The following is a 72,089-nucleotide window of genomic DNA, read 5'->3' on the forward strand; positions in this document are numbered from 1 at the left end:
CCAGCAGGCTCATAACCTCTTTCTTGGTTCTTGGAGAAGGCAAATCCCGAATAGACTTTATCTTTGTTGGGTCTAGCTCGATGCCTCTCCGACTGACTATAAATCCCAAGAGTTTGCCAGATGGAACTCTGAATGCACATTTCGCTGGATTTAGCTTCAAATCATATTTACGTAGCCGCTCAAAGAATTTTCTTAGGTCCCGAACATGGTCATCGTGGGTTCTGGATTTGATGATCACATCGTCCACATACACCTCTATCTCTTGATGCATCATGTCATGAAATATGGCAGTCATGGCCCTCATGTAAGTTGCCCCGGCATTTTTCAAACCAAAAGGCATGACCCTGTAACAGTAGGTGCCCCAGGGTGTGGTGAAAGCTGTCTTTTCCGCATCTTCTTCATCTATCAACACCTGGTGATATCCTGAATAACAATCCATAAAAGACTGTATTTCATGTTTGGCGCAGTTATCAACAAGGATGTGGATGTTTGGCAGAGGGAAATTGTCCTTGGGGCTTGCTTTGTTCAGATCTCGGTAGTCAACGTACACCCGAATTTTCCCATCTTTCTTTGGCACGGGAACTATGTTAGCCAGCCATGTGGTGTATTGGACCACTCAAATCACTCCCGCCTTTAACTGTTTTGTGACCTCTTCTTTAATCTTGTCACTGATATCAATTTTGAACTTCCTCTGTTTTTGCTGGATAGGGGAATAATCGGGGTAGGTTGGCAACTTATGGACCACTAAATCGACATTTAATCATGGCATGTCATCGTATGACCAAGCAAACACATCTTTGAATTCAAACAAAAGTTGGATCAATGCGTCCCTGGTTCTTTCATCTGTGTGAATGCTTATCTTGGTTTCTTTGACTTCTTCAGAGCTACCCAGATTAACCGGCTCGGTTTCATTTAAGTTCGGCTTAGGTTTATTCTCAAATTGTTCAAATTCTCGATTTATTTCCTTAAAAACCTCTTCTTCATCATATTCCATTTCTTGATTCATTATTTTACAATTAGACAACTTGTTTGGATCTGGGCATGAAGTCCGCAAGCATGTCATGTTATTTAAAGCCGCATTATTAGAACTGAAAGAAGAAATAAGAAAAAGTAACAAAATCAGAAAGAATAAAGAGAGATGAACGATGAAATATTAATTTCATTTCATTGAATTTTGAAGATAACCGGGTTTACATTAGCATTTAAAGACAGGAAACTAAAAGAAAAATATCCGAGTTACACCCTAAAATAACTCGTGATGCAGAAAAGGTGGCAGGACTGGACTACCGGGATTCCCGCCTGATTGGGAACAGAGTAGCCTTCCAGTTTTGCAACTTGGCATTGGGCCCCATATACAGCACCTCAGCGGTGCTCGAGCCTTCTCCCGGCTGAACCATGTGGGTTTCATACAACATTTGCCTCATAGCCCCACAGATTTCTTCAATTTCCTCGGCCGTGAAGGCCTCATCTTTTTCTTCTTCATTGTACTTGGGCCTGACAAATGTTCTGTAGAGATGCGGAATTGGCTGAGATAAAACCCAACCATTGCTCTTTCGTTGATTTGCCCACGTCACATCAGCTTCTGTGGCGTGAAAACCCACATCGAAGAACTTCTTGGTGGCAAGTAAGGTGATAGGTTCGGTGATACCTTGCAATGATGCCCCGAGCCCCTTCCCGGGTTTATAACTATGCCTGATCATTTCCTTGGCAACCATAACTGACGCTTTTGAGAGAAAAGGTTGAGGGCAAGGGCTTCCTTCTTCATATTGGTCTGCGACCACAACCTCGAAAACTTGATAGACTATATGTTCACTACCTTCCCTAGCTTCGAGGCATGGGACCGACGGGTCCCAATAGATCGATTGCTCATCCTCTCCGTGGACTATGATCTCCTGATCTTCATATTCCAATTTCACCATCTGGTGGAGAGTGGAAGGTACGGATCCTGCCACGTGAATCTAAGGCCTTCCCAAGAGGAAATTATAAGAAGTATCCATGTCTAGAACTTGAAAGGTCACCTCAAAATCCACAGGTCCAATAGTCAAAATCAACTCGATCTCGCCTATGGTGTCTCTTTTGATGCCATCAAAGGCACGAACATAGACGTTGTTGGGCCTGATTCTCTCAGTCTCGATCTCTATTCTTTGCAGAGTTGAGAGAGGGCAGATATCTACTCCGGAACCGCCATCCAACATGACTCTCTTCACATAGTACCCCTCACATTTAACTGTTAGGTGGAGGGCTTTGTTGTGGGTGGCCCCCTCTAGGGGTAGGTCATTCTTGCTAAAAGAGATCTTATTGATTGTGAAGAATCTTTCTGCCATCCTCTCCAGTTGTTCCACAGTAGTTTCAATCGGAACGTAAGCTTCATTGAGGGTTTTGATCAACACTTTCTGATGTTCAGTTGAATTCATTAATAGAGACAACAAAGAGACCTGAGCAGGAGACTTTCGGAGTTGGTCAATTATCTCGTAGTCCGCAGTTTTCATTTTCCTGAAGAACTCTTCTGCTTCTTCGGCACTAACTGGCTTCTTGAGTGGGAAACGCTTCTTCGTGGCATTATTCACTTCCTCCAGATTGAGGTATTTCTCAGTCGGGTTAGTTTCATTTACTTCTCCCAGGACTTCTTTTCCTTTGTAGGTTACTACCACCTCGTTATAATTCCATGGTATGGCAGTAGGATCTGTCATGGGCCTTTACGGTGCGCGGCAAATAACCACGGGCTCATTCAGCCTTGGTGAAATTATTGGCCCCCGTACCACATAGGTCCCTTTTGGCACATACAATTTAGATCCTTTGTTCAACTCAAACCTTCTTGGAGGGCTCAATGTCACTTGTCCTTTCCTAGGACCCCGGGGCACATAAAGGATGGCATCTTTCGAGGGTACTACCTCAGTTTTGGTTTCCACTATTTTTTCTGTGTTTTGAGGGGTGGGTTTACTCTTCTTCTCCCCTTTTTCTTGCTTTGCATCAGCCTTTGGCTTTTTCTCGACGTCAGCGATTGCAATGATGGCTTTCAAGGCAGGATCAAACTCTTTATCTTCGTAGATCATTCCAATAACCGGTCCATTATTGTGAGCCGGTAACGGGTTGTTGGTCACATTAGGAATGTCTTCATCCTTTAACACTATCCACTTTTGTTCTATGAGATTTTCAACAACCCTTTTCAAAGTCCAACAGCTCTCAGTGTCATGCCCTTCCACCCCAGAATGATAGGCACATCGGGCGCCAGGTTGGTAAGAGGGTGACTCTGGGTTTTGCCTATTTGGGGGTACGAGTTGTAACAAACCCATTTGGACTTATTTTGGGAAAAGGCTAGAATATGACTCACCAATAGGTGTGAAGTTCGTCTTCCTGGGCAGCTCTCGAGCACGGGCATTGTAGGGGAAATTATTTTGTGGAGGTTGGGGATTATACTGAGCTTGGTGAGGAAGTTGATTTCTGGGAAATTGAGCTCGGTTTTGGTGAAATTGTTGTTGTGGCCTAGCGTAAGGTTGTGCATTCATAACTGCGTATGGCTGAATATCTATAGCATAGGCCGCATCTTGATGGGGGTAGTAGTGTTGTGGGGTTCTTTCAGAGAAATGAAGTCTGGCCGAACGGGGTTTTCTTACACTCGAAGTTGCCATTGCTACTTCTTACTTGTTCTTTCGGTTTGCTACTCCTCCAGACCCGCCTTGGATTGCTTGGGAGGTAGCCCTTATAGCAGACTGACTCAAGATTCGCCCTGTTTTCAACCCATTCTCAACCATTTCACCGATTTTGATGGCTTCGGCAAATGACTTTCCCATTGCAGACATCATGTCTTGATAATAATCAGCCTCTTGGGCTTGAAGGAAGACACTGACCATTTTTGTTTCGTCCATTGGAGGCTTGACTCTGGCAGCTTGTTCGCTCCATTTGACAGCATACTCTCGAAAGCTCTCCGGGGACTTCTTCTTTAGATTTGATAATGAAGTCATGTCAGGGGCAATGTCGATGTTATATTGAAACTGCCTGACAAAATCCCGAGCCAAGTTGTCCCAGATATGCCAACGAGATATATCCTGATCCATATACCATTCAGAAGCAATGCCGACCAAAGTCTCTCCAAAATAGGCCATAAGAAGCTCTTCTTTTCCGCCCGCTCCCCGCAACTGGTTGCAGTACCTTTTGAGGTGGGCAATGGGATCCCCATGCCCGTCATATTTTTCAAACTTTGGAGTTTTGAAACCCAAGGGTATATGTACGTGCGGGAACATGCACAGGTCAGCGTAAGATACGCTCATTTGCCCACTCAGACCCTGTATATTTTTGAGACTTTGCTCCATGCTTCTCATCTTTCTGGTAATTTCCTCTTGTTTAGGTGTTTTTTCAGTTTTTTCCTGCCCTGCGGTAAACTCGTACCGGGGCGGCTGAGGGTAAGCATTGGTAGTAAACTGGGTAGGTTCCAGTGGGAAAGATGGTGCTTGAAATGTGAAGGAAGATGAATCGAAGTTAGGCTTGGGTAAGGCAGGTAGTGCCATAGCTGAACAAGCTGGAGCGGTGAATATGTTTGAAGCTGCACCTGAAGCTAACACCTGGGGGCGAGACTCAGAAGGTGTTCCAGCAAAGTGGGCTGAAATGGTAGGATATCCTAGTGGGGTATTTGGATAACTCATGGGGATGTTGGAGGTCCCACTTGTCCTGGGAAAAAGCTCAGGGAATCCAGGGATCGCACTTGGTGGTTCTTTTCCATTGGCCCAGGCGTCCCACATTTCCATCATGCGGAGACGCAGAATTCTATTTTCCTCAGCAGTTGGGATGGTCGAGATCGGACTATCCTCTGGAATAGGAACTGTTGGCAGAGGAATTTCTGAAGACATTTCAATGCTTCCTTTTGACCTTGTGAAGTATGAATGTGAAGCCAGACTACCACAAAACCAACCACCTTACTATAGAACCTAACCTCAACAGTAAATAACAAACCGGTCAGTTTGAAGCAATTAACACATAGGTAATCGCACGTTGGGGTGTGATGCACCTATACAGTTAAATGTGTTTCTACATGTTTCGCAACAGTTGCATGTTTCATCCCGGCTCTGCTTATTTTGCCCAATTTTCTTTTTCTTTCCACTTTTGGATTTTGTACTTCTCCTCTTATTCCTATTTTCCACTCTTTTCTTTCCTCTCTTTCCTTGCTTTTTTTTTCCGTTTTTCTTTTGGTTTTTCTTTGGCTCTCTTTTTCACATCCCTCTCTTATTTGAGTTATTTACAAAAATGTGACCGTATCCGATGAGGATTGCCTACGTATCACGATGCCGCGTGAATCAGATCATTACGTATTTCAAGAAAAACAAATGAAAAAAATAAAGAAACGATTTTTGGGAATTCTCAAATTTTCATTAATAAAACTCCTAAACTTTCTATTACAAAAGACTTCCAACTCTCATTTTTTTGGAATTTTTAAAAACTACCAACAGACTCAAAAATAATTTTCAAAATACAGACTCAATAAATGAAAAATCATGAATACATCAATGCTTCGACTCCTGGGGCCCGTGGGACATCATCCGGTCTCACGGGCCTACGTGCGAGATACCCTTGAAGCCGCTCCAAATCACTCATTATCTAGCGGACAAATGTCATTACAACAACGAAGAAAGTGGTCTGAGTCATATCCTCACATGCGTGGCATTTCATGATGATATAGTAGGCAATGGCTCTAACCCTCTCTCGGACAATACCCTTTTCCTGAAGTAAACGCCTGATTTGCTGATTCCGAGCTTCCAACACTTGAGTGTCATGATGATTTTGATTCCGCAATTGTTGCATATCTTCGTCCATTTGGGCCACTAGAGCATAACAATGTTCCCTATCGGCTTTAAAATTCCTGGCCTGTTTGTTCGCCTCATTTTTAAGGGTGGTTAGCTTTCTCTTTAAATTGGCGATTGTCCCCTCATATTTTCTTTTCATTTGTCGCACAAACTCTACCCACCCTTCTGCATTCTCTGCCAATTATGCTCGGACTTTTGCTAGACTAGCCTCAGATTTTTCTAGGTCATCTTGACACTCAAGTACTTTATTTCTCATACCGCTTATAAGCATTTCATCTGCCCGGCTTCTTTCCAGGTTTCTAGCAATTATTCTCATTTTATGGATTTGAGCTTTGAGCGCTTCATTTTCCTGAGTTTGCCTTTTCTTTTCCCCTTCATCTACGGCAGCTTGGATACTGTGGCCAAATTTGAGGTCCCTGATTTGTCCCTCTAATTTACTTATCTTGGCCCTATAACTTTCTTCTTTTGCCAACCAGCCCCATTGTTCCTGCGAGTCGTTAGTGAATTGTTGGACATGGGGTCTCTTAGCAAGTCTCTCGGGCTCTCGAGGAATTTGAAACCTTTTGCCAAACCAAACCATATAATTGGGGTCCACCTCACCTCTAGCTAGATCCCGCACCATAGTCTTGGGTTCGAGAAATCTGCACTCATTCCAAACTTGACGAACTCTTCCTTCTAGAAATACAGCCTTTGGGCCCAATTCGACGACATGTACACTCAAATCTTCGTCATGGGGGACGGTTTGAAATCTTCCCAGTTGGTGCAAAACCCTGTGAGGAGTATATGGCTGGATGCTCCGGATGCCCATTAGGAGAAAGTAGCACACTTTAGCTCATGTATATGACTTCGGTGGCAGGGAGCCATCCGAACGTCCACTCAATTTTATCCGAAGTTAAAGAACTCAAGTGTGAAAACCAAGCTTCGGTACCCTCAAGAAATTCAACCCCCACCACTCGGCTTTCAAATTCTTCGATGCAATCCAAACCGGTCATGTCGTAGTTCATATACCCGACCCAGTGGCAGAGATGTTCCAGTATCCACAATTGTAGTAGTAAGTTGCAGCCTTGGAAGAATTTTCCCCCTTCTCGACAGATGGTCAAAGCTCGGTAAATCTCAGATAAGATCAGGGGAACCAAAGTGCCATTAGCTTTCTTGATTGTGACATCAACCATTCCCACGAGGCCCAATTCTATGTTGTCGTCTTTTCGCGGACATATTATAACACCCAAGAATGCTACTATAAAAACCAAACCCCGTCTTGCCTCCTATTTATATTTATTTCCGGCATGGGTCAGACCAATATTCGGTGCTTCGAAACCTTGGGGATTGCCATAGCGTTGGTACAGGAACTGGAACGTGCAAAACCCTTCAGATAAATTCCCATCCTGAATATCCCGGCTAATACTCAACATATCCAGAAACTTGTGAGGAGATACTGGTCTCGGTGACACCGGGTACCGACTTCTAAAGTTTCCGCTAAGGCCGGCGTAACCCGCAATTTCCTCTAGCGTGGGTGTGAGCTCAAAATCAGAAAAGCGAAACACATTGCGAGTCGGATCCCAAAAAGGTATCAAGGCTTCAATCACGTCCAATCTTGGCTTGATGTTCAAAAGTCCGACAAGACCACCCAAAACTTTTATCACAGTTCCTCGGCTACCTTTTCCTAGGTCATTCCACCACATGTGGAGCTGTAAGGGAATCTCTTCAAGAGCTGCGAAGGGTTCGTTTTCATCTGTGCTCATCCTGCACATTTATTAGGGTGATTTAATTTAAAAGGTTATGACTCATTTTGACTCAAGAAAAGGTTATCACTTTTTTTTTAAAATTTTCATAAAAAATCCGGCTTTGCAAATACGACCTTTCAGTACTTCGGGGAAGAAGATTTTAACGCTGTGTTTGCTAAACGGCCAAAACCTTAAAAAAAACTACTAAAGATGGTTGTTCTTGCAAAAACGGCCTTCCGACGCCCTTTTGGGGACATTCAACTATTTTAGACAAGAATGACGTCACCTTACTTATTTACAATCAAAATAAAATTTTTTTGTTCTTTTTGGGCTAATTTTACAAAAATAAAGTTGGACCCGATGGGGGTTGCCTACGTATCCCACATCCGGTGAGAATCAAACTGGCGTAGTTCGGGAAGACCAGAAATAAAGTAAAGAAAGATTTTTTTTTAATTTAGACTTTTATTATTAATTTTTTTTTGGAATTTCGATAGAAAAAACTTCTAAAGAAGAAAGAAAAATATTTTTGGAATTTTATTTTGAATTTATGAAAGAAATGCTTCTAAAAAAATGAAATATTTTTGAATTTTGAATTTTCTTTTCAATTTTGAAAGAAGAATGAAAATATTTTTGGATTTTTGGAAGAAATTAAAAGAAAATATTTTTGTATATATATATATATATATATATATGGAAGAAACTAAAAGAAATTATTTTTGTATATATATGTATTTTTTTAAAACAATTAGGGTCTAAAGAAGCAGTAAAAGAAAATATTTTTGTATATATTGTTTTTAAATAAACAATTAGTTTCTAAAGAAGCAAGTAATGAAAAATATTTTTATTTTTTTTGGATTTTTTGAAAATTGGAGTCTAAAAAAAAGACTTTTATAGAGAGGAAGTAAAGGAAAATATTTTTGAATTTTTTTTTTGAAAATTATGGACCGGAACCGATGAGGTTTGCCTACGTATCTCACATCCGGTGAGAATCAGATCCGCGTAGTTCGCCAGTTTTGACAGATCAGGGGAAACATGGCAGTTGAAAACTTTGGCTCATTTGGAGATGACTTCTTTTTTTTCGGAATTTCGGCAGAGTTTCAGAATTTTCTAAATACCTACCTCTCACTCCTATATTATTATTATTATATTTTTTTTTGATTTTTTTTTTTGATTTTTTTTGATTTTTTTTATTTTCTTCCTCTATTCAAGAAGCCGGTCAACATGCAAGCCGAACAAACAGACGCGCAAGTAGCACGTAAGATGCATGAGAATGGTCTTTTTCATTTGGGTACACCTGTCCTAAACAGACTCAACCCCTATGTTGAGTCTCCAAGGTCAAATGCATGTGATACAAACAAACGTTCCTACTAGGGATCCATCATGAGGCTTGTTATACTAGGTTTAAAAACCTGGGTTTATTGTTCTAGACCTGGCTTACCCGAGCGGACAGCTCGAGCCGAGGGGGAGCAGCGTACCGGGAATACAGAAGCTTCACCGGCTTTGCAACTTGTCCGAACCTCGTTCTAAAATTGGGATAAGACTCTAACAGAAAAGAAGTCACACGAAGTGCACACTTCCCAGATGATTTAGAAGACTCAGAGAGATGAGGGTTTCGTAGCAATTTATATACAGTCCAAACAATATCAAAGCGGTAAAAGCGGCATTTAGCACATTAGGCTCAACATGTAAAAATCAAATAAAACAAGCCAACTATAACAGTTATTCTAAGCTCGAATTCTTGAACCCTGAACCAGAGATTCTCGGTTCATTCCCTAGCAGAGTCGCCAGAGCTGTCACACCTCCTTTTTACACACCCGAAGGTAGTACAAGGGAGTTTTTCCAATTAAAGTGACATTATTCGAAATGGGATTAATTTATTCAATTTTGTTCAGAGTTGCCACTTGGGATAGTTTATTTGGTGTCCAAAGTCACCGATTTATTTTAAATCCCAAATCGAAGAAAATTTCGACTTTCCTTTTTGAATTATGCGAACCAGAAATTCTGAATAAGGAACTCTGTTAACCCGGGGGAAGGTGTTAGGCATCCCCGGATTCCGTGGTTCTAGTACGGCCGCTTAAACTATTATAACTGGCATATTATCTGATTTTAATACATGTTTTAAACTATTGTGCATTTTTACCTTATAACCGCTTTTATTTAATTATTGTTACATATTGCGAATCATGTCACGAGAACCGTACTCACGATCTACAACATGTTTAATTTTTTTAAAGATTAAATTGTGGTCGGGTCACATAACTGTACCCCCGGATTTTAGTAACTAGGTGTCACAAACTACGTTACGGGAACCGTACCCGTAGCTATGACAATTATTCAATTAACGCACCTAAAGCAAACTACGAAAGTTCAAGCCAATTTCTATTTTTTTAGCTTGCGTTTTCTATCTCTTTCATACATACATGAACATATACATACTTCAAAAGTTTTTGTAAAAACGAAGATATATATTTAAATTTGCTCGACTTATGTAACTTAATGTACAAGTCATGAAAATACATAGACTAGTAAAAAAGGATTGGATAAATCAGGAGGCAAAAAGTCCAAGAACAAGAAAACGTGAGGCAGAGAGGATAGGGGGGCAAATTTTGACGTTAAACTAATCAAATAAATAAAGTAGATTGTGGTTGTAAAAGCTGGAGTGCACAAACAACTCATTAACAAACTATTGAGGAATCATTATGCCTACGAGTTGAAACATGTGATACTATATATCTTTATATTTTTGCTACTAAAAAAAACTATATACCTCATGATGCCGCTTATCTTATTTCTGAAAGTGGAGTATAGAATATAATTTACGGCTTGTTTGCTATTAAAAGATAACCATTGATGGCCATCAGATCCTCGATTTAAGAGCAAATTTGCTTGGATTTTACTCTCTTCCTCGATGACAAGAAGTGGAAATTAAAGAAAATGAGTAAAGACTCCCAAAGCAAATAACAGATTCCAAAATCTTTACAGCATTTACTTTGTCAACATTTAATCTAAAGTTTAACATTTTCGATTCATTACACTACTTTATTCAAATGGAAACCAAACATTCATCCATGACACACTAGAATAGCAGAAATCATATTTTTGAGCAAATCCAAAAATCTAAAAGGAATTCAATAACTTTATATAGCCAATCAGTAAAACATAATAAAAAGGATTTGAGACTGACCTAATAGAGTTAAACGGACACCAAGAGATAAGCCAAATAAAAGCAGAATCCAAATCACATGAGGAGCTCAAGAAGCAATTTCAACAGTAGCAACAGAGCAACAAACCTTTACCCGAATCCAGCTGAAAATTTTGAATTTTGAAGCCTTTGCTTTCAGCTCTTTTGAGTGTGAAGAACTTTCAAAGTGAGTCTCTCAAATATTGGGTGTGAATTCAGGTGTGCATTTTCAGAGAAGCTTCCGTGGTAAAATGAGTGTGTGCGGCCGTTTTTCTTGGGAAGAAAGGGTGAGATCTGTTGTATTTTTCTGTTGCTTGGAGAAAAAATCCAAGAAGAAGAAGAGAGCTCCCTTGTAAAATGCGCCCTTTTCTATATATAATTTTTTTTAAGGTGAGGTCTTGATGTGTGTATTATAGGTAGAGAGAATGATGAAGAGTGGGTGGAGGAAATATTTTTTGGGGAGAGTGGGGAAAGTGGGGAGAGTGGGGAACATGAGTGGGGAAAATGGGGAAAGTGGGTAGTGAGTGGAGAAAGTGGGTAGTGAGTAGAGAAAAGTAGGAATAAGTGGGGAGAGTGGAGAAAGTGAGGAAAGTGGGGAGAGTGGGGAACATGAGTGGGGAAAATAGGGAAAGTGGGTAGTGAGTGAAAAAAGTGGGAAAAATGGGTAGTGAGTGGAGAAAGTAGGGAAAGTGGGAAGAGTGGGGAACATGAGTGGGGAAAATGGCGAAAGTGAGTAGTGAGTGGAGAAAGTGAGGAAAGTGGGTAGTGAGTCGAGAAAAGTAGGAATAAATTCAAACATGGTCAAAAATAAGTTGCTCACAACGACTTTTGACTTAATTAACCAATTTCACTTTTTTCTCCAACCATCCTCTAGGCTTTTTCTTTTTTTTAAAAAAAAAACATTTGTTGTTCAAAATTTACTAATCCGACTAACCCCAATATTTGAACTCAAAATCTCAAATTAAATAATTTTTTTATCAGTGAATCATACTCATTGATGGTACCTTTAGTATGTTTGTTGGTCAAATGTTATACATATTTTGTACAAGTTGCAACATATTCACTAAAATTTTGGAAGTGAAACGCTTTCGTTTAAGACGAGGGAAGAGATGGTAATTTCAAAAGGAGGAAAAGAAAATAATACAAAATTAACTTTTCACTTTTCATTGTTGATTTAAATAAATGGAAAATATTTTCTTCCAAATTTTTCTTTCCATTTTCATGCATGTCCTTACTTTTAACTACCATTTGGCAGTCAGAAATTTCATATAACCCTTACCTATTAAACACTTAGGAGTCATTTGGTTGGAAAGTAGTTATCCCAAGATTAATTATCTCGGGATCCCAAAATTAGTTATTCCACCTTTCTATGGGGATAAAAAAATACTACAATCTCGGAATAACTAATCTCGGGATTAATTATATTATAATTTTCTACCAATCAAATATGGAATAAACTCTTCTTAACTTTAGTCTCGGAATTAATTATTCTTTATCCCTCATACCAATGAGCCCTTATGTCCCATATAATAGTGATAAATTGAACGCAAATTTGACAACTCTAAACCAGCTTTAGTGTGAGTAATCAATCTCTTTTGAAGTGGCAAGCTAAACCAATTAAAATAATACATGTTAATAGAACAAAAAAATACATATAAGATTTAAAAAGAAAATAAACAAGATTTGACAAAAAAATAAGAAAGAGAAAGGAGGTGATGGCCGGGGGAGGGAAGGGCTGGGGGGCGAGAAAGGTCGAGAACCCGTTAGAATACCATCCCCTTCTTCTCTTTTGTGTTTTCCTGTAAAACTATGTCTACTAACCCATTTCTTTTTTTGGCTTTTTTTTTCCAGATCTTTATTGAAAATGGAGAAAATATTAAGATTAATAGTGATAGTGGTGGTTAGCTTTGTTAGTTATAACTAACTTAAATCAAACTAGAGTTAGAGTAACTAGAGTTAGCTTTAGTACTGTCTCTCTCCTCTTCTAGAATATTCCCTAAGATTCATTCTCTACGACCATTTTCTTCTTCAGCTAACAAAGTAATTCAACTCAATCACTATGGCAGAGCTCCATGGTTAGCTAAATTCAACATGGTATCAGAGCCATACGGCCATTAGTGTGATCCTATTATCTTCAATTTTTATTTTCTCGAAGCTTGGAAGGAAGATCGTTAATGATGACAGTCGATAACACCGAACTGAAGAAACTAAGTCACAATCATTCGCTCTTCCCGAATTCAAATGATAATTCAGGAGCTATATTGATTTCGTTACAATTAAGAGGACCAAAAAATTACTCTGTGTGGAGCCGGGCATTGAGGATTTCAATCCTAGGTTGAAACAAGCTAGGTTTAATTGACGGCACATGAAAAATGAATAATTACGGTACGAATCTCGTTGACCTCTAGGAACATTGTAATACGATTGTACTATCTTGGTTGATGAACTGTTTTCACCAAAATTACTGAGTGGAATAGTGTATTCCTCTAATTCTAGCATGGTATGGGATGATTTGGAGGAGCGTTTGATGAGGTGGATTGTTCTAGGATTTTTCAGATCCACAATGAAATTGCTATTGCTAGTCAGGGCACTAGCTCAATTTTAACTTACTTCTCAATATTGAGAGCGCTTTGGGCAGAATTTGATAGTTTGGCATGAATTCATGATTGTGACTGTGCCAAATCTTGTTAATTTGTTTAGTTTATGGAGCACCAAAAGCTTCTACAGTGTCTGATGGGACTAAATGAGTCATATGAACAGGCTCGGAGTCAGCTCTTGATGGTGGTCCCAGTGCCATCAGTGAATAAGGCATATTCTATGCTAATGGAACATGGAAGCCAAAAGAGTATGGCAAATGCTACTGCTAGTCCAGATGCTAGTTAAATGGCTTCACAAGGATGCTAGTGGGATATCCAAATGATCACAAGTTCAAGAAGAAAATACAACCCTCAAGGAACAACAAATTTTGTGACTGAACATCCTGCATTAGCAACCTTCACTTCCACTCCCACTGCACCAACTTACACAGTGGAACAATGCCAACAAATCCTATAATTGCTCAACAGTAAGCCCACAAAAGTTGCAGCTAATGCAACAGAGCTGGAAACAGGAACTATTACATCCTTAATGACTTGTTTGAATCAAGGTGTTTGGATTGTAGATAGTGGAGCATCCAATCATATGACTCCAAGGTTGGATTTACAGCACAATGCAAGTTCATTAAGTAAAGGTTGTTCAGTTCACTTACCAAATGGAGAATTAGCTGAGATTGTCCATAGTGGATCAACTAACATATTCAATGTTCCCAAAATTAGTAATGTACTTCATGTTCCTCATTTTAAGTACAACCTATTATCAATTTCAAAACTCACTAAAAAGCTACAATGTATGGTAGCATTCTTTCCTAACTTATGTGTGTTTCAAGATCTCTACACTGGCAAGGTGTTGGGGATTGGTAGTGAATCAAACAGACTCTACATTCTTAAAGATTGCATTCAGAAAAGCCAGTTGACTACACTAATTGTACATACCATAGCTATGTAGATTTTAACACAAAAAAATAAGAGTTCAATGAAGCTGGGAATTTGACATCAGAGGCTTGGACACCTACCTATGGAGGCATTAAAGAGAAGTGACAAGCTCGAGCAACAATTGGAAAATGATAGATCAACTGTTGATTGTTTAGAGTGTCCAGTTTGTTCATTAGCTACGTAAACTAAATTTTCATTTCCAGTCAGTAAGAGTAGAGCACAGGCTCCTTTTCATATTTTACATGCAGATGTATGGGGACCTTACAAGGTGTCTACTCATGATAATAAAAGATTCTTCCTTACAGTAGTAGATAATTTTTCTAGATCTACTTGGTTGTTTTTAATGAATGCTAAGGATGAAACCTATTGGTTGATGAAGAGGCTTACTTGTATAATCCACACACAATCTAATTGTCATGTTAAGACAAGATAATGGATTAGAATTTGTTAACTCAGTTATGAAACAATTCTTAGAATCACAGGGGATCATTTATCAAACTACATGTGTATATAATCCATGTTGAAAGTAGACATAGATATATACTGGAGGTAGCTAGGGATTTAAGATTTGAAGCCGTAATTCCACTAAAATTTTGGGGAGATTGTATTCTCACAGTTGTGCACATTATAAACAGATTACCTTCCACAATTCTAAAAAGGGAAGTTTCCTTATGAGATGTTGTTTAACTCTGGGCCTTCCCTAGAGCATATGAGGGTATTTGGGTGCTTATGTTATGTTGTGAATGTGAAGAGACATGATAAATTTTTATCTAGGGCACTACCTGTTGTTTTTATGGGATACATACCTACTAAAAATGATACAAATTATATGATTTGTATTCCAAGCAGTTCCTAGTTAGCAGATATGTGATTTTCACGGAGAAGATTTTTCCTTTCGAGCACATGAAGGTGTCTTCTGTTCCTATTTTTCCAGTCCTTGAACCAGTTGATGCATCTGATGTGCCATACATACATGGTGCATCTGAGCCTACTCAGGTTCAAGACTCTATAGCATCTGAGTCTACTCTAGTTCAAGACTCTATATATGATGTATTCCTAAATGTTGATGTCATACAGAATTCTAATGAAATGTCTGAAGAAGCATACACTTTACTTGATGTTCTCTCCCCATCAATTGGTGAAGCTGCTGAGAATTTCTCACAACCCCAAGGTGCCACTGATACATTACCTATTGCAATCAGAAAACAACCTAGAACTACAGGTCCATCAAGGTGGATGTAGGACTTTGTTTCAACGTCCTCTACATATCCAATGTCAAACTAGCTGAACTATGGTAGTTTGTCCCCTTATTATGCAAAGTTTCTTAGCACACTCTTCAGTTGTTGAGCCAAAACACTATATTGAAGCTGCAAGAGATGCTAGATGGCTGACAGCCATACAGCAATAAGTGAAAGCCTTAGAAAAAAATAACACACGGGACATTGTTGACTTGCCTGCAGAAAAGATTCATATAGGTTATAAATGGGCGTACAAGGTTAAGTACAAAACTAATGGGGAGGTAAAAAGGTTCAAGGCCAGACTTGAAGCCAAAGGCTTTAGTCAAAAAGAAGGCCTGGACTACAAGGAAACCTTCTCTCTAGTGGCCAAGATGGTCACTGTTAGATCAGTCATTGTTGTGGCAGCCTCTAAGCATTGGCACATCTATCAAATGGATGTGCATAATGCTTTCTTACAAGGGGATCTCTTTGAAGAGGTATATATGCAACTTACAAACGGATACACTACCAAGGGGGAGTCCAATACTAAAGTCTATAAACTCAAGAAGTCACTCTATGGCCTGAAACATGCTTCCAAATAATGGAACCTAAAGTTGACAGAGGCTCTTCAAGACCTGGGCTTTGTTCAAAGTCATTTTGACTACTCTCTATTTGCAAAACAAATAGGCTCAACCTTAGTCATTGTTTTGGTCTATGTAGATGACCTTTTGGTCACCGGCAATGATGCAAGTTTGATTCAGACTGTTAGAGCTAACCTATATAAGAAGTTCAAGATGAAGGATTTAGGGGAAACTCAGGTTCTTTCTGGGCATATAATTTGCTCGGTGTAATTGGTATCATGATGAACCAAAAGAAATATGCCCTTGATTTGATTGCTGACTCTAGGCTGGGGGGATCTAAACTAGTATCTACCCCATTAGAGTGCAATCAAAGGCTGACAACAACAGAATTTGATGAAGCTGTGGTGTGCACAAGTGTAGATGACAACATTCTGGGTGATCCTGGAGAGTATCAAAGATTGGTAGGGAGACTTCTATATTTGACCATGACTAGGCCAGATTTAGCTTATGTTGTCCAAGTTCTAAGTCAATTCATGCATAAGCCAAAGAGATCTCATATGGATGTAGCCTTAAGGGTGATCAAGTATGTAAAAAATGCACCAGGATTGGAACTGTTAATGTCTTCACAGGGGTCAAACAACTTGGTTGGATGCTATGACTCTGATTCAACAACATGTCCATAGTCTAGAAAATCTGTCACAAGTTACCTCGTTAAGTTTGGAAACTCCTTAGTTTATGTAACGACACGACCGATCACATTGAGCCCTAGTACGTCATTTGGCATTTTGAGGCCATGAATAGCTTCACTTCAGGTATTATGACTTGTACGCATGGTTGGAATTGAATTTGAGGAGTTCAGAGTTAATTCGGAAAGAAAATTCTCATTTCGGAAGCTTTAAGTTGGGAAATTGACTAATTTGTGATTTTCGAGTAAACAACCTCAGAATCGGGATTTGAAGGTTCCAAAGGGTTCGTATGGTGATTTTGGACTTGGGCTTATGTCCGGATCGAGTTTTGGAAGACCCGGGAGCGTTTCGACGCCTATTGTGGAAGTTGGCATTTCGGAAGAATTTTGTAAATTTGGGTTGAAGTTCATTTCAATGTTATCAATGTTTGTTTGGGATTCCAAGTCTGGGAATAGCTCCATATGGTTATTATAGTATTGGGAGCGCGTCCAAAATTGATCGGAGGTCCATTGGTCATTTTGGAGTCATTTGGCGAAAGTTAGAAATTTGAAGGTTTTTGAGAAGTTTGATATGAAGTGGAGTTTTTGATAATGGGACCAGATTCCGATTCAGGGAGGTTGGAGTAGGTCCGTAATGTCTAATGTAACTTGTGTGCAAATTTTGAGATCAATAGGACGTGATTTGACAGGTTTCAGCATCAAATATAAAAATTTGAAGTTCTAAAGTTCATTGAGAATGAATTAGAGCGTGATTCGTGATTTCAACGTTGTTTGATGTGATTTGAGGCCTCGAGCAAGTTCATAAGGTATTTTGGGACGTTTTAGTATGATTAGTTGAGGTCCCGAGGGCCTTAGATGGAGTTTGGATGTTTAACAGATCGAAATCCGACTTGGGGGATCTGCTGAAGATGCTGTCATGACTGTTGCTGGTTTCCTTATACTAATGGAAGCTTGCGATAGCGTAGAGTTGTTTGCGGGCGACTATGAAATGTTCTATGCGGTTGTGATTATGGACTCGCGGTCGCGGTACCGTAGGTAGTTGTGCTACGCGAACGTGGCTGTGGAAACGCGTTGGCGAAGAAGAAATGAGGGATGGCCTGATGCTACGCGTTTGCTCATTGCGATCGCGTGAGTATGACTGCGATCGCAAAGTGTTGGGTTGTATAACATCACATTCGTGTGGGCTTGTGTGCGATCGTGAAGAGGAAAATGTGGAGGCAGTGTGCTTAGCCTTCACGATCGCGAAGGAGGGCGAACCTGGGCTGGGCAGAATGTTTTAAAAGCAGGGTTTGAGTTTATTTCACCCATTTTTCACACGGTTTGGGCGATTTTTTGAGCTTTTAAAGAGGAGATTTCATCATCAAATGTGAGGTAAGTGATTTATACTAGTTGTGAGTTACATACAAGGTTTATATATGGATTTAGACATGAAAATCTGTAGAAATTTGGGATTTTGAAGAAAAACCTAGAAATTGATATTTTTGAATTTTGACCGCGAATTTGGAATAAATCATATATTTGAGTTCGTTCGGTTATGGATAAAGTTTATCTTCAAAAATTTTCAGAATCCAGGCACGTGGGCCTGAGGGTAATTTTTATCGACTTTTTGAACGGAGTTTAAAATTGATGTAAATAGGATTGTAATGAGTATTTGAGAATATATTTATAGGTTTGCACAATTATTGACTAGTTTTGGAGCGTTGGGCACCGGTTTGAGTCGTTGGAAGGGCTTGGGAGCCGATTATGAAGCTTCAGAGCGAGGTAAGTCTCCTTTCTAACCTTGTAAGAGGGAATTAACACCATAGGTGAAATAATTCAATATGTGCTTCTATTTGTGGGGGGCTACGTATGCTTGAGGTGACGAGAGTTTGTGTGTAACTACTATTATGCTTAAGTCCGGGTAGCCTAGGACCCAAAAACATGCTATACTTGCGATATTTGTAACTTTATGGTCAATTTAAATTGCTTAAGTCATATCAAAATTGGTAAATGAATTTCTAAAAGGTTAAACTTTATTTTCTTGACCGTTAAAAGAGGATTGACATTTTCTTGGATAATTGCTCCTTGATGAGTTCTTGATTGACTGTTTGATTGTGTTTTCTTTTTGTGGAACGTGTTGAACATCTCAGCAGATTAAATAGATGCATCTATGGTTCACGCTGTTCGACTCTCCGGCAGTGCACATTTTAAATATTATGTTGGATCGCTTCATACGACCTCGACATGATTTGCGCATGATTTGATTGATTGTTTTGGAATTATTGATAATTCATGTGGCCTAATTGGCCAGATATATAAATTGTTAAAAGATGAAAATAAATTTGGAAATCTCTTATTAGCAAAAGAATCGTTTACCTGCTTCATATTATTGAGTTTACAGTCGCCTTAAAAAAATCCATAATTTAGCATATTATCGGTATATTATTATTGGCCATAGTAAGTGTCGGAGTCGACCTTTCGTCATTACTTCTTCGAGATTAGACTGGATACTTACTGGGTACGCGTTGTTTTCGTTCTCATACTACAGTTGGTGTACATTTTGTTGTACAAACACATGTATGTCTAGTAGCCTTGTGGGCGCAGCAGCGTGATTGATACGGGGACTTAGGTGAGCTGCATCTTATAAGATGCAGAGTCTCCTTCAGAGTACTTGTATTTTCTTTTCTATCCAATTTGTATTCCGGACAGTTATTGTATTTTATCTTATTTCCTAGTAAATGCTTATGCACTTGTGACACCGGGTTCTAGGATGATTATGGGATATTCAGTATTGAAACTGGAAAACATTATTATTATTATGTAACATTCATCTTTTACTAGTTAAATCAAATTAAAATTTATGATTTCAGAAATATTAAAATCAAAATTAATTAATTATTTAATGTTGGCTTGCCTGACAGTGATGTCCGGTGCTATCACGACCTTTAACAGATTCTGAGTCGTGACAGTTTCTTGGAAATCCAAGAAGTAGAACACAGTTTCTAGGAGTCCAGCAGATGTAGAGTTTAGGAGTATGTCCTCCACTATTGCAGAACTTTCATGGTTGGTTGGGCTATTCAAAGAGCTGGGAGTTACAGTTCAACTACCTATAACCATGCATTGTGACAGTAAAACAGCTATTCAAATAGATGCCAATCCTATCTTTCACAAACGCATAAAACACATTAACATTGATTGCCACTTTGTGAGAGAAAAACTACAGCAGGGCCTTATTCAGGCTCAACACATCAACACCAAAGCACAATTGGCAGATATCCTCACTAAGGGTCTCGAAAAGGCACAACATTATTTTTTGCTTAGCAAGCTGGGGGTTGAAAACTTGTTCTTACCCTCCATCATGAGGGAAAGTGTTGAGATTAGTAATGATAGTGGTGGTTAGCTTTGTTAATTATCAATTGTTAGTTATAACTAACTTAGACTAAACTAGAGTTAAAGTAACTAGAGTTAGCTTTAGTACTAACTGTAGTTAGATTAGTTTTTACACATTATATATACACATGTATAGATATATTTTACACTTGGAATGAAATATTACACTTTCCCTCTCCTCGTCAAGAATATTTCCTAAGATTTATTCTCTACGACCTTCTTCTTCTTCAGCTAACAGAGTAATTCAGCTCAATCACCAAGGCAGAGCTCCAGGTGAATTCAACAGAAAAAGATGGTTCTTCAATCATAGGTAAGCAAACGAAAGGGAGATTTGGTTTAAAAGCAAACTTACCGTAATAAGCAAAGAAAGTAGTGAGGAAAAATAAAATGATGATTAATGATGGTTCCTTTCAGGTACCCATTTCACGTTTTTTAGTGTTTAAAACATGAGTGGTTTAAATTAAAGGCAAATCCAAGATTTAAACTTTATGGCTTCTATCTTTAAATTTTTTATCATTGAACTTAATAGATTGAAAGAGGAGATGGTGATTGTGGTGCAATCTGAAGAAGGTAGAGGTTGTAGTTGTGGTGATTGTCAGATCTGAAGACGGAGGAAGTGGTGGTAGTGATAATGGCCAGACTTGAAGAGAAGGGGTTGTAGCCGGAGAAGAAAAGGTAGCTAGTCACCAGCAAAAATTATTTTCAGGAAAAACTAATCATTTTCTGGCAGTAATATAAGTCTTAGGTTGTTCACACGCTTGGAAAAGGTGATAAAATTATATAGTTACGTGTCAGCAAAATGTATTTAATTGTGTGCAACATTAAATGTTCAATAAGTAAAGGTTACAGTTAAAGTGTCTAACTGAAATTTTGTGACAAATTTAAGGGTCGCCTATGTATTTGGCCTAGGATTAAACTTGAGGCTTTTAAACTTGCTATCAGATTTGGGAATTCATAGTGCTTAGGAGACTAATTTTCCAACCAACATCCTTAAAAATCCTAATAATTAATCATGAGACTAATTAAGGCATCACTCTCCCTAATTCTTCCTTCCCTATTGGTAGCTACCAGTAATCAGGGTTCTTAACTCCTAATAACCAGTTTGAAAAATGACAAAAAAAGATCTAATAATTAAAAGAGCAAGACAAAATTTAGTCGTACTATGCTTCATTAAAAAGATGTGTGAATACTATATTTTCTTAGTAGTTTGGTGAAACAATCCCATCTCTTGCAAAACACACAAAAAAAAAAAAAAAAAAAAAGAAGACAAATTAAAAAAAGAATTAGCTGGTTCCCACGATCCATATGGGTCATCTTTTAAAGCCTTTTTTCGGTAATTAAATTTTATTACCTGGGCAAAAGGTATTTACAGTTAGATACAAAAAAAAAACCTTAAAAACTGGAGAATACTCCAACTTCATTGGTCACCTATCCAGATTTTCCAGCTTAACATTTTGCCTGAAGTTACTTTACACCATATCATACACAATAATTTCTGACTATATTCTTAGGTGAACTGGAGAAAACTATATCTTCTTAGTAGTCTGCTTTGGTTTCATAATTCATATTCTTTTATCTATTTTGGATAAATTTCTAAGTATCATCATTAATTTTCTCAATTTCAGTATTGCTAACAAAATTATGTTTGGAATTAGGATATTGAACTCCAAATAGTTGTGCTATCTCTATCTCTTTTTTTGGAAATAGGAAAATTTTATTCATTACTGAGTACTAACGTTACACAAGGATGTTGTCCCATTGGGATAACAGTTTATGATCCAAAAATTAGATATAGGTTTTTATACAATCAAATTTATAGAAAAGAAGGGTTAATCACAGCCAATATTAATATTTAATAGCAGATCTAGCACTTTTATGGCGGATATTTATTGTATAGTATTAGATATGATTATCTTGAAGCAATGATTCAGTAAAATTCTATAAACGTAAAAGATAATAATAAATGATAATAAATGACTTTTGAGTAATAAATGAGACAGAATTCACCTGACAAGGGTGGGATCTTCAAATATGTTTTCTGACAGTGATGAATGATGATAAGCAGTTGAATATTTTGATTCTTCTTGGATCGGAATAGAAGAGTCAAAGAAAAGAAGGTGTAAAGTTAGGCTTTGTTTCTATCCAATAAAACGAGTATCTTGCACAGAGAATGTTGATGATTTTCTTTACAAAAAGATCTAATCCCCTTTTTTCATCCACATCTTTTTCTATTTATATAAACACATATGTTTCTAATCTCTAGATAGTACAACAGAAGAAATATATATTAGAATATTCTCTAGGTAATCTAAATCCTAAAGCTGGTCGTCACTTTGTATAGAAAGCCAATGCTCGTCCTCGTCCTCGTCTTTTGTTGAATAGTTTTGATTTTTGACCCCGACTTATTTTCTGCATCTGACCTCGACCTCTTGGAGTGAGGTTGACACGTCACAGCCTTCAAAGGCCCTATTGCCGTTGATCTGGTCAAATATCTAAGATGATGTTTTCGCCCTTATAGTTAGTCCCTCCGCTTGCTGAGGTCATCCTTAGGGACGAGCTTGATAAGTAGATAATAGCGGGTGTGGTCATCATCAGAGGCGGATGGCATGGCATTTTGTGAGTCATATGTTTCAAACTCTTGTCGTCTTAATATTCCCGGGTGATTTTTGGAGAGAGCCTGACATGGTAGAGATGTGACATCATTCATCATGATGACGTCTGTTCCTGATGCGTCACGTCAATACATAGGTAGCTTGTGGATTGGTTCTAACGTTTTGATTGCGGCTGCCATTGTGATGCATCGCTTCGAATCCTGAGACTCCTCCTTTATAAATAGGGGGATGATCACCGCAATTCGAATTCTTTCTTTACTTCCATTGCCAAAGCTTTCTTCATCTCCTTCTTAGACTCTATTTCTCTGTTCATTACTCCTAAAGTTTTTCTCCATTTTCTTAACTCTTTCCCTTCCTAAATTCCCCAAACTTCACAATCATGTCTAACTTGTCTTCTAATGTTTGGGGCGGAGAGGTTTTTTATATGAAGAGGAGATTTCGGCTACCTCACTGGCTGTTGCAGCCTTCATTCGCAGAGGAGACGCCACCACCGTCGTTGAAATAGAAGCCCTTCTCTCAATAGAAGAAATTATTCCTTTCAATCCCGACGCGAAACTGGACTTGCAATGGCAGCAAATGGCGGTGAGTGAGGTTTTTCGATCCTCTCTAACAACCAAGTATTTGGCGGAGTTCAAGGATAAGTATGGCCTTCTTAACCAAGTGGAGCTTGTGTCGCCGGTGATGATGAAGTGTACACTCATTGTCCGGCCCTCTTTGCCTACCCCTTCACCATTGGATATTCATTTCCTCTTCCCCCTTTGGTTGAGAAATTGTGCCACTATTACAGGGTCTGTCCGGCTTAACTCACGCCCTTGGTTTACAAGGTAATCAAGATACTGTCTAAATCTGTCAAGCTGGATGATGTTGAGATCACTATATGGCATTTGGTGCACATGTTCATGCCCAACTTCTATCGGGCACGATGTTGAGCATTCGACATCGTAGAAGCAAATCCCTGGTCATTAAGATTGACAACAAGTGCAGTCGACAATTTTGGCTCGACTTCTTTTTTGTCAAGACCGAGTCCATAGTGGTTGATGTCACAAACTCTCGTGAGGCTTGGAATCGTGACCGTATGTATCGCTTATCCTTGTTCTCTCATGCAGTTGTACATTTCGACATAATGAGTTAACTCTTCTTGTTTTGCAGCTACTTCTTGGAGTCTTCAGTCGGTGGCGCACCTCGCCGACTGTGTCAGGCAGGTCCTCCCTTGTACTGCGGGGACCAGAGATTGGTATGGCTTTTGGTAGAAGTATAAACTGGCTCCCCTCCCAAAAGATAACATTAATGCATTATTTTCAAATTTGTACTTGGTTTCATTATCTAATTATGTTTGTTTTCGTGTCCCCTTCCAGGCCCTGCCAAGGAGGCCACCAAGAGGAACTTGGAACCAACATCTTCTTTCAGGAGAAGGAGGGGTGTTACCTCCTCTGCGCCTGCCTCCGATTCGACCACTATGATAGTTCTTTCTTCAGCTCCTTCTCAAGTTGAAGAGGAAGAAATTTCGTAGCACGACATAGACTTGGGGCCTCGAAAGAGGAAGGCCATAGATGAGGCGCTGGTGTACTAGCATCGGTTGACTAATCTGAAGTCTCTCTTGATATCGAAGTGCAAAATGCTATGCCAGCCCGAGTCAAAGAACGTGCTGGGGCGGTCCCAGAGGTGCCTCAAGTGGAGGAAGCCGATGTTGCGGCTTCTTTGTGACATGAGGGGGGATGAGGTCGCATGGGGTTCTAAACAAAGATACCATACTTCCTGGGCGCGAGGAGGGTCCATATACTGAATTGGCTCAGGAAACTTTCCCTATTGATAAGGGTAAATACAAGATGCCTGCCGAGCAGGGTGACAAGAAAAATAAGCCCATCAACGATGAATCCATTTCTGATTTCAACCCCGAAGATCATGAGATGATCTAAAGTGGGACGACTCATATCGAGGTAAAGGTACAAGGGGGGTTGAGAACCATCACAATCCTGATAAAACACAACTGACTAAAGAACACCGAGGATGTGGTTCAGGCTTTTTGTCCCTTATGCTTGGAAACCAAGCACAGACTCTCAGGGAACTAAGTGACAACACTCTTTCCAGTAGAATCGCCGCTTTCTCTTTCAGGGTAAGTCATTTCCTTTCTCTCTCTTTCTCTTTTTTTTTGCTTTGGATTTCTTTCGATCCTTACCTTACTTGCCTTTTTTTCATTCTCGTGTAGACCGTTATTTTAGAGATTGAGAGCGTGCAGAGAGAGAAAAGGAGGATGGAGGTCCACCACAAAATGCGGAAGAAGTATGAGGAGTTTTGCGGGTGGTATAGGGAGGCTGAGAGGCGGCTCCGTGAAAAGGGTGACGTACCCGCCCTAAGAGAGGAGCTGCGAAAGAAAGACAAAGAGTTGGTTGTGTCCGTGGAGCGGCTCAGCACTCTTGAAGGGGCATTAAAGAGAAAGGACGAGGAGCTCGAGCTGAGCAGGGGCATAGAAGCTCAATTCCACGACCTTCAGGGTCGGGTCGACCAACTGCAAGGTCAGTTAAGTGAGTGCCAGTTCAAAGTGGATGGGCTCTGGGGGAGGTAGCTGAAAAATAGTAGCTAATTGATGAGGTTGAATCCTCTCGTAAACAAGCTCGAAGAAGGGATGCTCTTGTTGAGTTAGAGAATAAAAGCCTCTGTGTTAACCGGGACAATATTCGGTCGACAATTGAAGCTAAGGAGGCTAGGCTCGATGAGAGAATCATCGAATTGGAGAAAGAGAACTCTGATTTGCTTGAGCGAATTTCTGCTGTTGAGGGAGAGAATGATTGATTGCTCGAACGACCTCCACTTTTCATGCTATGATTTTTCGGCCATTCCGTGAGGGTAGTATGAGGAGTGGATCCTTGCCGAGGTTTGAGTAGAGGTGGTTCGAGAGTTGGGTCAGACGATCTTTGTCTTTGAGACGACCTTGAAGGAGGCTTGAGTTAAAGCTCGTGAGGCTCGGTTGGCGTGCAATTACGACCCCGACATGCCTCAGCCTGATGCAGAGGATGATGATGAAAGAGGCCTCCCTAAGCTTAAAGACAGCGCATGGTGAGACTCCACTTACAACCGAGGCGAGGATGAATAGGGTGATGGAGACCAAGGCAGTGACAATCATTAGACCTTCCGCCCTTGATTTGTTTTAGCTTTTGTAATTTGTACTTTTTCCTTCTCTCTCTTTTAGTTGGCGTATTTGTGTGCCTTTGTAAAGACAACCTCTCTTATCTTTGCATATTTTTGTTTTGGTGATCGTGTGCTTTACTTTTGCACTTCTTTCCTTTGTTGATGCCCTCAGGGTTGCGATGATCGCGTGGTTGGGAAGTTTTACTCAAGAGGGTTGAGTGGCCACATGACGGGGAGTTTTATTTAAGCTGATTGAATATATATCTTTTTAGTTAAGGCGTGGCCAAGGGCCAATAGGTTTTATTCGAGCTGGTCCAACATACTTTTTAGTTGAGATGTGGCCAAGGGCCGAGAGTTTATGTTCGAGCTGGTCGAACGTATCTCTATGTTAAGATGTGGATAGGGGCTGAGGAGTTTTTTTCGAGCTAATCGAGTGTATATCTAAGTTGTGATGTGGCCAGGGGCCGAGGAGTTTTGTTCGTGCTAATCGAATCATACCTCTAAGTTGTGCCATGGTGAGGGGCCGAGGAATTTTGTTCAAGCTAGTCGAGTCATACCTCTAAGTTAAGACGTGGACAGGGGCTGAGAAGTTTTGTTCGAGCTAGTCGAATCATACCTCTAAGTTGAGAGACTTAGGAGAGCAGTTTCTATAAACATGTATCTCATTTATTTCAATAACATTGTATTGATTACATCATTTTGCCAGAGGCTTTTTGGAGAAAATTACAAGTTTTGGGTACTGACTGGCACTTTAGTCCCAATCCCAATATATCTAGTCCCTTCATTGTTCGACTCAGTGATTTTTGAGCGTTCGGGCAATCAAATATGGTTGTTCTCGCATACTTCACCTTGAAATGTCCTGTCCGCTACCTCGTTAAAAACCTCCTTGAGAAAACCCTGTGGGGACAAAACGCAAGTGAGGGAAAAAGAGTACAACTTACGCGACACTCCTTGTTTTTTAGAAGTTGAAGCATTTGAGGTGGTTGATGTTCCAATTGTTCGATAAGAGCTTTCCTTCCAATGTCTCTAGTTGGAGTGAACCCTTGTATGCCTTGCATATGATTTTGTACAGTCTATCCCAATTGGATACTAATTTTCCTTCTCGGGGATCTCTTCCTGCTTGGGTCTTGGCTTTGAGCATGTAGTCCCCTATCTTGAGTAATTGTAATTTGGCCTTTCTGTTGTAGTAGCATTCTACTTGTTGTTTCTATGCGACCATTCATACATATGCCATGTCTCTCCATTTTCCAACTTCATCGAGGTCCTATCTTTTGTTCTCGTCATTGTCATTACCACTCGGTTGTGTACCTTAGGCTGGGTTCTCCTACTTCGACCGGTATGAATGCTTCTAATCTAGACTAAGGAGTAAGGTGTCTCTCTTGTACTCATTTTTGGGGTTATCCTATGTGCCCACAACACTTCTAGAAGTGTCTTCGGCCACATTCCCTTAGCATCTTCGAATCTCTTCTTCAGGATGTTCAAAATCGACTTGTTGGAGGATTCTTCTTGCCTGTTGCCAGCGGGATGGTACGAGGTTGAGAGTATTCTTTTGACATGCCACATTTCGAGAAACTAGGTGGATTTTCTCTCTGTGAATTGGGGTCTGTTATTGTAGCTTATTTCTTTTGTAATGACCCGGCCAGTCGTTTTGAGAGTTAGAGCCCTGATCTCCTATTAACTGCTTTCCCCGTATCTTTTTCTACTATTGTGACTTGCTGGGAAGATTCGTTTTGAGTTTCGGAGTGTTTTGAGACACTTAGTCCCTAAATGGAATTTGAATCTTAGAATTTGAACCACAGTTAGAACTGTGTGAAGACGACTCTGGAATGGAGTTCCCTCGATTCCGTTAGCTCCATTGGCTTATTTTGGGCTTAGGGGCGTGTCCGGATTGTGTTTTTGAGGTATGTAGCTCATTTAGGCTTGAAATGGCGAAAGTCAAATTTTTGGAGTTTTGGGCTGGTAGTGGAAATTTTGCTATAAAGGTCGGAATCCGATTCTGGAAGTTGAAATAGGTCCATAGTGTTGAATATGACTTGGGTGCCAAATTTGGGATTAATTGGATGTGGTTTGATAGGTTCCGACATCGGTACTGGAAACTTAAAGTTTCAAATTTATTATGTTTGGATTGGAGGGTAATTTGTGTTTTTAGCATTGTTTGATGTGTTTTGATGGCTCAACTAAGTTCATATGATATTTTAGGATTGGTTGGTATGTTTGGTTGATGTCCCGGGGGCCTCGGGTGTGTTTCTGATGCTCAACGAATTGATTTGGGACTTATGCAAACTACTAAAGTTGTTGCACCTAGTGTTTTTTACCTACGCACTTTGGGGCCACCGGTGCGGAGCCGTAGAAGCGGATATGGGCCTGGTCCAGCTAGGTCCGCAGATGTGGTGAGGGGTCCACAGAAGCTGAGGCGTAGAAGCTGTTGGGGACCGTAGAAGCGGACTCGCAGGTGCGGCCTAGAGCTCGCAGATGCGGTACCAGCCCACTTAAGTTAATTCCGCACCTGCGATGTAATTTCCGCAGGTGTGACGTTAGCAGGTGTGAAGAAGGGTCCGTAGGTGCGGTTTGACAGGCAGAAAAAGGGCAAAATCAAGGGTATGATTTCATTCTCCATTTTTGGGCTTAGAGAGCTCGGATTGAGGCGAAATTTCGAGGGATTTTCAGAGGAAGCTTGTGGGTAACGATTCCTTACTTGATTTTGGTTGTATTTCATTATTGTTTTCTTCATTTAATCAAGGAATTTGGGTGAGAAAGTTGGGAAATGGGGAAAAAATTCCCCAATCAAATTTTTGAGTTTTGAGTGGGATTTTGACATCAGATTTGGATAATTTTCAGTACGAGTGAGCTCGTGAGTGAATGGGTGTTCATAATTTGTGACTTTTACCCGATTCTGAGGCGTGGGCTCGGGAAGGCTTTTTGGGCGTTTTTCTAATTTCTTGCCTTAGCTTTGATTTCGTTAGCTAGATTAGTTTCTTGTAGCTATATTTATGTTATGTAATTGGTTTTGGCTAGGTTTGGGCCATCCAGAGGCGGATATTCGTAGAAAGAGCATTATTACGGATTGATTTGAGCTCGGTTCGAGGTAAGTGGCTTGCCTAACTTTGTGTGGGGAAACTCCCCTTAGGATTTGATATTGTTTGATATATGAGCGCCATGTACGTAAGGTGACAAGTATGTACACATGCTATTTAATAAAACTTCGTTTTCACTAAGTCATAACCTTTTTTCTCCTTGTTTGAACTACAATAGAATACGTAAATACCTTGTTTAGATTAGAAAAGCATGCCATCGTATTTTAAACACCTATTTAAACTCTCTGCAACATGTTTAGTGAAATTACTTGTTTTCTTTGATGTGAACTTAGCCTAAACTGTAGGTCTCCTTGCTGTAACTGTTGGTTATATTGCTTGAGCTACATATTTACTTTGGGACTACAGAATGGTATTCCGGGAGATCCCCCTGTACTGTAATTTACTTTGGGACCGCGGAACGGTATTTTGGGAGATGCCCCTATACTGCATAGTTACTTTGGGACTACAGAACAGTATTCCGGAGATCCCCAGTACTGCATATTTACTTTGGGATTACGGAACGGTATTGCGAGAGATCCCCTTGCACATTTATGTTTGGGACTACGGGACGGTATTCTGGGAGACCCCCTGTTGCTATAACTGTGTTCTGAGCTGTTGACTTTCATTGAATTTTATTCCTGTTAGATTTTCGTACTTATTTTTCTGTAATATTTTCTTTCTTTCTTATTTCATTATATTTATACTAGTAGGGCTCTGACCTGATCTCGTCACTACTCGACCGAGGTTAGTCTTGGCACTTACTGGGTACCGTTGTGGTATACTCATGCCCTTTCCTGCACATGCTTTCCGTGTGCTGATCCAGGTACTAGCTATCAGCCTCGAGTCTAGTTGTGTGGTTGCTGCTTCATGAGACTTCAAGGTACATCTTCCCGCATCCGTAGACCTCAAAGTCCCCTTCTATCCCCTATGTTCGTTTTATTTTTTTCCTTAGAAATGATGTATAGAACAGTTAGGACTTCTTAGAAGCTTGTGACATTGCGAAATTCTGGGTTTTGGGAAAGATGATTATTGTGTATGCCGAGTGGCACCGTTTCTGCTTATTTATTTTATCTGTTAGCTGTTATCCTTGTGTTTTCATTTCATTTCCGCAATATTAGGCTTACCTAGTCGTAGATACTAGGTTCCTTCACGACAGTTCATAGAGGGAGAAATTGGGTTGTGACAAGTTGGTATCAAAGCTCTAGGTTCATAGGAGTTCTGAGTCACAAGCCGGTTTGTTAGAGTCTTGTGGATCGGTACAGAGACGTTTGTACTTATCTTCGGGAGGCTATGGAACTGTAAGGAAAATATTCACTTCTTTGATTCCTTGTGGTGCGAGATTATTGACTTCGAAATTCTAAACTTCTATATTCTATTCTCCCACAGATGGTGAGGAAACGTGCTACCAGAGATGACCAGGCACCCGTGCCCCCTGCTAGAGCCGTCAGAGGCCGGGGCCGGGGTAGAGGCCGAGGACGTGCATGCGGTGCAACTAGAGCACCCGCACGAGCTGCTACAGAGGAGCCACCAGTAGCTCCAGCCGGAGCACAGGCACCTGATATGCCTACTACTACTACTACTACAGCTCTTCAAGAGACCCTTGCACAGTTCATGAGCATGTACATCACTCTAGCTCAGGCAGGGTTGATTCTCCTTACTGCAACCATATCTCAGGGCGGGGGAGGAGCTCAGACTACCGTCGCCTGCACCCCAGAGCAGCGGGTTTAGGTTGATCAGTTCCTAGAGGTTATACTAGTGCCGCCTACAGTACCAATTCAGCCCGAAGGTAGGACAACAGCTTCAGAGGAGGAGCAACGGAGGCTCAAGAGGTACAAGAAGTATGACCCTCCTATATTCAGTGGTCTAGTATTAGAGGATGCTCAGGGATTTTTGGAGGAGTGCCACCGTATCCTCTGCACTATGGGCTTAGAAGAGTCGAGTGGGGTTTCTTTCACTACCTTTCAGCTTCGAGGAGTAGCCTATCAGTGGTGGCGTACTTATGAGTTAGATAGTCCGACTAAGGTAGCTTCCCTTTTATGGACTCAGTTCTCGAACATATTTTTGAGAGAGTATATCCCTTAGAGCCTTAGGGATGCATGGTGCACAGAGTTTGAGTAGTTGCGCTAGGGTTCTATGACTGTTTCAGAGTATGCAGTCTGTTTTAGTGACTTGGCTAGACATGCACCAGCCTTGGTTTCTATAGTTCGAGAGAGGGTTTGCCGGTTTATTGAGGAGCTCATTCCCAGCATCAGGACTAGCATGGCATATGAGTTAGAGATGGATATCGCGTATTAGCAGTTGGTGAGTATTTCTAGGAGTGTAGAGGGCATGCTTGCTCGGGATAAAGAGGCGTGAGAGGCCAAGAGGTCTCGAGAGTCGGGCCATTATTCTTGTGCCCATGCCCCAGCTGTAGTTCGTCATGGTAGGGTTATGTGTCACCCCATTCATTCAGCTCTTCCAGCCACCAGTGGTATTCCAGTTTCTCCCAGACCTCAGGAGCCTTATTATGCACCTCTAGTATCTAGTGTGCCTCCTGCACGGGGTGCTTTCAGTGGTCAGTCTAGCAGACCTGGTCCGAGCCAGCCACATCTTCCATACCCCCAGAGCTTGTTTTGAGTGTGGTGACACTTGTCATATGGTGAGGGATTGCCCCAGAATTAAGAAGGGTGCACCTCCACAGACTTCTCAGCTACAACGTGCTCCACAGGGTTCCTAGGCTATGATTACGGCACTAACTGCCACCCCACCTGCCCAGCTAGCTCGAGGTGGAGGTTGGGGAGGTAGAGGTCACCCTAGAGGGGGAGGCGAGGCTAGATACTATGTCCTTCCTGCTCATATAGAGGTTATTACTTCCGATTCTATCATTACAAGTATTGTTCCGGTCTGTCATAGAGATGCATCGGTTCTATTTGATCCCGACTTCATTTATTCTTATGTGTCATCTTATTTTGCCCCACATTTGGGTGTATCTCAGGATTTATGAGTTCGCCTGTTTATGTATCTACTCCTGTGGGAGATTCTTTTGTTGTGGACCGCGTTTATCGGTCATGTTTGATCATTCTTGGTGGTTTTGAGATGAGACCGATTTATTATTACTCAGCATGGTAGATTTTGATGTTATCTTAGGCATGGACTGGTTGTCGCCCCATTATGCTATTCTTGATTGTCATGCCAAAATTGTGACGCTAGCTATGCCAGGTGTACCGCGATTAGAGTGGAGGAGTACCTTAGACTACACTCCCAGTAGAGTTATTTCATTTCTTAAAGCTCAGCGAATGGTTGAGAGGGGGTATGATGCGTATCTAGCTTATATGAGAGATGCTAGTATTGATACCCCTACAGTTGATTCAGTCCCAGTAGTGGGATTTCCCTGATGTGTTTCTAGCTAATCTTTCGGGCAAGCTGCCCGATAGAGATATTGATTTTGGCATTAATTTGTTGCCAGACACTCTACCCATTTCTATTCCTCCTTATCATATGACCCCTCCTAAGTTGAAGGAGTTGAAGGAACAGTTACAGGAATTGCTTGATAAGCATTTCATTTGGCCCAGTGTGTCACCTTGGGGTGCTCCTATCTTGTTTTTGAAGAAAAGGGATGGTTTTATGCGTATGTGCATTGATTATCGCTAGTTGAACAAAGTTATAATGAAGAACCGATATCCTTTGCCTCGTATTGGTGACCTATTTGATCAGTTACAGGGTGCCTGAGTGTTTTCCAAGATTGATTTGCGTTCAGGTTATCATCAGTTGAAGATTTGCGAGTCAAATATCCTGAAGACTGCTTTCAGGACTCGTTATGGTCATTATGAGTTCCTTGTTATGTCATTTGGGCTGACCAATGCCCCCAACAACATTTTTGCATTTGATGCACAGTGTATCTTGACTCGTTCATCATTATTTTTATTGATGACATTCTGGTGTACTCCCGGAGTCGGGAAGATCATGAGCAGCGCCTGAGGACTGTGCTTCAGACCTTGAGAGAGAAGAAATTATATGCAAAGTTCTCAAAATGTGAGTTCTGGTTGGATTCACTACCATTTTTGGGTCACGTAGTATCCAGTGAAGGGATCAAGGTAGATTCGAAGAAGGTAGAAGCAGCGTAGAGTTGGTCCAGGCCGTCCTCAGCTACATATATCCGGAGCTTTCTTAGATTGGCGGGCTATTACCGTTAATTTGTTGAGAGATTTTTGTCTATTACAGTACCTATGACCAGGCTTACCCAGAAGGGTGCTCCATTCAGGTGGACGGAAGAGTGTGAGGAGATCTATCAGAAAGTCAATACAGTTTTAACTACAGCCCCAGTATTGGTATTGTCTTTAGGTTCGGGGTCTTATACAGTTTATTGTGATGCATCACGAGTTGGCCTCGGTGTGGTATTGATACAGTACCGTAGGGTGATTGCCTACACATCTAGGTAGCTGAAGGTGCATGAAAAAACTATCATGTCCCTGACCTTGAGTTAGCTGCTATTGTTTATGCCTTGAAGATTTGGAGTCACTATTTGTACGGGGTTCCTTGTGAGATCTATACTGATCACTGGAGTGTGCAACATCTCTTCAAGCAAAAGGATCTTAATTTGCATCAGAGGAGGTAGTTAGAGCTGCTTAAGGATTATGATATCACAATTTTGTACCACTAGGGGAAGACCAATATGGTGGCCGATGCTTTGAGTCGTTGGGCAGAGAGTTTGGAGAGTTTAGCTTATCTACCAGCAGTAGAGAGGCCCATGGCATTAGATGTTCAGGCCTTAGCCTGCCAGTTTGTGAGATTGGATATTTCTGAGCCTAGTCGAGTATTGGCTTGTGTGCTCTCCTGGTCCTCTCTTTATGATCGTATTAGGGAGCGTCAGTATGATGATCCCTATTTGCATGTCCTTAAGGACACGGTCTAGCACGGTGATGCTAAAGAGGTCACTATTGGGGATGATGGTGCTTTGAGGATGTAGGGTAGGCTTTGTGTGACTAATGGGGACAATTTACGTGAGTTGATTCTTCAGGAGGCTCATAGCTCATGGTACTCTATCCATTCGGGTGCCTCGAAGATGTATCAGTACTTAAGGGAGCATTATTGGTGGAGGATGATGAAGAAAGATATTGTGGAGTATGTTATCAGTCCAGCATTCAGATGGCACCGTATGAGGCTCTGTATGGTAGGCGATGTTGATCCCCACTGGGTTGGTTCGAGATGAACGAGGCTAGATTATTGGGCACAGACTTTGTTCAGGACGCCTTGGAGAACGTTAAGGTGATTCAAGATAGACTTCGCACAGCCCAGTCTAGACAGAAGAGTTATGCGGACCAGAAGGTTAGCGATGTTTCATTTATGGTTGGAGAGCGGGTCTTGTTTTGGGTTTTGCATATAAGGGGCGTTATGAGATTCAGAAAGAGGGGCAAGTTGAGCCTAAGGTTTATTGGTCCCTTTGAGGTGTTGCAGTGTGTTGGGGAGATTGCTTATGAGCTTGCGTTACCTCCCAGCTTGGCAAGAGTTCATCCGATATTTCATGTTTCGATGCTCCGGGGGTATCACGATGATCCGTCTCACATGTTGGATTTCAGCTCAGTCTAGTTGGCAAGCATCTATCTTATGTTGACGAGCCAGTGGCATTGGATAGGCAGGTTCGAAAGCTGAGGTCAAAGAACATTGCATCAGTAAAGGTTTAGTGGCGGGGTCAGCGGGCCGATGAGGTGACTTGGGAGACCGAGCAGGATATGCGTAGCCATTATCCCCATCTTTTCACCACTTCAGGTATGTCTCTATGCTCGTTCGAGGATGAATGACTGTTTAAAGAGGGGGAGGATGTAACGACTCAGCCAATCGTTTTGAGAGTTAGAGCCCCGATCCCCTATTAACTACTTTCCTCATATCTTTTTCTACTATTGTGACTTGCCGGGAAGATTCGTTTTAAGTTTCGGAGTATTTTGGGACACTTAGTCCCTAAATGGAAGCTTGAGTTTTAGAATTTGGACCGCAGTCAGAACTATGTAAAGACGACTCCGGAATGGAGTTCGGTCGATTCCGTTAGCTCCGTTGGGTGATTTTTGGCTTAGGGGCGTGTCCAGATTGTGTTTTTGAGGTCCGTAGCTCATTTAGGCTTGAAATGGCAAAAGTCGAATTTTTGGAGTTTTGGGCCGATAGTGGAAATTTTGATATCAGGGTCGGAATCCAATTCCAGGAGTTGGAGTAGGTCCGTAGTGTTGAATTTGACTTGGGTGAAAAATTTGAGATCAATCGGACGTGGTTTGATAGGTTTCGGCAGCGGTTATGGAAAATTGAAGTTTCAAGTTCATTAAGTTTGGATTGGAGGGTGATTTGTGTTTTTAGCAATTTTTGATGTGTTTTCAGGGCTCGGCTAAATTCATATAGTGTTTTAGGATTGGTTGGTATGTTTGGTTGAGGTCCTGAGGGCCTCAGGTGTGTTTCAGATGCTCAACAGATTGGTTTGATACTTATGCAAATTGCTGAAGTTGTTGCACCCGGTGTTTTCACACCTGCACACTTTGGGCCGCAAGTGTTGGAGCCACAAAAGCGGCTAAGGAACCGCAGAAGCGGATATGGGCCTGGTACAGCTAGGTCTACCAATGCGGTGAGGGGTCCGCAGAAGCGGTTAGGGACCGTATGAACAGGCTTGCAGGTGCGGCCTAGTACTCGCAGATGCGATCCTAGCATACTTAAGTGAATTCCACACCTGCGATGGAATATCCGCTGGTGTGGTACCGCAGGTGCGGAGAAGGGTCTGCAGGTGTGGTTTGACTGGAAGAAAAAGGGAAAAATTGAGGGTTTGATTTCATTCTCCATTTTTGGACCTAGAGAGCTCGGATTGAGGCGACATTTCTAGGGATTTTTAGAGGAAGCTTGTGGGTAGCGATTCCTTACTTGATTTTGGTTGCATTTCATTAATATATTGTTGTTTTCTTCATTTAATCAAGGGATTTGAGTGTGAAAGTTGGAAAAACGGGGGGAAATCTCCCCAATCGAATTTTCGAGTTTTGAGTGAGATTTTGACATCGCATTTGGATAATTTTGGGTACGAGTGAACTCGTGAGTGAATGGGTGTTCATAATTTGTGACTTTTACCCGATTTCGAGATGTAGGTCCGGGAGGCTTTTTGGGCATTTTTCTAATTTCTTGCCTTTGCTTTGACTTTATTAGCTAGATTAGTTTCTTGTAGCTATATTTATGTTATGTAATTGGTTTGTGCTAGATTTGGGCCATCCGGAGCCGGATATTCGTGGAAAGAGCATTATTACAGATTGATTTGAGCTTTGTTCGAGGTAAGTGGCTTGCCTAACCCTTTGTGTGGGAACTCCCCTTAGGATTCAGTATTATTAGATATACGAGCGTCGTGTACGTGAGGTGACGAGTACGTACACGGGCTATTTGTTGTAAAACTCCATTTTCACTAAGTCATAACCTGTTTTCTCCTTGTTTGAACTACAATAGCATACGTAAATACCTTGTTTATATTAGAAAAGCATGCCTACGTGTTTTAAATGTCTATTTGAATCTGTGCAGCATGTTTAGTGAAATTACTTTTTTTCTTTAATGTGAACATAGCCTATATTGTAGGTCTCCTTGCTGTGTATTCTGGGAGATCCCTATGTACTGCATATTTACTTTGGGACTACGGAACGGTATTCCGGGAGATCCCCCTGTACTGCCTATTTACTTTGGGACTATGGAACGGTATTCCGGGAGATCCCTCAGCACTGCATATTTACTTTGGGACTACGGAACGGTATTCCGGGAGATCCCCCTGCACATTTACGTTTCTACGGACGGTATTCCGGGAGATCCCCTGTTGCTATAATTGTGTTCTGAGCTGTTGGCTTTCATTGAATTTTATTCTTGTTAAATTTCCGTACTTATTTTTATATAATATTTTCTTTCTGTCTTATTTCATTATATATATACTAGTAGGGCCCTGACCTAATCTCGTCACTACTCGACCGAGGTTTGGCTTGGCACTTACTAGGTACCATTGTGGTATATTCATGCCCTTTCCTGCATATTCTTTCTGTGTGCAAATCGAGGTACTAGCTATCAGCCTCGAGTCTAGCTGTGTGGTTGCTACTTCAGGAGATTTCAAAGTACATCTGCCTGCATCCGCAGACCTCAGATTCCCCTTCTATTCCCTGTGTTCATTTTCTTCTTTTTCGTAGAAATGATGTATAAAACAGTTAGGACTTCTTAGAAGCTTGCGACATTGCGACATTCCGGGTTTTAGGAAAGATGATTATTGTGTATGCCGCGTGACACCGTTTTGCTTATTTATTTTATCTGTTAGCTGTTATCCTTGTGTTTTCATTTCATTTCCGCAATATTAGGCTTACCTAGTCGGAGAGACTAGGTTCCTTCACGACAGTTTATAGAGGGAGAAATTGGGCTGTGACATGTTTGGGCAGGTTGAACCGGCAAATGATGTTCTTCTATATGAAGTTGATTACTTCTTGCTCACGAACTTGGGCGAATGCGCCTACTTCCACTCATTTAGAGAAGTAGTTAATCAAAACTAAAAGGAATTTAACGTTACCTCATCTCGGCGAGAGTGGTCCCACGATGTCCATCTCCCATTTGATGAACGATTATGGTGAGGTGACAAAATGGAGGCGTTCACCCACTTTGTGGATTATCGGGGCATACTTCTAGCACTGTTCGCACTTTTTTATGAATTCCAGGGCGTATTTCTGCATAGTAGGCCAATAGTATTCTGCCCATATATGGCATATGACAAGTGTTCGGTCACCAGAATGACTGCCCCAGTGGCCTTTGTAGACTTCCCCGAGGACACGTTGAGTCTGATTTGAGGTCAAACATTTTGCAAAGAGGCCACCGTACGTTCTTCTATAGAATTCATTGCTGAGGAAGTTGTACCTTGCTATTTGCATTCTCAACTTCCTAGCTTCATTTTTATCATTTGGGAGAACACTGTCCTGCAAGTAATTTATAATACAATTGTGCCAGTCCTAGGTTAAGTTTATATACTTTACCTCGAAGTGCTCTAAGGTTGAGCTAAGAAGATGCATCATATTCTCGACTCCATGAGTTATACTTCTGGTCATGGCGACCAATTTTGTGAGGCTGTCTACCTCGACGTTCTAAGTCTGAGGAATCTGGTCGAGCTGACATTCATCCAACTTGGGTAACAGTTTACAGATCTCGGTCTGGTATTTCTATAACCTCTGCTCTTTGATCTGGAAAGTCCCAGTGATTGGATTGATTACGAGCTGGGAGTCACATCATACTTTTAGGCATCTCGCTCCATAATCAAGTGCTAGCGTCAACCCTACAATTATTGCCTCATACTCGAATCATTGTTAATCATATCTAGGCACCTTATAGATTGGCAGATTATTTCACTGATGGGACTTCGAGCACAAGTCCTAGTCCTGACCCGTATGCATTGGACGCGCCATCGGTGTGCAGGACCCAAACTTCTTGTGTTAGGCCTGAAGCTCGCATGGCGCCCTCGGGCATTACCTTGGCACTAAAGTCTGCGACATAGTGGGCGAGCACTTATGATTTTTTGGTTGTGCAAGGCTGGTAAGTGATGTCATGTTCACTTAGCTCTATTGCCCATTTGGCCAAGCTCCCTAACAGTTCGAGTTTGTGCAGTATGTTCCTGAAAGGAAACGTGGTGACGACCGAGAATGGATGGCATTAGAAGTATGGCCTGAATTTTCTTGAAGCTACGACAAGGGCCAGGGCCAATTTCGCAAGGTAAAGGTATCTTCTCTTAGTGTCAATAAGTGTTTTATTGATATAGTAAATTAGAGATTATGTACCTTTCTCTTCCCGAACTAGGACTGCACTTACCACTACTTATGAAATGGCGAGGTAGACAAGGAGATGTTCTTCAAGCTAAGGCTTTGAGAGCAAGGGCGGCGATGACAGGTATTCCTTGAGTTCCTTCAAAGCTTGTTTACATTTCGGTGTCCATTCGAGGCCGTTTTCCTTTTTGAGTACGTTGAAGAATTTTTGGCACCTGTTGGATGACCTCGAGATAAATCTAGATAGGGCGGTGATTCGACCAGTCATTCTTTGGACTTGTTTCTTGGTAGTTAGGTGTTTTGATATCCCGTCGATGGCTTTAATTAAATCATGGTTGACCTCGATTCCGCGCTGTGATACTAGGAAACCCAAAAAATTTAGTCCAAGTTATGCTAAATGCGCATTTCTCGGGGTTTAGTTTCATCCCATATTTCCTCAATATTTCGAATGCTTCCTTCAGATGGTGGATGTGATCCTCGATCCTCAAAGATCTGACTAACATGTCGTCGATGTATACTCTCATGGTCTTGCCGAGTTGGGTTTTGAACATCTTTGTGACCAGCCTTTGAGAGGTAGCCACCGCGCTCTTTAACCTAAATGGCATGACCCGGTAGATATACGTTCCCATGTGAGTGTTGAATGTGGTTTTCTCCCAGTATCCTCTTCCATAAATATCTAGTTGTAACCCGAGTAAGAGTCCAGGATGCTCAGCAACTTATGTTTGTTGTTGCTTCGATGAGTTGGTCGATGTGTGGTAATGGGAACGAATCCTTCAGACATGCTTTGTTCAGATTGGTGAAGTCCATGCACATTCTCCACTTTTCATTCTTCTTTTTTACCATTAACACGTTAGCAATCTACTTGGGGTACTTCGACTCCCTAGTAGAGCCATTGGCCAAGAGTTTTTCCACTTCTTCATGGACGGCCTCGTTGATGGCGGGGTTGAACTTTTGTCAAACCTGCCTTGCTGGAGGGTACTAAGGGTCGACATTTAACTTGTGTGTGGCTATCTCTTTGGGGATTCATGGCATATTTTCATGGCTAAAAGAAAACAAATCTCCGTTAGCTATAAAGAATTAACTAAACTTACATGGGTCTTCGGGTTTGCATCCTATATGAGCCTTTTTGCTGGGGTTGTTTGGATTTAGCTGGACCAGATTGAGGTCCTCTATGGTCGATCCTGCAACTTTGACTGTTTCTGGATCCATAATGGTGTCCTTGACTTTTGCCTATAGGGATCTCGACCCTACTGATTGCTATGCTTCATTTTCTTTTTCTTTTTATTTTTCTGAGTAGTCGCATTGTCGAGGGCGATCCAATAGCATTCCTTGGATGCACGTTGCTCCCCTCGTATGCTGAATATTCCTTAGGGGGTTGGGAACTTGATCACCTGGTACAAGCTAGGGGGGACTGCTCTTATAGGGTATATCCACGGTTGACCTATGATAGCATTATATGTTGTGTCCTGGTCCATGATGTGGAACAAGGCCTCCAATGTTATCCCGCTGGCGAGGACGGGGAGTGTGATCTCGCTCGAAGCCCGTTCAATTGCATTGTTAAAATTGGTTAGTGTAATGCAGCGCAACACTATTTTTTATTCGAGTCGCATTTGTGCGAGGACTCGAGGATGGATAACGCACGCTCCGCTTCTGTCATCCACCATAATCCTCCTAACATCAGTATCAAGAATGTGTAAAGTTATGGAAAGTGCATCATTGTGAGGGAAAGTCAAACCGTCAGCATTTGGCTCGTCGAAGATGATACTCTTTTCGAGGCCGTCATACCATTCATGGGTGATCGATCTCTTGAGTTTTTGAGTGGCGGTAAACTTGATGCCATTGATGGAGGTGTCGTTACAGCCTCCAATAATTATGCTGATGGTACGAGCGGGAGATGGCAACTTTGGCGGGCCTGGGCGTTCTCGGCCCTTTGCTAAGGTGTTCCTGCCTCTGTCACTAAGCAGCTCTTTGAGGTGTCCTTATTACAGTAGAGTCACCACTTCTTACCTTAAAGCGTGGAAGTCTTCCGTCTTCTGTCCTCGGTCTTAGTGGAACTTATAGAAGGCGTCCGACTTTCTTGTTCTTGGGGTGGACCTCATCTTTGGTGGCCACTTCACCTTTAGTCCTGGCTTCTCGAGTGTGTAGACCACCTTTGTAGATGACACACAAAAATTATGAGTAGAAAGTAAAGGGACCATACCTCAGTCGTTTCTGTGGATGCATGATCTTGGTTTAGAGGGGTTGTCTTCGCGGCGGAAGTTGGGGATGCGTGGTGTGATATAAGGTTAATATCGATCTCTGGTTGGTTGCAGCATCGAAGGGTCTCTCCTTGTGTTTTCCCTATGCTCCCTCTTTGGTTCAGATTGCAATGAGATGAGTTGTCGTGTTGTTCCATTGAGTTCCTCATCGTCCGCTTTGACCTCGGCACAATAGACATTATGGATCTCGTCCCAGGTGGCTAGTGGATATTTTATCAACTAGCTTAGAAACTTTCTAGTTTCCCTCTACCCTTCTCTGTTCACCCCATTCTAGAAGGATGCTACGGCCATTCCTTCGAAGATGTTCGGTAAAGTCATCCTTACCCTATTGAATCGAGCCAAGAAGTACCTTAGTCCTTCCCCTAGGGATTGCTAATGGCGAAGATATCGTTTACCCTGGTTTCGGCTTTCTTGTTATCCACCATTTTCTTGAATGTTTTTATGGAGTAGGATGCCAGCTACGAGTACCACATCAACTTCCCCATGTGAGGGTTTTGCCAAACTTTTTTACCAAGATAGAAGAAACCTGTTCTTTGGTGAGATCATTGCCTTTTACTACGGTGACGTAATAAGTCACATGGTCCTCGGGATCAGTCATCTCGTCGTAGATTCTGAGGTACATGGGCATCTTGAAATTTTAGGTATAGCATGAGGGGCTGCCTCCTCCTTGTATGGTTGTTCCACGAACCCGCCAACATCTCTTTTTGGTATCAATTTTGGGGAACCTGGTATTTTGGCTACCCGTTCTTGATGCTCTTTCATCTTCTCCTTGAGTGGTTGTTCTCGTTCTCCCTTTTCTCTATTCGTTTGAACTCGACGACGAGAGCGTTTTCACCTGCACTATTAGCAATTGTACGGTTATTACCTAAAGCTGAGAGGTTTAGTTGATCATCCCGCCCACTCTTGTGCTGGGCCGCATGGATATTTGGGGTTTCTACGATCTTGCATGGGACCTGCTTGCTCATCACGATGACTAAGGTATTCGTTAGCCGGGCTTCTAGAAGCTTTTTGATGGCAGGTGGTTTTCCTTCTTCTAGTGATGTGGAAGCCTCGTTGCCGTTGTGTTTGGTCGTGCTACAGAAAGGTGCAAGTGACTTCCTTCGCTCGGGGGATGTCGTAGGAGTTGTTTCTTCATCTTGAGTTTTGTACCCTTCGTCGATGACACTCATTAGATTGAGCGGGATGTTGTCTGCCGCTCTTGTTCCTTTTCCTTGGTCGACTTTTCCCTGATTACCTGCTATGGAATTCTTGTATGCAAAGACAAAAGAAATAACAACTTTGCCATATGTTAGGTTAACAAGTTATGAAAGTTGTAGATTCGAATGAAAACTAATAGTTTGACTAAGAAATCCCCACAGACGGTGCCCAACTGTATGACCCAAAAAATAGATCTAGGTATTTATACGATTAGATTTATAGAAAAGAAGGGTTAAACATAGACAATATCAATATTCAATAGCAGATCTAGCACTTTTAGGGCGATATATTTAATGTATAGTATTAGATATGATTATCCTAAAGCAATGATGGAGCAATAAAAGCTTATAAATGTAAGAGATAACAATAAAAGATAATAAATGACTTTTGAGTAATAAATGAGATAGAATTCCCCCGACAAGGGTGGGATCTTCCAATATTTTTCAGACAGTGATAGATGGTAATAAGCAGTTGAATATTCCAATTCTTCTTGGATTGGGAGAGAAGAGTAAAAGAAAATAAGTGTAAAGTTAGGCTTTGTTTCTATTCAATAAAGTGAGTATCTTGCACAGAGAATGTTGATGATATTCTTTACAAAAAAATCCAATCCTCTTTTTTCGTCTACATCTCTTTCTATTTATAAAAATACATGTGCTCAAATCCTAGATAGTACAACAGTAAGGAATATACATTAGACTATTCTCTAGGGAATCTAAATCCTAAAGTTGATTGTCACTTCGTACCGAAGGCGGATGCTCGTCCTTGTCTTTTGTTGAATCATTTCGATTTTTGACACCCAACTTATTTTTCGCGTCTGACCTCGACCTCTTGGAGTGAGGTTGACACGTCACAGCCTTCAAAGGCCCTATTGTTCTTGACCGGGTTAAAAATCTAGGATAAAGTTTTTTCCCATACAAATAGTAGTAGGATTACTAGAACTAGAAGTAGAAAACACATTCATAAAGTTCAATATAACATTGAGGTCACTAAGCTTGACCAAATTATTATACATAGTACTAGATATAAGCTTAGTAGTAACAACTCCATCCCTGTCTTGGTGAAGTAGTGTTTGACTGGATATGGAGGTGTTAATAAGATGACTACTTGATATACATTGGCCTTTTTGATTCCTTGGTTAGCCAAAAGGTGTGCGATTTTGTTGCCTTCATGGAAGTTGTGCCGAACCATTGGATTCTCCAGTTTTCTCAATAGCCTGCACTCATTAATTAAATTATTAAAAAGAGGAATATCATTTTTTCTTATAAGTGTATGATTTCTGCAGCGTCTGTCTCAACTTAAAGAGGCACAAGATGTCTTTCCGTTGCAATTTGTAGTCCTAACTTAAGTGTTTGCGACTCAGTATGAGTGGAATTGCATCCAAAGATTTTACTAGAGAAGCCCATCATCTGATTTTCTTGTGCATTTCTGAATAGTTTACTTACTCCTCCAACAAGGGTACTATGCTGGAAGGCACCATCGGTGTTAAAGTTTAAAAGGAATTTTCAGGAGACTGTATATTTATATTCTAATGCATGCATCAAGACCAGTTCTAATGATAGATCATGACTGAGGTTGTGGAAATTATTGTTGTCTCGATTCAGCCAGAGGTTCCACAGTGCAAAAAGGAAGAAATTCATTCCAGGTTAAATTACGATGGTGCACGTGAAAGTTAGAATTTTTTATAACTACTAGCCAGTGGTCAGGGGAAGATTTTAGGGATAATAAATCATTCCTTACCATGTTCCTGGAAGCTATTGGGCATACTGAGTAAAATCTTTGAATGAGTGGAATTGCGCCGTTTAACATAGAGATTTTTTTGATAATGGTGTAGGCAATAAATTTACTTCAGAAAAATAATCGAGACCGAAAATATTGCAACAATCGTAGTATTTTATTTCAAGTAATATGAGTGTTATAATTTTTGTGATTCATCTGATTCTTCTTTCAACGATAAATAAATTCAAGGGTCTTTCAGATTGATCTTGAATCTATATTTGTTGCCACGAATGATGATTTTAAATTCAACTAGAACGAACTTTGATTTGAATTCGTACTCCTTGAATCTTGATTTGTTTATCGTTCTTGAGCTTGAACTTGATTTTGTGAACTTGAACTCGTCTGCTTGAAACTTGAAACTTGTGCAGGAATTTGTGGCGTTTGATCCATGAGCTCTCTCTTGCTTATTGTTATAACATCTAGTGTCTTTTTTTGAGATATGAAGACCTCTATCTATAATTGTGGGAGGGAAGAGTTGTGATGAGAATAAATTCTTCCCGACCAATCAGACTAAAGTGTGACAAGGCCGCATTTGATTGGCCAGAACATGTCCCTTGCACATGTGGCATGATTTTATTGGACTTTAAATTGCCTTGTTATGCCTTGTCATTTTGATACATGACATGATCCTATTGGCTCTTCCATCTAACTTGTCATTCCACGTCATTTGCCACGTGGTACCAAATTGGGCCTCTAGGAAGATGACATATTGGGCATAATGAGGTGGGTTCATCACTTGTAGCCTAACTAAATGAGTTAGCCCAGTCAATATTTATTAGACTTAAATAATTAATTTAATTATATTAGATCATATTATTTTTTTAGATTAATATATTTAAAATATAATCCACATTATTTATCGATTTGAAATCGATAAAATTTGAATATTTACAAATGCTCTCCTACTTCATTATTAACGACAAGGCCTTAAAGTATCAGTGAAGCCCCCAAACACGGGTGTTGAATTAGAGCTTCCAATGGAATAATTTTCACAATTTACTTGCACTTTGCCTCAAAAGTATTAATGGTAATTCATATTTGAACAAGAATAAGACAAAGCTGTAATGATTGAAGTTTGCATTCTATATGTTGTAATCTCATTACGTTCACGTGCTATACTGTTCGAAATAAATTTGGTTGACAATTTACATTCTTTTCAAAGTAATCTTCTTTGTCTCTAGTAAGGATTCTAGGAGATAGCCATACATACTCGATTCCCTTTCTAGGTGGCAAACGAATTGTTGCTGCCGCCTTTACTAGTCAAGTTCTTGTAGAAAATCAATTATAGCAATATCCTACATCGAAATATGTTCTACGCAGACACCTTCTTGGAATCTGCATATACTACATGCTCTTCAATTGTGGTCAGGGGTATCAATGGTTCGATTCGATCGGTTATTTTATAAAATTTGTATCATACTAATTTTTGATTATTTTATAATGTATAATTAAAATTAGACTTTTTAAAATCGTCTCAATCATGTCAGTTTCACTTCAGTATCGGTACGGTTCGGTAATATTTGGTATTTTCTTAAATGTCATGTAAAATTTATCAGTAAAAATAGAATGCAAGAACATACATTCTTTTATAGGACTTAACAGAACTCTCTAGATATTTTTACTGTTTAAAGGATAATGAATTAATAAACATGAAAGAGGGCTAGAGTATAAATACATAACTATTTGACAACAACGTAAAAGAAACCAAGTAAAAGCAAAGAAAATATAAATCACACGAGTGGAAAGATATTAACCAAGTTGGGACTCAAAAATAAATTCTATATTAAATATCAAAAAGATAAATTCAAATTATATGAAAGAAAATATATTCAATACATTGTAGTTTGCTACTCATAATCGCTAGAGTACTTTGCGTCTTACTAATAAAGATACTTGAAATAGCATAGTTTAACTATAAGCAACATAATAGGTTTTAGGAATTAGTATTTGGACTTTTGTTACTTATTGGCTTGTAACAATTTTCATAATTCCAAGGCCCAATGAAAAATTTAATGCTTTATTAGTTTTAAACTTACTATATAAATATATTTTTCACATGTGAAATTTATTCGGTACGGTTCGGTATTTTTTCGATTTATTTTTATAAAATAAAAAATCTACCCTAATTATTGGTACGGTTATAGATTTATATAAAAACCTATGGTTTCTTCAAAAGAAACCTAAAAATCGGTTTGGTGCAGTACGGTTCGGTCGGTTTAGTAGATTTTCAAATATCCATTGACACCCCTGATTGTGGTCAAAAATCAACGACAACGACAAAGTTCTTCGAGTTTGTGTTTGACAGGTAAAAATTTCCCCATCTGCTTTCGTGTAATTTCTTTTATCGCCTTTCTTTTCTTTTCACATGCCAATCAAGTAAGAGTAAATTATCACATGCATGAAGAAGGTGATCCTAGGGAACAAAGGGATGGCAACTCATCCCCGTCCGAAAACCGGTGAGATATTCTTCGGGCGCAAAGGAATATCAACTCATCTATTTACCAAAAGGTTGGTGGGATAATCTTCGGGCGCAAAAGGAAGGCAACTCATCTCCGTCCAAAAAATTAGTGGGATAATCGTCGGGCAAAAAGGTGCATATGGCATATAGCAAGACAAATCCATGGCAACATAACGAAGGACAAACTCTCAACAACATATAGAAAAATCAAGCCACAAGAAGACTAACTTAAGGTGCAAAGTGACTAAAATGTCCACCTTAAAATTGAAAAATTATAGTTCTTTTCAAGGACAAACCCGCAAAAAGGCCAACTTAAGGTACAAAGGGACTTAAACGTCCACCTTACAATTGGAAAATAATAGTTCCTTTTAAGGACTAACCTGCAAATAGGCCAACTTAAGATGCAAAGGAACTTATACATCCACCTTAAGATTGGAAAATTATAAAGCTCAACTGATGACTTGATGGACTTGACGACTTCAACTTGAACACTTGAACTTTGAAAACTTGGCGGACTTGAAAACTTCAACTTGAAGAGCAACAAACTTGAAGATTTTGTAGACTTTAAGACTTTAAATTGAAGATTTGGCGGACTTGAAGATTGGGCAGACTTTGACACTTCAACTTGAAGAGCGATGGACATGAAAACTTCAACTCGAAGAATTAGCGGACTTGAAGACTAGCAGACCTGAAGGCTTGGAGGGATTGAATACTTCAACTTGAAGACCTGCGAACTTAAAAACATCAGCTTGAAGACCGATGGACTTGCAGACTACAACTTGAATATTTGGGGTCTTTCTAGAATACTACCACCATCTCATCAGAGATGTCTATTTCTTATGGAGGTTTTCCCCCATATAAACATCAGTATCTGATAAGGCACAAAGCTCAATGAAAGAATACATGTAAGTCCGATTTTAAAGTGACAAATCCATTATACTTCAATTCGAACAATGCTAGGGGCAATATATATTTTTGAACTCATGCGACAGAACTTGGAATGAAACTCTAAGTTGCCTATGTACCTCGATACAGAGGATCAAGTCATACCGTAGTTCAGAACGGGTGAGTTTTTTTTTAATATCTTAACTTTTTCCTAGGCCGCCTCTCTCGAGGTTTTCAACCTAGCGGACTCCTTTTTTTGGATCGTACACAGTTTATTCTCTTATGGGCCAAAAGTAACATGTAGTTTTTGCTCATACATTAAGGAGTGTATTGACTTGCAATTTAAACTCGTATTTTGAAGAGCTTTGCAACTTGAAGATTTTTCTCAAATTTCAAGAGTTTCATGACATGCAGTTTAGGCTCGTGCGCCCAGGAGCCTAGCGACTTGCAATTTAAGCTCGTATTTTGAGGTGCTTTGAAACTTTAAGATTGTCCTAAAATTTGAAGAGTTTCATGACATACAGTTTAGGCTCGTGCGTTCAGGATTGTAGCGACTTGCAATTTAAGCTCGTATTTTGAGGAGATTTGTAACATGAAGATTTTTCTCAAATTTGAAGAGCTTCATGAAATGTAGTTTAGGCTCATGCGTCTAGGAACATAGTAATTTGAAGATTTACCTTACAATTCGAAATGCTTCGAAACTTGAAGACTTGCTCAATTTTGAAGAGCTTTGAAACTTGAAGTATGGTTCAGATTTGAAAAGCTTTGCGACTTGATGTCTTTGCTCGACTTTGAAGAGCTTTCGACTTGAGTATTTACTCGAATTTGAAGAGCTTTACAACCTGAAGACTTTGCTCAAATTTGAAGATCTTTACATCTTAAATATTTAGTTCAAATTTGGGGAGCTTTATGACATACAGTATAGGCTCATGTGCCAAGAAGCGTTATAACTTGCAGTTTAGGCTCGTGCATTGAGAAGCACTATAACTTGCAGTTTAGGCTCGTACCTTGAGGAGCATATTGATATGTATAGACTCTTTGGTTTCATTCTCATTTGAAAACTTTCCCCCATCCTCGCCTTCTTGTTCTTCTTCTTTGTCGTAAGGCTCAAAGAGAGGTAGCCCTTAATCTCCACCTGTGGCCATACTTAGTTCCATATCATAAGCACGAGTTACTAGTTCTTCAAATGTTTTGGGATTTATGCCTTGTAAGAAATAGCGAAGACCCCAATGCATTCCTTGAATGCACATTTCGATGCTATAAGTTTCGCTAATGCGATCTTTGCGGTTGTGGCTTAAGCTCCTCCAGTGGTTGATGAAGTCAATAACTGGCTCATCCTTTCGTTGATGAGCGTTTGTAAGTTCTACCATGCTTACGATGTGTCTTATGCTATATAAACTATTGAGAAACTCATGCTCTAACTGCTCCCAACTATCGATGGAACTAGATTTGAGTTCTGCGTACCAATCGAATGCATTACCTTTGAGAGATCGAACAAACTATTTAATAAGATAATCACCGTACATTCCAGCATTGTTTTAAGTTTCAACAAAGCGTGCTACATATTGTTTCGGATTTCCCTTGCTATCGAATTATTGCCACTTAGGAGGTTGATAACAAACATGCATCTTCAAGTTATCAATTTCTCCTTTTATAGCCTCTATGATGAAGTCCTTCAATTTCTCAACGGGAATCAAATCTTCACCGAAGACTTGGATCTCCTTTGTTGTTGTTGCTTGCTTTTTGGTGGAGTCTCCTTTCTCTTGTGACTTTTGAAGATTTAAAGGTTCTTGTGTGGATTCTCCTTCTACTATGCTATCCAACTTATTTGTTAACTTGAAAAGCTTAACATCTTAATCTTGCACGCGCTTTAACAAGACTTCAACTGCTATCATCAAATTTTCAAGTAGTTCTTCTATGGTAGAAACTTCAATAATCATTGCTTGAATAATTGTTGTACAGGATGAAAAATGTTATGGATCATTATTGGGATAGAGCTTAGAGGTCGCATTAATATTTATTGGAGTATATCGAGCGCTTAAGTCATCATCATCGGCTTACATGAAATATTTCTTGGATGTTGATGAACTAAGTTGGGAAGAACCTTTTCAATCCCTTTGGCGACATCGTTCACTTTTTGGTCCATGCTTGTAAAGGATCTTGCTCCTTTTGAGGATGATGATCCGAAAATAGGGGTTGATGTGGACGTCACTTGCAGCCTTAATGGAAGTTAATTTGGATTTGATTTTCTGTGAAGCTATTTTGATTTTCTTGAACTTTGGTGATTGAAAAGTTGAGATGAGAGGTAGAGATTGTCCCACTAGGCGTGCCAAAATTTGTAGACAATAAATTTGCTTCAAGAAATAATGCGGCCAAAAATATTAAAACAATTTGATTTCAAGTAATATGAATGTTACAATCTTTATGATTCCTCTGATTCTTTTTTTTTTCAACAGTAAATGATTTCAAGGGCGTTTGATCTTGATCTTGAATCAATATTTGTTGCCACTAATGATGATTTTGAATTCAACTAGCACGAAATTTGATTTGAACTCGTACTCCTTGAATCTTGATTTGTTCTTCATTCGTGAGCTTGAGCTTGATTTCTTAAACTTGAACTTTGTTGCTTAAAGCTGGAACTTGAATGTGATTGCTTGAAGCTTGAAATTTGTGGAGGAATTTGCGGCATTTGATCTACGAATATAACTTCTGGTATCTTTTTCTGAGATATGAAGACCCCTATTTATAATTGTGGGAGGGAAGAGCTGTGATGAGAACAAACTCTTCCTGACCAATCAGACTAAAGTGTGACAAGACCACATTTGATTGACCAGAACATTTCACTTGCACATGTGGAGCGCCTGTATTGACCTTTTAATTTGTCTTGTCATTTTGAAACATGGCATGATCCTATTGACTCTTCTGTTTGACTTGGTATGCTACGTCATTTTACATGTGGTACCAAACTAGGCCTCTAGGAGGATGATATATTGGGCCTAACGAGGTAGACTCATCACTTGTAGCCCAACTAAATGGGCTAGCCCAGTCAGTATTTATTGGACCTAAATAATTAATTCAATTACATTAGTCTATAATATTTATTTGGACTAATATGTTTAAAATATAGTTCACCTTATTTTATCTATTTAAATTTAAAAAAATTTAAATATTTACAAATGGTATTCGGCAGAGCAAAGATAACTGAGATAAGTTTCATTGGTCATTATTTCAAATAGACCCAACTTTTTTTTGGTGGAAATAAATTTTTTACTAATCAATCATCCAAAACCAAAACAGATACAATTCAACTCGACACCACATCCTACCCTTCTCTCTCTATATCTCTATTACTGGCTATACATTTTGATTCTATCTATTCAACAACTACTTGTATAGACTCTCTACCCAATTTATCCCCTTCTGTCATTTCTTTTTTCATACAACTTCTAGACATCTATATTTACATGTATATTGAATTTGTTCTAGGATCTTTTGAGGTCTTGGCACTTTCTGCAGCCAAACTGCTTCTTTCCTAGCCCTCCAAATGTGGTATACGACTGCTACCAAAGCTACCTATGAAAAAACTCTTCCTATTATCCTCTTGGCTGCTCTAGCCATCCTTCGCCATACTCCATTCACCTCTGTGTTTTTATGTTCATCCCAAGCCATTTAAAGACATCTTCTAAGCACAACCTAGAGAATGTGCACTCAAAGAATATAAGTTCAACCAATTCTGCTTTTTCACCAAATAACATACAATTACTATCTTGTGTTATCCCCAGTCTTAGTGTTCTATATTTTGTCAAGAGTCTTCTTCGTATTGCAAGCCAACAAATAAAGCTATATTTAGGACTGTTCATTTAGCTCCACACCCATCTTCTCTAAGGCCATGGCTCCAGCTCCCCTATTTTCCACTTATAACCATGGCTTATTGTTTATTTTTCCTGTCTGAGTCTTCCATCCATTCTCAACATACCCTGCTGCAAATGTGCCACGTATGGAACATACTTTCTTCCAATACTAGTACCAATCCTATGGAGGAGTCTAGTTCCACCAATCTTGCCTTTACAGGTATATATGATTTACCCATTTAACCCACAATGTGTCAGCTTTGCTGGCAATGTACCATACATATTTTGCCACTGATGCTTCATTCTAGGCCATACATTTTTTTATTCCCAATCCTCCTTCATTTTTTAGTCTGCAGACTAGGTCCCAAGCTACCAAGGGCACCCTGTAAGATACTCTTTTCCCTCCCAGCCTACCAAGGGCACCCTATTAGATACTCCTTTCCCATTCCACAAGTAGTTTCTACAGATTGTCATAATGTCCTTTAGTGCCTTCTTTGGGAGAATGAAGATGGTTGCCCAGTAGGAATGTATGTTTATCAACACATAGTTGATTAATTACACTCTACCAGCGTATCATAAGTGTTTTGATCCCATGAGTGCACTCTGGTGCTTAGTTTTCCACCAGTAGTTCACAGTCCCCAGCTAATATTTCCTTTATGATATAGGAACCCCTAAGTACTTGAATGGTAAAGTCCCTTGCTTATAGCCCGTTAACTCATAAATATCTGGTAGACATTGGGCATCCGTGGTTGCACTAAACATGTTTGATTTCTCAACATTTGCGCTTAGTCCTGAAGTATTGGAGAATGTTTGTAATCCTCTAAGCACGAGTAATCTTGCCTGATAGTCTCCTTTGTAGAACATTAGGACATCATCCGCAAAGCATAAGTGGTTTAACTTCAAACTCTTGCACTTCGTGTGGAAAGAAAAACCTTCAAGAGTGGTCACCTAGTACATAATTCTCGTGAAATATTTCATACATATCACAAAGTTTATAGGTGATATAGGTATTCTTGACGCAGTCCCCTCCTTCTTTTAATACAGCTATAGATACCCCCATTCAATGTAATTGAGTATTGAGTTGTGGATATACATACCATAATCTATTTGATAAAGCATGGTGGAAAGTTCAATGCATGTAACATCTCTTCCATAAAGCCCCATTCCACAGAGTCGTATGCTTTCTTTAAGTCTATCTTAATGAGGCAGCTTCTTGTGGTCTTCTTCCTGTTATATAGTTTAACCAGGTCTTGACATATAAGAAAGTTCTGCACTATGCTTCTGCCTTCCAAAAAAGCACTCTAGTTCTCAACAATAATTGTAGGCAGTACTCATTTAACTTATTGCACAATATTTTGGAAATAACTTTATAAACTGTATTACAACATACTTCAGGTTTTTAGTCTCCCACCTTTTCTTCATGATTACTCTTTGGAACAAGAGTTATCACTCTGTTGTTTATGATCTAGAGCATTTTTTGCGTTTCAAAGAACTCAAGCACAATTTCTACAAGGTCTTGCCCTACCACTGACCAGCAGTCCTTGAAAAATTGGCTCCCATAGCCATCAGGCCCTGGGACTTATCTCCTCCTATTGACCATAACGCCTCCTTAACTTCTTTTTCTGTGAATTGGGCTTCCATACTATCTCTATGTTCTTGTTGTATAATAGGACCTTTTCGAACAAGATTGTTGCATATATGTTGACTTCCTTTTTAGAATCTCCCAATAGATCATTGTAGAATTCTATAAAGGAATTAGCAATCCCTTCCATGTTAGCGTGTACCTTCCCTGGAGAAAATTTTGTTGGGATTCTTTATGGCTTTTACCATATTATAAAAGTATCTTGTGATTTGGTCACCCTACCTCAGCCACTGTATTTTACTCTTTTGCCTAAAAATCTGCTCCTTAGCAGCCTTCCATTTGATACTTTCTTTCAGCAGTCTGACTTCCTCATTGATTAATTCAACATTCCTTGGGTCCTTTTGAATCTTAGCTTGACACTCTATCAAGATGGCCGTTGCTATTTCTGCTTTTCCTTCTACATCAAAGAAATTTCCTTGTTTAACCTTTGTAATACAACTTTTGTTCTATTTAGCTTTCTCACTAGTTGATACATTTTTGTACTTGTCAACACAATCTTCCATACATCTTGTACTCTCGTTTTGAACTCTGGTATTAGGCTCCACATATTAAAGTATCTAAACCACTTCTTATGTCATGTATTCCCTCCTTCCCAATTTATTACAGTAGAGCAATGGTCATAGATATCGTCACTCATGAAGTGTACTTCTGATGCTGGCAGGTCTGTCATCGATTTAGTATTTATCAGCACTCGATCAATTTTGCTATATACTCTGCTATCTTCACCCTGTTTATTTTTCCATGTGAAGAAAGTTCTTGAAGATCTAAGCTCCTTCAATCCACATACTTCAATACACTGTCAAAAGTCTCTTGTTTCACCCATTGCTACTTTACTTCCTATCTTTCCTCCCTATTAAGGACACAATTGAAATCTCCAATAATAGCCCAAGAACCATTTATTTGAGAGGCTATTTTCTTTATTTCTTCCCACATATTCCTTCTTGTTGCTTGGTCATTGAAATCATATACTAATTATGCCCTACCCCTCGATGCTTGACCTTACTATGAATTAGTTGCTTAGCCACCTTCTTTATGCTTACCTCATACAGTTGAGGTTTCCATAGAAGACATATCTTTTTTGCGCGGTATGTGGATAAGTTTGTAGTAAACTTCCAGCCTTGACAATGATTAAGAGAAGCTTTTTGGGCAGTAACTCTCTTAATCTTAGTTTCCAGAAGTCCAAACAAGCCAACCCTTAGATTATGGATAAACAGATTTATTTCCCTCTGTTTATCTGGCTTGTTTAGACCTCTGGTATACCAGAATCTGATCATATCCATGAGGACTAGGTTTCCTCACTCTTTCCAAGTCATGGCCCTCCCTAAGCTCCACATCCTCCTAGGTGAGGAGGTTTTGCTATACCATCCTCTTTGTTTTTCTGAACTACTAGGGCTGCAAATGAGTTCCTTGTATTGATTTGTGGCTCTCTAATTACAATTCCTCTTCTTGTGTTGCCTCTTTTATGTTAGAACATGTCTTTGTTAGGCATCTCCATCAATTGTTTCCCTTCTTTTTGCTTGCTTATCTCTTCATCAGTTAACTTTTGTTCACCTATGTGCTGATCACACCGTGAGCTACTTTGCTTGGCTCCTATAGCCAAACTTCCATTTCTTCTTGTCTAGCTGGTGCCCTGTTGATTGCCTCTTCTCTGATATGCTTTCTGCATTCTTTTAGTTCATGGCCAAAATTTTTACATTTGGCACATAAGGATGGCTTCCATTCAAATTAAACCTCCTGCTCCACAATTTTGCCATGCTCGGTTTCAAACATGATTGTAGCTGCAAATACCTTGTTGATGGGTACAACCACTGATACTCTAGCAAATTTCATTCGCTCCTTCATAGTAGTGGTTTTATCATCCTTCAGGGGATTGCCAACCAACCCCGTAATCTTAGCTAAGTATTATTTTCCAATTATTCACATTCAATCTCGGTAGTCTAATCCAAACTGGTATGCTATCCCTAACATCTTTTTTCATTTCTATTTCTAGTTGCCATGGTTTAATTATGATAAACTTTTTGTCGAACATCTGGACTCCTTCCTCTACTACCTTTGTTCGACTTTACATTGTGCGAAATCTGACTAGAAATATTCCTCTATGTACTTATGCAACTTTATCAATTCCTTATCCTCCCAAAATTCTTTTGAAGTACCCTTCGATGACTGTTTATGGTGGATTTGATCCCAACACATAGCGTACAACCCCTATTTTCCGATACTCCATTTCCTCATGAATATCCTCCATAGTTATTTTCACATTGCTATTAATAGGTATTTCCCATGTCAAGTCCTCTCCTTCATTCGCTGAATATTTCCCACAATCTTACTCCATGATAGTCTAACATCTAGGGTTTTGATCTTACCATTTGCAGTAAGTGCAACCTCTTCCTCCTCCGCCATGTCAACCCATAAGAGTCTATTTACATCACTATGAACCTCCGCAATTTCCTCCTGTTTCCTCGCTGGTGTCGCCATTAGTGTTGGTATTGACGATACTTGAGCCATATATAATGGAATGATTCCATGAATTGTATTTAAATTCCTCACTTTCTTCGAGTCTTTTGTTCGAGGAAAACCTTTTCCTCCTTGATTTTGGCTTTAATTTACCCCTTGCGTGCTTTTCCCTCTCGCTCCAGTCTTCGATATTCTACCCATGTTCAGCTTTTGCTGAGAGGAAACTTCATCCTAGAGACAGAAAGTTCGAGGATATGCCCCAACTTTTAAGAATTATTTATTTTGGTGTAAACTGTAAAGGGCCTTGTATTATAGATCTTAGAGAGGAAGAATTCATGATCCATTTATAATTTCATAGGTCAATGGAATTACCATCACCAACTATCCAAGCTATGCTTTGGCACGAAGAGTACCCCTTTTTTGATATTGGCCCATGTATACGGTCGGAATCGGGCTCATCTATTGCATGACAGATCGGGATTAAAACGTAATGAATTGAAGATCAGCCCCGGGTTCCATCGAACCAATATAAGATGTTAGAAAACCGTCTTCGAGGTTACCGAGTCCATGACCTCGGAATTGACCCCGATTCTGAATGAGCCTGAGGTAACATTGTCGAACCAGATAACGGAAGGCTGAAATATTTGTAACCGGTTGGATATCACGACGGAGATCTCGGCATGTATTAATGAGGAACCGGTTAATTAGCAAATCATGAGATTTTTTACCTTTTATAGAATTGTGCCTAAAGTAGGATTCCCCTACTATATAAAAAGGGTCTGATTATTTGCAAGATACATTATTACACGAATCCCAAGGCATTATAATATAATTATCTTTCTGCAAGCTACTATTCTTTTGTATCTTATATTGTTTGAATTGCATCTAGTTCGAGTGAGATTTACCTTTCAAGGCTATAACTGTTCAAGTCATACAGTTGGAATTTACTTTATTGTTGTTCGCTAATTTATAATTCAATTTATCACTTTGTGTTAAATTAAACCACATATCCTTAAAACCACTTATAAATTTAACTGTTATCCGATTTTGAGGGTAAACAATTTGGCGCCTACCGTGAGGCTAAGGATAATACTGGTTATTTGATACAAATTTTTATAACACACAATATTTTACATGTGTTCTTTGGAGTGTCTCTGATTTCAGGCTTAAGCTCGAAATGTCAAACTCGCATTTAGCACCTCTACTTGCTGACGATGAATCTGGTCACCATGGTGAAAACAATAACATAGCGCCCGATAACGAGGTACCGCCTGTTGATCCTATCGAAATTCCAATTGCGGACTAGTTGGATGCTAATTCGCATGTGGCTATCGACACAAGCCTCCCTACTAACCCTGAGAATAATATCCCTGGTGGAGCCCAGTTGACATCACAGAATACTCAAAATAATGGATGAGATGGGGTCAATCTACAGATGATCTTTGAAATGTTACAGGCTCAACAGGCAGCGATAACTCAATTACAAAACCAGAGCTGCATACCGAGCAGGATCGAGCCCGATCCGTCTCGAGAGATTACTCATAGGAAGGAATCGGTCACAGAAAGGTCGAGTGGGAATGAGTTAGGTAATAACCCCGAGATCATAAAAGTGCTCGAGGAGCTGACAAAATGAATAGAATCAGGGGAGAAGAAAATCGAAGTAAATGACAAAAAGCTGGAAACCTACAATTCCAGGGTCGATCAAATCTCGGGAGCACCGCCGATACTGAAAGGCTTGTATTCTAAGAAGTTTGTACAGAAACCTTTCCCTCTGAGTGCGGCTCCAAAGTCGATCCTTAAAAATTTCTGCATGCCCAAGATTCCTAAATACAACGAAACGACTGACCCAAACGAGCATGTCACTTCATACACATGCGCCATCAAAGGAAACGAATTGCAGGATGATGAAATCGAGTCTATATTGCTGAAGAAATTCGGAGAAACCCTGTTAAAGGGAGCTATGATATGGTGTCACAACTTACCCCCTAATTCTATTGACTTATTCGATATGCTTGCAGACTCTTTTGTGAAAGCACACACAGCGGCTGTCAAGGTCAAAAACCAGGAAATCAAACCTCTTCAAAGTAAGGCAAAAGGATAATGAAATGCTCAGAGAGTTCGTATCTCAATTTCAAATGGAACGGATGAACCTGCCACCGGTCACTGATGATTGGGTCATTCAAGCTTTTACCCAAGGACTCAATGTTCAAAGTTCGGTGGCTTCACAATAGTTGAAATAGAATCGGATAGAATATCCGACTGTCACTTGCGCTGATGAGCATAACCGATATCAATAAAAAATCAGAGTCGAAGATGATCAACTAGGGGCTCTTTCAGGGTTCGTTTATCCTGTTAAACCCATCGAAAGAGTCAAAAGAGATATCAATCATGAACCAAGGCCAAACAGGGATCGGTATCAGCTGTACAATGAGGATCGAAGAAATAGTAGGTACGGATGGGGTTCTATACGAAATAAAAGGAGAAATGATCAAGGCCTGAGCAACTGGGGACTTATGAGCAAGAACGGTTTCGACAGGCCTATCGAACCTAAAGAAGCACTAAGGTTATCAGAATATAACTTTAACGTTGATGTTGCTGCCATCGTATTGGCTATCGGATGCATTAAAGATACAAAATAGCCTCGAACTCTACAATCTGACCCAGCCCAAAGGGATCCAAACCAGATGTGCAAATATCATGGCACTCACGTCCACAGAATAGATGATTGTTGATAGTTGAGGGAGGAGGTAGCTTGGTTATTCAACAACGGTCATCTCTAAAAATTCCTGAGTGATTGAGCCAAGAATCATTTCAGAAATAGGTGTCACACCTCCTTTTCACCGCGCCCGCGGGGCGCGTGGGGAGTTTTCTCCAATTGAAGGACAGTCGAAACGGGATTTGTTTATTTGTTTTAGAGTCGCCACCTGGGAATTTTAAGGCGTCCCAAGTCACCAACTATAATCCCTGAATCGAGGAGAATATGACTCTGTTTATTATTCTGCGAACCAGAAATCCTGAGTAAGGAATTCTGTTAATCCGGAAGAAGGTGTTAGGCATTTCCGAATTCTGTGGTTCTAGCACGGTCGCTTAACTATTTTTATTATTGGCTTAATTGTCTTGATTTTTATTAAATACTTTTGTTACATGATTTATTCCGCTTTTACTTATTGTGATTAAGGACCCTTCTTTGAATCGAATTACGCGTACGTATATTCGTGTTATAAATTTAAAAAAAATGCGGAATTGTGTCATGCATACGTGTACACAATAATTTTTGATAATATATTTATTAAACAATCATTTTTCGAGATTATGTCGAATCAAGAAAATTGTTTTTCTTGAATAGTGAACCGTACATCTTAGGTTCTTTGTGAAATTGATTTAACGCCTTTGGAAAATTTTTTTTTATTAAATATTCGCTCGAAGTTGCGCGTACGCATAATCCGAATTTTTTGCTTTTAAAAATATAATCAGGGTACGCGAACGTATCCCTAATTGCGCAAAATATTCGTAATGATATTAGGGATTTTTCACAAATTGTTTATTATATCTATACATTTTTATGTGAAAGTCATGATAAATTCCCATTTAAGGTGCCCTTAAATTCTTGGAAAAGAATTTACAAATTATTAAATGTTGACCGTTGATTATATTTTCCGAATATAAGTTATATTCATTCCAACTATTCAATTTCAAAGGACAGAATAAAAAATATGATTAATACTATTTTAAAAAAACAAATATGACATATACATATATATATCAAAGAATAAATTGCATATGAAATTGAAAATGAGCGATTCATAAAGGAAGGAAATATTTTCAAAATTTTTTCATGATTTACTTAATGCAAATTCTATTTCTAATTACCATTGATATCAAGTGTTGCAATTGGTACTTATACATCTCGTTTCATTCTCATATACTCGCTTTTAATCTAATAAGCCTAATTATTTGATCAATTTGTCTTATGAAGGTAGATAGGCATCGAGTTTATAATGGCTGAATTATTATACAAGTTAATTCAATAAAATTACCTTACATGCAACTTAACTGTATATCGTAAACATTCATAACGTTTTAACATTGTACCAAGCTACATCATATCACCTTTCGCCAACTTTTATACACACATCTATTATCTTATAAAAATATACCAACAACACCATCTTAACCTTATTTAACAATAAATATCACTACTGTAGTTTTCTTGGCACTTCTACATCACTTCTTACTTAACCAACAACAAAATTAAATAATGACCAACATTCATGCCATACTCCCTACTTTGACAATTTAATATGATTAAACTAATGAGATAATGAGCTAATATTATTACAAATCTTTATACGAACTTTCAAAGTAAGACAATTAGCTCATAGCTATCAAATTGAATTCACTACTAATTAACTAACATAAATAAAAAATGAAATTTAAATTGATGAACTTGGACAAATAGAAAACAGAATTTCAATTCAAACTTCATTGATGAGTCATGTTGAATCACTTTCCAACTTAAAATTTAAAAGACATGTACCTGAAAATGAAGGTGGAAGGAGTAAATTTCAGCAGTAGCAGCAGTAACAAAATCAGTAGAATATACCAATAACACAACAAGTCTGAACAAGACCCGTTGACCCAGATGAACAGTGACAGAGACTTAGGAAAAATTTCAGATTTGGACTGAACAACATTCACAGGCAAACAACAGATTCCAGAAAGAATGCATTTCAGATTTCATTTTCTTTCTGTTTCGGATTCCTTATTTCTGATTTTCTGTTTCTGCTTTTATATCTGTTTCAGATTGTGTGTGTGTGTGTGAATGTTCTCTTTTCTATTTCTCTTTCTGTTTTCTTCCTCTCTTTCCTTTTAAACAAAATCTGAGTTCTTTTCTTTTCTTCAAAATCTCAATCCTAAAAATCTCTCCCTCCATAATCTGTCCAGCTTCCTGTATTTATACAGGTCTGCCCCTTTCTTTTTAAGTGCTGCCTGGACCCCATTTATCTTTTAAAAACAGAAAATTTCCATTAAAAATCTATTTTTCCACTTTAAATCCCATTAGGCTAACTTTTCCCTGATTTTCAGCAGCCCATTATCCCTTGTTCCCCATTAGTATCATTAACTAATAGCCATTAACACTCCATTATCAGCCCACTATTATATCATATTACCCTTACTGTTTTATCTGTTTCATACCCAGAAATGTCCCTGAAATCCTACTGTAATTACTGTTATTACTGCCTTAAATGCAAAAAACATAACAGAATTTACAAAACAGATTTGAAAATCTGTTCAAACTTAATTATCAAACTGATTTAACACAGCTATAACCAATTCTCTTAGGTTCTGGACTGAATCCTAAGAATGTAAACATTCTATCACAATTACATCTAATCATCATTTGTAAACTTGAACTCAAACTTGACAATATTACACTGGGTTCAGCACAATAATGCAAACTGAACTTGTAATTGAACTAAGATCAAACATACACAGGAGCATTGTCAATATACTGACAATGCCCTGTTCAGAAAACAACATATACAGCATACATTTGAATTCACTGATTCACAAACAATCATGATTTAATTGAGAGCATTAATCAATTGACTATTTACAACATTTGTCAATAATTAGTCTAAAACAATAGAAGCAGACTGTTTTAGTTAACATTTTCAGAAATGAAAATTCGTAATATAACTAATCGACGAACTTAATTTAGTCGATTACACACATTGTAAACAATCACAACCAACAGAAACAATTCACATTCGGATTAAGTAGATAGGTAGGAGACAGAAATGACAGAATTGATCAAAACAAATATGAAAAATTAAAAAGCTATTAAGACAGACAACAATACACGTAGAATACACAAAGAAATAGAAAATACCTCTGAATCTTCAATCAGACTCGAACTCAACTCGGCTTTCGGATTTTTTGTTTGAAATCAAACAGACCTTAGTCGAAGTATTTTCCACTGAAAATACTTCGACTAAGGTCGATTAAACCTCAATCTTTTAATCAATTTGGACAAAAATCCAGAAGTTTGGTATTTCTAGGTTTCCTGAAGGTTCGATTTGGGACCTAATCATTTCTGGTTAGATTCGAAAGGAACCAAACATGATATAAGGGTGAGGGTAGTCTAGGGGTCATTTGGTGTTAGTTTGAAACGGATCTGAGTTCGTCCTTGTTTGGTCCGAATCTTCAAAAGAAGATTCGAGAAGTTCAGAACTGATTCGAGCCAAACAACCAACATATCCATACTCAGGATGACTAGGGGAAGCTATGGTGTTAACTAGGTGTTGTTTGGTTTAGATCTGAACTTGGCTCGAATCTTCAAATGAAGATTCGAGAACCTTCAGGGAGATTCGAACCAAGCAGATAACATATTTGGATAGAGGAGGCTCAGGGGGTTCTGGGGTGTTACTTTGGTGACCGGCAGCGTTGATGCCGCCGGGTTTCAGGCGAAGGGGAATAGGGGTGGCTAGGGTTAGGGGTCTGTTTGAGAAGACGATGAACAGGAGAGGATGAGGGGGTGTTTAGTTAGGGGCCGGGGTAAGGGTTTGGGATTTATATAGGGGTGGGGTGGATTGGTATCGTCCGTCCGATCAAGTAAGATGGAGGGCCAGGATCAATCCACTAATCCAAACGACGTCGTTTGGTTTAACGTTGGGGTCGGACTGAGTCGGGTCAATGGGTCGGGTTATGGGTTGCGGGTAAGGGCAGGGGATCTTGACCGTTGGTTGGATTTAATCCAACGGCCCTTGATGAGAGGTGACCAAACGACGTCGTTTGGTCTTAGCTTGGGACTGGGTCAGACTTGGGCTGTTCGGATTGGGCTGTGGGGGGGGGGGGGAATTAATGTTTTGGGCCTGGATTTTAATCCAAGTCCGATTTTGTACTTGTATTATTATTATTATTTTTTTATTTTTATTATTTTCTAATTTCATTATTAAATAACAAAATCTTAATTAAAAATTATAAAAACAAAATTACCCTTACAAAGATATTAATTACCTTTTTAACAACTATTAACACATAGACAACATTAATCACACAGTGGAAAAAAATAGAACAAAATGTATATTTTTATGATTTTATTTAAATTAACTTAATTAAATGCATACTTAAATCCTAGATATACATGAAACATGTATTTTTATTTTAATTTTGTTTAATTATAACAAAGCAAACATTTTACGGACATAAACAAATATTTAACACCACGCAAATTCAGAAATTACACAGTAAAAGAAATTTATTTTGATTTATTTTGGAGTAGTTTTTCGTAAGGCAAAAATCACGTGCTCACAGCTGCCCCTCTTTGTGCGGAAACTCGAAGAGTTTTCGTACAAAGATAAAGTGAGCGGACACGAGCGATTTTTGCCCGTTCGAATACTCCGTGGGAAGCATTTTTAGAAAGATTTGACCGAACCTCTGCTTCAAAGGTTTCCTACATATCCTTGGCTATAAAGGAATCAGGTCAATGTAGTTCGGGAAGTTTTGGGTAGCTGGGACTACCGTGGGACTGTGATGTTACTGCTGCTTCGTGCTGTTTTTACTGCTTGCTGACCTCCTTATTACACCTTACTTTAAAGGAAATACAAAATTAAACTAGACTATGGTACATGAATTATAAAATCTTATCTAGATCATGCTCTCGCGTTTCTTGTTGTCTTGATATCTTGGTGACTCTTGGGCATTGGTCTTATTCCGTATTCCTTTTGGAACTCTTGTTGTTTCTTGTTGGGGATCTTGTTGGACTCCTCTGTTTTATTGATTCTAAGTGTGCTCCTTTTTCATATGAGCGGGCTTTTGATTTCAACACTTCAATTGCATTCCCTCGTTCTTCAGGTGGGTGCCTCGACTGCTTCTTTTCTTTCTTCATCCTCATTTTCCAGGTGGACGCCTGATTTCTTCTTTTTCTCATCCTCATTCTCCAGGTGGACGCCTGACTTCTTTAATTCTCATCCTCATTCTCCAGGTGGACGCCTGACTTCTTTAATTCTTTCATCCTCATTATCCAGGTGGACGCCTGACTTCTTCAATTCTTATCCTCATTCTCCAGGTGGACGCCTGACTTCTTTTAATTCTCATCCTTATTCTCCGGATGGACGCCTGACTTCTTCTTTTTCTCATCCTCATTCTCCAGGTGGACGCCTGACTTCTTCTTCTCTCATCCTCATTCTCCAGGTGGACGCCTGACTTCTTCTTTTCTCATCCTCATTCTCCAGGTGGACGCCTGACTTCTTCTTTTCTCATCCTCATTCTCCAGGTGGACGCCTGACTTCTTATTAATTCTCATCCTCATTCTCCAGGTGGACGCCTGACTTCTTTAATTCTTTCATCCTCATTATCCAGGTGGACGCCTGACTTCTTCAATTCTTATCCTCATTCTCCAGGTGGACGCCTGACTTCTTTTAATTCTCATCCTTATTCTCCGGATGGACGCCTGACTTCTTCTTTTTCTCATCCTCATTCTCCAGGTGGACGCCTGACTTCTTCTTTTCTCATCCTCATTCTCCAGGTGGACGCCTGACTTCTTTAATTCTCATCCTCATTCTCCAGGTGGACGCCTGATTTCTTCTTTTCTCATCCTCATTCTCCAGGTGGACGCCTGACTTCTTTAATTCTCATCCTCATTCTCCAGGTGGACGCCTGACTTCTTCTTTTTCTCATCCTCATTCTCCAGGTGGACGCCTGACTTCTTTAATTCTCATCCTCATTCTCCAGGTGGACGCCTGATTTCTTCTTTTCTCATCCACATTCTCCAGGTGGACGCCTGACTTCTTTAATTCTCATCCTCATTCTCCAGGTGGACGCCTGACTTCTTTTAATTCTCATCCTCATTCTCCAGGTGGACGCCTGACTTCTTCTTTTTCTTTACCAGGTATTTCCTGACACAAATATTGTTTTTGCCCCTGTTTTAAATCAAAGAAAACTTCGTTAGTTTAAAGCAGGGTGGTTGGCTGTGGTATTCTTGCAGATGGTGATGTTTCTCTTCGTCTCTCTTTATTGCCTTGGAATGATTGAAAAGACTGTTTTGTCTTTGTAATTGATCCTTGACTATAGGATTCCCCTCTGTGTGTTTTCCTTCAAAACCTTTCAACTGTAATCATGTGTCTCTTCTGACTTTGCTGATCCACTTTTGATTTCATCTTTCTTACACCCGTATTTTATCTCCCACCTTTCGTGGCTGTATTTTGTAACCTTGAATCTTGGTAGTATACCTTGACATTCCTTCTTATTTGTTTGGAATAAAACTTATCTCAAAGCTTGGAGAAAGTAAGATTATTAGTAACGAAATACGCTGATTTCGACAATTATAGAATGAAAAGAAAAATCCAATTTTTTGGATGACTGTTGGAAAAGGAATAAAGGACTTATCTGATTGGAATCACTGGCACCAATGATCAGGGTATGCATTTCGGATTAATCAACCCAGTCTTTTAATCCATCTTCTCTCAATTGTCTCAAGGAGTTTTCACTGATAAATTTTCCTCGTTTTTCACTTCTTCACTTCCTTTTCGCCTTATGGTGCCTGTGTGCGTTTTCACCTATAAGACTCTCTCATTTTACTTTTCTCTCAACTTCCGTCGCCTTATGGTGCCCGTGTGGGTTTTCACCTATAAGACTCTCTCATTTTACTTTCTTTCCTTGTTTGTACCAGAGTGTTATGAACCACTTCATTTGCTTGCCTCAGCATTTTTCTAAGATTGATCGAAAGGTCTTTTTGGTATTAAGGTTAGGAATGGAAAAGGTATTAAAAGCTAAATAGCTTTGGTATGAGTTTAAAATTACAATTCTTGGAATCTTTTCTTATTTCCAATACAATTCTTGCCCCAGTTTCTTGATTGGGGTCTCTTAATATTTCTTTTCCGTGCACATTGTGCATGTTGTGCACCCTATGACCGAGCCGTGAGGCGCCTACGTATCCTTCTTTGAGGAATCAGGTCAAACGTAGTTCACTACATAATAGTGAAGATTTTGATTTTTTTTTTGATTCCAAGAGAGGGTAGGAAAGAAACAAGTATGGCTCAAAGGGGAAGCAAATGGTATAGTGTTTGGATAGCAGAATAAATTGCCTTTGTCATTTCAATCTTCGAAATAGTGCTAAATACAAACATTCAAAAAGTTATGCATAATATCACTTTACCGCGTCAGAATTGATCGCCATATCTATGCATTTGCCTTCAATATCCGTTAAACATAGTGCACCATTTGATAATACTCTGGTCACAATGAATGGTCCTTGCCAATTCGGAGCAAATTTGCCTTTTGCTTCAACCTGATGTGGAAGAATACGTTTCAGCACATGCTGACCTACTTCAAACTTCCGGGGACGCACCTTTTTGTTGTATGCTCTTTCTATTCTTCTTTGATATAATTGACCATGGCATACTGCGGTCAATCGTTTTTCGTCAATCAAGTTTAACTGTTCTAGACGGGTTTTGACCCATTCATCATTATCAATCATTGCTTCGGCGATGATCCGAAGGGAAGGAATCTCAATTTCTGTAGGAATTACTGCTTCAGTGCCGTATACCAACAAATAAGGAGTTGCTCCTACTGAAGTGCGAACAGTAGTGCGGTATCCCAATAATGCAAATGGTAATTTTTCATGCCATTGTTTTGAACCTTCTACCATTTTCCGAAGTATCTTCTTTATGTTTTTGTTGGCTGCTTCTACTGCTCCATTCGCCTTGGGCCGATATGGGGTAGAGTTACGATGTGTAATCTTAAACTGTTGACATACTTCTTTCATTAAGTTGCTGTTGAGATTAGCACTGTTATCTGTGATGATCACCTTCGGGATTCCGAATCGACATATGATATTTGAGTGGACAAAATCGACCACAGCTTTCTTGGTTACTGATTTGAATGTCTTGGCCTCAACCCATTTGGTAAAATAATCAATAGCTACCAGAATGAATCTGTGTCCATTGGATGTTGCCGGCCCAATTGGACCAATCACATCCATGCCCCAAGCAACGAAAGGCCATGGTGCCGACATTGTGTGCAACTCGGATGGTGGAGAATGAATCAAATCTCCGTGTATTTGGCATTGATGACAATTACGTACAAAACTGATACAATCTCTCTCCATGGTAAGCCAATAGTAACCTTCTCGGAGGATTTTCTTTGCCAACACATATCCACTCATGTGGGGTCCGCAAACTCCTGAATGTACTTCAGACATGACAGCTGTAGCTTGTCTGGCATCTATGCATCTTAACAATCCAAGATCTGGTGTTCTTTTATACAAAACTCCTCCGCTCAAGAAGAATCCATTTGCTAATCGCCTAATGGTCCTCTTTTGATCTCTTGTGGCTTGTGCGGGATATATTCCCATTCTGATATACTCCTTGATGTCGTGGAACCATGGTTCACCATCAAATTCTTCTTCAACCATATTGCAATAAGCGTGTTGATCGTGGACTTGAATATGTATCGGATCTACATAAGCTTTGTCCGGATGGTGCAACATTGATGCCAGGGTAGCCAATGCATCGGCTACCTCATTATGGATTCTTGGAATATGTCGGAATTCCACTGATTGAAACCACTGACAAAGATCATGTAGACATTGTCGGTATGGTATGAGCTTCAAGTCTCGGGTTTCCCATTCTCCTTGAATTTGATGTACCAAAAGATCCAAATCTCCCATGACTAAGATTTCTCGGATACCCATGTCTGCAGCTAGCCTTAACCCCAAAATGCAAGCTTCATATTCAGCCATATTATTGGTGCAATAAAATCGTAATTGAGCCGTAACAGGATAGTGATGCCCTGTTTCAGAAATGATTACAGCTCCTATTCCGACTCCTTTCATGTTGGCGGCTCCATCAAAGAAAAGTTTCCAACCAGGTTTTTCAATTTGTTCCACCTCGTCGATATGCATTGTTTCTTCATCAGGAAAATAAGTCTTCAACGGCTCATATTCCTCATCGACCGGGTTTTCGGCTAAATGATCGGCCAGTGCTTGAGCCTTCATTGCAGTTCTAGTCACATAGATGATGTCGAATTCCGTGAGCAATATCTACCACTTTGCAAGTCTTCCCGTTGGCATAGGCTTTTGAAAAATGTATTTCAAGGGATCCAAACGAGAAATGAGGTAAGTAGTGTAGGATGACAAATAGTGTTTCAATTTTTGAGCTACCCATATTAGGGCGCAACATGTCTTTTCCAGATGAGTATACTTAACCTCATAAGCTGTGAACTTCTTGCTAAGGTAGTAGATGGCCTGTTCTTTTCTGCCAGTGAGGTCATGCTGCCCCAATACACAACCAAATGAATTTTCCAAAACCGTCAAGTAAAGAATCAAAGGTCTTCCTGGCTCTGGCGGGACCAACACGGGTGGGTTTGATAAGTACCCTTTTATTTTATCGAACGCTTCCTGACACTCATCGGTCCATTTGACTGCAGCATCCTTTTTTAACAATTTGAAAATTGGCTCGCAGGTTGTTGTGAGCTGAGCAATAAACCTGCTGATATAATTTAACCTTCCCAACAAACTCATTACTTCAGTTTTGTTTCTTGGGGGTGGCAGTTCTTGGATGGCTTTGATCTTTGACGGATCTAGCTCAATGCCTCGTCGACTGACTATGAATCCCAGCAACTTTCCGGATGGAACTCCAAATGCGCACTTGGCAGGGTTAAGCTTGAGGTTGTACCTGCGAAGTCTTAAGAAGAACTTCCTCAAATCCTCAACGTGGTCGGCCTGATGCTTTGATTTTATGATCACATCGTCCACGTATACCTCAATCTCCTTGTGTATCATATCATGAAACACTGTGGTCATTGCTCTCATATAGGTTGCTCCGGTGTTTTTTAAACCGAATGGCATTACCCGGTAGCAATAAGTTCCCCATGGTGTGATGAATGCCGTCTTTTCTACATCTTCTTCATCCATTAGAATTTGATGATATCCGGCATAACAATCCACGAAAGACCCTATATCATGCTTGGCACAATTGTCGATCAAAATATGGATATTGGGTAATGGGAAATTATCCTTTGGACTTGCTTTGTTGAGATTGCGATAGTCGACGCATACTCTAATTTTGCCGTCTTTCTTTGGTACAGGAACGATATTAGCCAACCAAACAAGATATCGAGTGACTCGAATGACCTTTGCTTCCAATTGTTTGGTGATTTCTTCCTTAATTCTCATACTCATCTCAGGCTTGAATTTTCTCAGCCTCTGCTTGACAGGAGGCACTGTTGGATCGGTGGGCAATTTGTGGACCACTAAATCAGTGCTCAAGCCCGGCATGTCGTCATACGACCATGCAAAAACATCTTTGAATTCTATGAGTGTTTTAATTAACTCCTCTCGGATCTTTGGCTCCAGATGGACACTTATTTTAGTTTCTCGGATATTACTCGTGTCCCCTATATTGATGTCCTCGGTATCACTCAAGTTAGGTTTGATTTTTTCCTCAAAGTGAATTAACTCTTTACTAATCTCTTCAAAAACCTCATCTTCATCATATTCTGATTCATAATCACAATATATTTCTTGAATTATTACTTCAGAACCAAATTGATTTTTAAGACTGGGCTGAGGATTCCTCATGCATGCCATATCACTAGAGCCAGCGTAAAAGGAACTGTATAGAAAAAGAAAAGAAAACTATCAGGAATGATCATAAAAGGGGAACTGCTTTTTATTGGATGATGAAAGATAACAAGGTTTTGCACACTTCAAACCAACCGTAAGATAAATTTTGGGATTACAACCTTGAAATAACCCAAACAAACTGAAAGAAAAATCAAAATAAACTACCAAGACTCCTTTCGAATTGGGAGAGGAGTGGCTTTCCAATTTTTGAGCTTTGTTTCTGTCCAACGAATTGAACTTCTGCGTTGCTACACCCTTCTCCGCCTTCCAGCATATTCACATCACTAAACAATTTCTCGAACCTTTCAATTAATTCCTCCTCAGGATTGACCTGGGATTTAGGAATTGTTGTTATCGGGCGATTTTTAGCACCGGTCTTGACAAAAGACTTCGACAGCTGTGGTACTGGTTTTGGAAGAACCCATGCTTGGTGTTTCAACTTCCTGGCCCTTATCACGTCATTGGCGGTAGGTGTGAACCCTAAACCGAATGTTCCCCAGTTCTCGGGGAGAGATACTGGTTGTACAATTCCTTGCAGAGATAAGCCCAGACCTTTGCCGGGTATAAAGCCATTCTTCAGCATTTCATAAGCTATCATGACTGATGCAGAGGATATCTTTGGATTCGAAAGGTATTTTCCTTCTGGAATTTTCTCTACCGACACCGTGTCGGACACTTGGTATACCCATGGTCCTTGGTCAATTTCTGTTCCCTCGACCGGTACAATGGTGCTGTTGTGAGCATTCAAACTTTCTTCTCCATGCACGACTATTTCTTGGTGATCCCATTCAAACTTGACAGCCTGATGTAGTGTTGACGGGACTGCTTTAGCAGCATGGATCCATGGTCGACCCAATAACAAGTTTGTAAGAAACAGATATGTCCAACACTTGGAATTCCATTGTGAATTCAACTGGCCCTATAGCTAGTTCCAACACTATGTCGCCAAATGAATCTCTGCTTCCACCGTCAAATCCTCGTACGCAGATACTATTCTTTTGGATCCTCTCCTCTTTAATTTTTAATTTGTTTAAAGTGGAGAGAGGGCATATGTTTGCACTGGACCCATTGTCAACCAATACCCGGGTTACTACGGAGTTTTCACATTTCACGGTGAGGTAAAGAGCTCTATTATGCTCGGTACCTTCCACAGGCAATTCATCATCGACAAATGTAATTCTGTTTGTCTCAAAGATTCTGTTGGCTATTTTTCCCAGATGATTTACAGAGATCTTTTCAGGAACATGAGCTTCATTCAGGATTTTCATCAACGCCAGACGGTGTTCCTCTGAATGGATCAGTAAGGACAATAATGAAATTTGAGCGGGGGTCTTCTTTAATTGATCCACCACAGAATAATCATGGAGTTTCATTTTTCTTAAAAACTCCTCCGTCTCTTCTTCCGTCACAGCTCTCTTTGTTGGCATTGGATTGTTTTTAGTTTTTCTCAGCTCTTCGGGAGTAAAACATCTTCCCGAACGAGTCAAGCCTTGCACCTCACACACTTCTTCCTTGATTTCTTTGCCCTTGTACATTACGGTCATCCGTTCATAGTTCCATGGGATGGTTTTGTTGTTGATGATCGGCAGCTGGATTACAGGTGCAATAATAACCCGATCTGTACGTGCTCCTTCCACGAATACAACGGGTTTGTTAGCAACCCCTGGTACTATCACTTTTGGCCTTTCTTGTTTTGCGGCAACTTTGCTCGATGATCCCTCATCGACTATCATAGACGGTTCATCACCATTTTTGTTCTGCTTAGACACCGGCTTCTCCTCCATTAACTGCTTATCTGGCTTGGTTTCATGAGACTTGATCATCATGACAGTTTGTGACGGCTTCTTTGTCTCCCCATTAGCTTGTATGATTTCTATCATGTTAGCCTCTTGATGGGCTGGCATTGGATTTCTATTGATATTTGGAGCTTCGGGGTTTTGAACCTCGATTTTATTAGTATCAATCAGCTCTTGTATTGCATTTTTCAAATGCCAACATTTCTCCGTATCATGGCCTGGTGCACCGGAGCAATATTCACAGCTAATAGTGTAATCCAGATTCTTTGGAGGAGGATTGGGTAGTTTGGATTGTATTGGTCTCAGCATGTCTAACTGTCTCAGCCTGTGGAACAGACTAGTGTAAGACTCTCCCAATGGAGTGTAAGTTTTCTTTTTCTGTTCCCTTTCTCCCCTGAATGCTGGCCTAGGCCTGAAACCTGGTCCGGGATAGGCTCGTGGGTAAGTATTTGGTGTGACAGGAGCACGCCAATTGGTGTGAACAGGTGGCTGATTGTATGCTTGAGCATGGTTAATGGCAAAATGAGGCTCTGAAGAGTGATAGTAGTGTTGGGATGAATCATGGTGGTAAGCTGATTGGCGAGGTCGTTGTTGATTATAGTAAAGCGGTGAACCTCTGGGTCCCGGCCAAATTCCTGAATCAACTACGGTTGCCTCCTCCCTCTTCTTTCTTCCGATTCCTCCTACCCCGCCTTGAATAGCTTGAGTAGTTGCCTTAATTGCTGAATAGCTCATGATTTTATTTGTCTTGAGGCCTTCTTCCACCATACCTCCCATCTTCACTACCTCGTTGAATGATTTTCCAACCGCTGAAACCAAGTGGGCATAGTAAGTTGGTTCCAAGGCTTGGAGGAAGTAGTCTACCATTTCGCTCTCCTTCATAGGAGGATCCACTCTTGCTACCTGTTCTCTCCACCGAAAACCATACTCTCTAAAACTTTCATTGTGTTTCTTCTCAAATTTGGTCAAAGATAATCGATCTGGGATGATTTCCAGATTGTATTGGAAATGGTATGCGAATGCCTGTGCCAGGTCATCCCAGGTGTACCATCTTCCATGGTCCTGGCGTGTATACCACTCCAAAGCTGATCCACTTAGACTTTGACTGAAGTAAGCCATCAATAATTCATCCTTTCCCCCAGCTCCTCGCATCTTGCTACAGAAACCCCTTAAGTGGGCTATTGGGTCGCCGTGCCCGCTGTATAGGTCAAATTTGGGCATCTTGAAGCCAACTGGCAATTGTACATTAGGGAATAAGCATAAATCTTTGTATGCTACACTGACTTGCCCACCTAATCCCCGCATGTCTCGGAACGACTGTTCTAGACTTTTGACCTTCCTGAACATCTCTTCTTGTTCAGCATTTTTGGCTGGCTTGTCAATTTCGGTTGGGAGATCAAACCGAGGAGCAGTTGAATTGATTTCGGAGGCTTTGAAGGTGGGCTCTGGGGGGTAATATTGGTTGTCTTGGGCCTGAAATGTAG

The 72,089-nt window shown here is 39.9% G+C and overlaps 1 long non-coding RNA gene across 2 annotated transcripts; it reads left to right on the top strand.

The window, feature by feature from the left end:
* The first annotated feature begins 20,245 nt into the window (after positions 1-20,245).
* On the top strand, positions 20,246-49,603 carry LOC107783084 (uncharacterized). 2 transcript variants are annotated; one of them, XR_012694186.1, is made up of 8 exons: positions 20,246-20,392; positions 20,612-23,767; positions 23,844-23,928; positions 24,050-24,807; positions 28,836-28,905; positions 29,718-29,774; positions 36,096-36,165; positions 49,198-49,603. It is a non-coding gene; the product is annotated as an uncharacterized LOC107783084 (long non-coding RNA). The 2 variants fall into 2 exon arrangements; XR_012694187.1 differs by lacking the exon at positions 49,198-49,603 and adding an exon at positions 43,399-44,651.
* The last annotated feature ends 22,486 nt before the right edge of the window (positions 49,604-72,089 follow it).

This window comes from Nicotiana tabacum, chromosome 8 (genome assembly GCF_000715075.1).
Source record: "Nicotiana tabacum cultivar K326 chromosome 8, ASM71507v2, whole genome shotgun sequence".
NCBI classification, from domain to species: domain Eukaryota; kingdom Viridiplantae; phylum Streptophyta; class Magnoliopsida; order Solanales; family Solanaceae; genus Nicotiana; species Nicotiana tabacum.